At 39.8% G+C, this 71,514-nt stretch overlaps 5 protein-coding genes across 9 annotated transcripts in view; 1 reads left to right on the top strand and 4 right to left on the bottom strand.

Moving 5' to 3' along the window:
* The window catches only part of cog1 (component of oligomeric golgi complex 1), a 14,317-nt gene extending 11,587 nt beyond the window's left edge, over positions 1–2,730 (bottom strand). For all 5 annotated transcript variants that reach the window (XM_073494126.1, XM_073494122.1, XM_073494123.1 and 2 more), the window contains exons 1-4: positions 2,389–2,730; positions 1,514–1,761; positions 1,189–1,370; positions 850–1,026 (exon numbers count right to left, since the gene is read on the bottom strand). In XM_073494126.1, coding sequence (XP_073350227.1) covers positions 850–1,026; positions 1,189–1,370; positions 1,514–1,761; positions 2,389–2,694 — 913 coding nt within the window. In that variant the 5' untranslated portion in view covers positions 2,695–2,730. The remainder of the gene's footprint in view (positions 1–849; positions 1,027–1,188; positions 1,371–1,513; positions 1,762–2,388) is intronic.
* Positions 2,731–4,918: 2,188 nt separating this feature from the next.
* Positions 4,919–8,251, top strand: smim22 (small integral membrane protein 22). Its single transcript, XM_073494613.1, has 4 exons — positions 4,919–5,003; positions 5,939–6,076; positions 6,944–7,014; positions 8,059–8,251. The coding sequence occupies exons 2-4, from the start codon at positions 5,947–5,949 to the stop codon at positions 8,104–8,106; spliced, it is 249 nt and encodes an 82-aa protein (XP_073350714.1). The 5' UTR covers positions 4,919–5,003; positions 5,939–5,946; the 3' UTR covers positions 8,107–8,251.
* Positions 8,252–11,429: 3,178 nt separating this feature from the next.
* Positions 11,430–22,651, bottom strand: rogdi (rogdi atypical leucine zipper). The gene is made up of 11 exons (XM_073494910.1): positions 22,463–22,651; positions 19,634–19,705; positions 18,446–18,528; positions 18,070–18,124; positions 17,886–17,966; positions 17,460–17,555; positions 17,240–17,338; positions 16,354–16,467; positions 16,218–16,267; positions 15,823–15,949; positions 11,430–14,988 (listed from the first exon to the last, which is right to left on the bottom strand). Exons 1-11 carry the CDS (start codon positions 22,535–22,537, stop codon positions 14,947–14,949), a joined length of 894 nt encoding a protein of 297 aa, XP_073351011.1. The 5' UTR covers positions 22,538–22,651; the 3' UTR covers positions 11,430–14,946.
* A 1,658-nt stretch (positions 22,652–24,309) lies between these two features.
* Positions 24,310–44,166, bottom strand: glyr1 (glyoxylate reductase 1 homolog (Arabidopsis)). The gene is made up of 17 exons (XM_073493782.1): positions 44,096–44,166; positions 42,245–42,281; positions 42,060–42,139; positions 41,828–41,966; positions 39,661–39,771; positions 37,966–38,049; positions 35,554–35,607; positions 34,949–34,999; positions 34,630–34,703; positions 34,288–34,387; positions 33,228–33,338; positions 33,025–33,126; positions 32,615–32,777; positions 31,291–31,470; positions 29,652–29,776; positions 26,645–27,655; positions 24,310–26,600 (listed from the first exon to the last, which is right to left on the bottom strand). The coding sequence occupies exons 1-16, from the start codon at positions 44,131–44,133 to the stop codon at positions 27,581–27,583; spliced, it is 1,524 nt and encodes a 507-aa protein (XP_073349883.1). The 5' UTR covers positions 44,134–44,166; the 3' UTR covers positions 24,310–26,600; positions 26,645–27,580.
* Positions 44,167–45,772: 1,606 nt separating this feature from the next.
* On the bottom strand, positions 45,773–65,887 carry ppl (periplakin). Its single transcript, XM_073493871.1, has 22 exons — positions 65,703–65,887; positions 60,920–61,019; positions 59,153–59,307; positions 58,846–58,966; positions 57,718–57,843; positions 57,283–57,324; positions 56,968–57,129; positions 56,739–56,846; positions 55,593–55,688; positions 55,364–55,486; positions 55,105–55,251; positions 53,150–53,301; positions 52,914–53,023; positions 52,197–52,354; positions 51,880–52,058; positions 51,587–51,725; positions 50,713–50,906; positions 50,437–50,587; positions 50,223–50,306; positions 49,995–50,111; positions 49,028–49,120; positions 45,773–48,939 (listed from the first exon to the last, which is right to left on the bottom strand). The coding sequence occupies exons 1-22, from the start codon at positions 65,750–65,752 to the stop codon at positions 46,270–46,272; spliced, it is 5,277 nt and encodes a 1,758-aa protein (XP_073349972.1). The 5' UTR covers positions 65,753–65,887; the 3' UTR covers positions 45,773–46,269.
* Between the last annotated feature and the right edge of the window lie 5,627 nt (positions 65,888–71,514).

Genomic DNA, 71,514 nt, shown 5'->3' with positions numbered 1-71,514 from the left:
ACCCCTTCTTCTAAGAGTCACAGTTCAGACAAATACAGATGTCATAAAAATAACTTAATGAGCATGGCTTACAGGGCTCCAGAGTGTGACAACACAACTTGTGAGAAATCACAACCATTAAACATAGTTCACTTGGCTTTTATAATGGATATCCTTTACCTGAAAAGCCCATCCTAGACTCGTCATCATCAGTGGAGGTAACCGGTCCACCTATCCCCGGTCCTAAGATGCCTAATCCATAGTGTTTCCTCTAATAATGTTTTGCCATGGTTGCCCGTAGGGGGAAAGGAAAACATTTATCTGCACCTGAATTCCAGGGTACACTCATTTACATAATGTGTTCAGAAATTAAATTAAAATGTATTGGGTTCACCTAAATTATGTGCTGGTGCACTTAAATGAAAAAGTTAGGTGGACCAGTGCAACCAGTGTAAAAAGTTAGTCTGAAGCCCTGGCTTAGTCCATCTACTGATACAATAAATATCCAGAAATCTGCTTTGAAATTGTACCATTTCTTCAGTATTAACAGTGCAAACAGGAACTAATGTAGCATCACGCTGACAATGTGTCTGCTCTAACCTATTAACATGGACACTGAACATGGAAACTGAAAGCAAGATATTCCGACACACACCGCACACACAGGATGTGTGTTCCACCTGTAAGACATGCAGTGTGTGGTAGTGCCAACAGCCTGTTCAGAAAGGGAGTGGAAATCGAGCTGAAACAGCACTGGGTTTATTACACTGCAAAATAGGAGGCCATTCTTTTCTAAGGTCAGTAATAAATAGCTCTCAGTAATGAAATGACTAAAGGTATTCTAGCCTCCAGAGCATCCCAGCTGTTTACCTGCAGGAGAGGTGGAGGTGACATTCTCCAGGATAGAGAAGAGCAGGCCACAGCCCAGGGCCCCATCTCCCGGCCTGGGGCCTCCCTCTGGGGGCAGGTAGAAGACAGCATAGGCCTGGAACAGAGTGGTGACCAGCAGCTCCACCAGGCTGCACACCTGAGCCTTGATCCCCGCACCTGGACCAAATACATATGTTTATCAACTGGAAGACATTTCTGCTTTACTGAACATCTCAAAGTAATGAAACTGCAAACATGTCCTGCTCTGCTTCACAAGCAGTTTACGGTGCTATCAAATATTAAAACGCATGTTGGCAAAGGTTACACATAGTCAAATACCATGCTGTGGTTGATTAAGGAGCTGATGGATAGAAGCTTTCCGGGCCAGCAAGAAGTCGGCAAGGGCCTGCCGTGGCGAGCTGTCCTCCAGCAGCATGGTGGACACCAGGGCCTCAGCAATGGCCTGGTCCGACACTGCTCGGCCCCGCAGGAGAGACCTGCTGTCCAGGAGAATAGTGGACCTGCAAGAGAACAGACTAGTTGGCGACCAATGATCTAGCTTTCACTAACTGAATCTAGCTAGGTCTCCTGCATGTTGATCCATCAATATTTTTTCCAGTTTTGAAGCCTGGAGCGTGACAAAGACACAAGAAACATCCACTACCTGAAGTGTCCAGTTGTGGCTACCTGCCGGACAAGGATAGGGAAGCGGGCCAGTACGGGGCTGTAGTGGCCCCCTGTAGCAGCCTCCAGCTGCAGCAGACTGTGCAGGTGGCAGCACAGCAGGTAGAGCTGAGTGGCCTGGAGATAGTGGGACGCCTCCATGGCGCTCCAGATGCGCTCTGGGATCTCCAAGAGCAGCTTGATCTGGGAGGCCGTGGTGTAGAACTTCTCCTGCCACTGCCTCTGGCTCTACATACAACATAATGACACAGACACATTGTAGATTTACATATGCAGCAAGCTAAAAAGACAACAAGTTGCCTGAATTTATTTTAGAATCATCTATAGAGTCGATTGTGTCTTAAACATAATGCATTCCATTATCTTCTTTATAGACATATGTCCCCAATTTTCATTTAAATACATTAGAATTTAATATTCCCCTGCGTGTGTGCAATAACACATACCTCTCAGAACAAGTGTTGAGGTATTATATAAATAAATAAGGTCTTCAAGTAAATTCGGCATACATGTGATCCACCAGCGGCACTTTATTTGAATAAACTTTGACATTTCTCCAAACTCTCGGATCTCGCTGCTGGGTGTTTTGGTTCCAATGATCCGTGGAGATAAAGGCTAACATCGCTGACAGACAGGCTGCTGTTAACAGGGATGCTCTGTGCAGCGAGCCGAATTGTTCAGGATGTTGCTTTAAGTCGCATTAGGGGTAATGTACAGTTATAAATGGGGGGTATGTGCATATAATGTGTAATAATGAACTGACACATTTTTAAATGAAGTTTCGAGTCCCTAAGATGACGGAGCTCATCTAGCTTTGGCGCAGGTTTAACACTACAACAAATGTCATGAGGTCACCTCCTGTCTGCTGCTGCCCACACAGGGTTTGCCTTGCTTCAGCCGGTGGCAGTACTGGTGCATGTCCTGGATGGACTGGACGACGCTCTCAGAGCACTGTCTCATCTCTCCGATGGTGTCGGCGGCGTCGATCAGGTCTCGGTAGCGCTCCCCCACCATCTGCCTCAGCTCCTCCTTCTTCTGCTCGATCTCCCCGCGGACTTTGCGTTCGATCCGGCGGATCTGCTCCGTGTTGTAGCGCTCGAAGAGAACCGCGGGGTCCTTGATCTCCGAGACCCGGAGAGGCAGCGCCTGATCATCAGCCATCGTACCTCCAAAACAACTACAGCTGCTACAGGAACTCCAACCCGGAAGACCGGGGGAAGTACACTTCCACCTCCACGTAAGCAAAACTGTGACGACAACTGAGTATGATGCTGTTATTGGTCAGTTAAGCAGTCCGTCAGGGGATGTTTCCGTGTAAACTGGTTCCCGTCTACCTACACGACTGAGCCAATCAAATCATCCCAAAGTGTGTTATCATTATTATTATTATTATTATTATTATTATTATTATTATTATTATTATTATTAATAATAATAATAATTATAATAATAACACACTTTGGGATGATTTGATTATTATTATTAACATTATTATTACGATAATAATAATAATAATAATAATAATAATAATAATAATAATAAAATGATAATGATAAACCTGCTGTTAAATCTGTTGTTGCTTCATGTCTAGGCTACTTGAATGATGGAAAGTCTCATCTCCCTCCTTTTGTTGAGTGACCTCACAACCTCATTTTCAGTTAGCCTCTCTCATCATTACTTTCACGAACCGTTTCATTGCATATTGTGGAGGTGAGTTTGCAGCTCCTCCCTTGACATAAAAATAATTAATAGCAATTTTGTTATGATTTTTTCCACAAAAAAATCACATATGAACTAGTTAAACATTCTTCTCTCGGATGTAACAATCCCAGTTCTATAAACACGTAACGATTTTTCATTGCAGAAGTTTAGTTGATGGATACAAGATGGCTTCTACTTAACTTCAGTGAAAAGTCCATCCTCAGTGTATGAGACCCATTTTATCAGAAGTAGCTCTTCACATACGTAGGATTTTCTTTGTTATTTTGGTGTGTAACAATAAGCATCGTAAAATCAAAGGGGAAACAACAACAATTAAAGAACTGCTGAAGTCAAGAAGCAATAATAATAGAAATAAATAGACAAAATATGAAAATATATGTAAAATATGTCTGTTTTTTAAGTGAAAAGGACTATATAGTGTCACTCATGGACTTCTCAGCCAAGTGAATAGATATGCTGCAGTCTGTCTATGTCCTTAGCAGTGGCAGCAGCACACCAGATGGTGAAGGAGGATGGTGGACTCAGTGATGGCGGCGCACCATCATAGACTGTGACAGGTTAATTTTGTGCCAAGATGATGAGCTAGAATCCACAAACAGAATCCTGGAATAGGTTGCTGAAGAAGTGGAGGGCAATGTTTACTGCATTGTCTACGCACCTGTTGGCTCTGTGGGTGGACTGTGGGGGGTGCAGTAGCAGTGGGTTGGTGATGGCTTTGAGTTGGGGAAGCACAAAGTACCCCAGTGACTTTATTACCACAGAGGTCAGTGTGACTGGTCTGTAGTAATTAAAGGCACAGTTCAACCAAAAATTAAAGTTCAGTCATTATCTCCTCAACACCATGCTGATGGAAAATCAGGTGAAGTTTCTTTCACAAAACATTTCTGGAGCTTCACAGCAAAACAGAGTTGCAGCATTCTCCTAAACAACTGAAGAACATGGGGACTTGTTTTAAAACAGAAAAAAAAAACAGAAAAAAATGATTTGAAAAGATATTATTCACACTCTGTATACGATGAAAACTCTCTCTTTTCAGATCAGTTCGGGATCTTGGAGCTTCCAGAGACTTAAGTCACGTGGGACAAGCTGTATGGAGCCATTTTATGTGAATGATGATAAAACTATCGTATCAAAATTTATCTGGGGAAAACAGCAGTTGCTATCTTGTGATACTTATGATTTCAAGAAAACAAATAAAATGAACTAAAACTCATTATCACAGGAAAATGGAGGAAACAATATGTTTGACCCAGGGCTGCTCAGGGCTTCCATAGTTCATTACATCATTGTATGATGACAAATTTACAGAAGCCCATTAAAAAGTCAGACATTATAAATTATCATGGTTAAGTCGAAAACTCATTTTAAAATAATGTCTCATAATTCGACTTTTATTCTCATAGTTATTACTGAGTAAGTCCAAACCACGTGATAACATGGAATTTTTTGTTAGTATTTTATATTTTGAGTATAAACTAACTTGGTGGAAATGATCTTCATAGAGAAGAGCAATGATTCGCTTCATCATCTGTTAGACTGGTAAGAACAAAGCATAATGCAGATACTGTATCATTTCTACATACTTTCTGGAGTCTGGAGTCGATAACTGAGGAGGAAGTCAACAACACCGCTCGTTTTGCGGAACGAGGCAGGTAGAGTCCAGTCAGTGCGTCACTGTCAGCAGGTGCGTCAGGTAGACCTTCGTACCCGGAAGGAAAGGACTAAAACGACAAACGATCCGATCACAGGTGAGCTGTCTGCTGTTCCTCACAAAGTAAAATATATCGTACTGTAGGTGTAGTCTACGTTTGTTTTTATTGTACAGAGACATGTTATGTACATTTTCATCTGAGTGAATGAAGCTGATGACTATAATGAAAGTTACTGATGATGTCTAATGATTCCGCCTGGTTACAGTCAACACAGGAGGAAGTGCACTGATTAATCTGGGAAATAGCAAGATGTAGAAAACAATTATTAAATGTAATACAGTGTGTTAAGGTGAATGTTCCACTCTGTTGTTATGTTCTGTACATAACACAATATATTTTGTACACTACTGTATAAACACACACGCATATCTGATAATAATTATACTATACTATAAATAATTATATTTCTTACATTTCTATATGTAAGATTTTTATTAAATTCCTATATTCCTCCTTTTTCTGTGAATTGTTAAATAATAAAAAATAAATAAAAATGTAAAATAAGTTTGTCAGCTATGTGATATGAAGTGCGCAGTAATTCAGTTCAAGCTAACTGTGTAGAGTCTAATACAGATGGGCCTACATCACATCGGCATATATGTTGTCTGACATGCACCAATATGACAATTTTTTCCCACAGAACATAGGCCTAATTCAGGAAAAGATAATCTGAGTAATTTCTAATTATGAAATTTCCAGTGAAGTTTATTGTTTCAGTGAACTGATGTCATTTTGGACAATAAAGTTTATTGTCAGCTGTTCAGTATCCTGCCTCCAGTACATGTCTTTGTCACAAGTGTTTGATAACCATATTTGAGGGGTCAGTGCAAAAAAAATGGTGTGTTTATGTATAAGAATATTGGACAATAAATCGATATCAGATTTTGTATTACTCCCTAATATTGGTAACAGAATCAGCCTGCCAGCCATCCAGTGAGCTCTAATGCTGCACTGTGTGTTTGTGAAACTAGACAGAACGATGGGGCCGAGGGACCTGGAGCAGGAGTTTGAGGATCAGTTCAACGATGTGGTTTCCAGACTGCAGTCCAAGCAGCTCTTCCAGTCTGACTGGGACATCGCCTCTTTTGCAGTCTTCTTCATCTTCATCGGTGAGTGAAAGTGAAGGAAATTAACTAATCGGGTAAAGATGCTCTGATCTCTATACCACAAAAGCATCAGGGTCCAGTTTCACAAACCCGTTGTTACCGGAGGTTAACACAAATTAGAAAATGAGCAGAGAGCGATAAAATGTTTACATTGAACATTCCCCAGTGCCTCTTCAGACACTTCTTCATCATTCCTTACCCCACACCCCTGCTCACCAGTTCACATTATTCAGAGCAGTCCAAGTAGATTGAGTACACAAGGAACAAAATCAAGGGCTGGTCAATAGGAATAGAGTTTTCCAAGCTTCAGAAATGACGAGACAGAACGACCAGACACAGACATGAAGTAGAGTCAGTGATTCCCATTGGAGCAATAATCTGCTCACAATTAAAACACTCAAACTAATAAATAACTGAATAAATAAGCAGTTCTCAAAGGAAAATAAGGTCCCAGAAGCTAGAAAGGTGGCAGGGTCCGCCACATATAAACAAAGTAAAACAGTATAAACTGTGTTGTCCTTTAAGGTCAGTTTGTTTATTCAGTTTATTCAGTCATGAAGACAAAGAGAGTTTGTTTAGGCAGAAAAAAATCAGTCAATGAAGATATTTCTCTGCTCATTAACATTCCTTCCACAAGACAACACAGTGCACCTTTAAAGATACAAATATAACTTTGAACTTGGCTCTATTATATATCAGATTCTTTCACTGTCAGGGCCTTCAGTTGTCCTTCAACTACACATGTTGGAGCTTTTCCACCCTGGCAAGAAAACAGTTCTTCACTGAACACTGATGACCTGTACTGTGTGTGTGTGTGTGTGTGTGTGTGTGTGTGTGTGTGTGTGTGTGTGTGTGTGTGTGTGGTGTCAGGTATGGTTTTGCTGCTCGTCATCCTGGTCCTCATCCGCTGTTGCTGCTGCTGCTGCTGTGATGATGAGAAGGTACACGCACACGACACACTAACCAGATCTTAACCACAGTGCTGTCACATCATAAAAAAAACATTTTTTGTACAATGTGAATTAAAAAAAAGTGAGAGTTTCGCAGATGTGTGACTGCTTGCTATTGAATAAACTGCTGAGTGTCTGTTCGAAGGTGATGAGTTCAGAAACAGCTTTAAGAGTCCATAGAGAGGCTGCATAACCAAGACAGACCTGCAAAGAAAAAATGTCCACACATCTTAGGACGGACCACTGCAAAGTAGAGAAACACAGGGTAAAAATACGAGTTACATGTTGAAAGGAATAATTTGACATTTTGGGTGTCTTGCTGATATACTGCAGATGTGAAGAATGACAGCAGTCTTATGGTACACTTAGCATAAAAACAGGGAACAGGGGGAAACAGCTAGCTCTCATCAAACACAACAAAACCACCTAACAGCACGTCTAACGCTCACTAATCAACATGCTATATCTGGTTTGTTTAATCCGTTCCCAAACCTATACACAAAGTGTAAAAGGGACACGTTGTGGTTATGTGCCAAACTGTTTCTTGGCCAGACGTAATGTTGTAGGGGTCTCTGCAGGCTGCCTAGCACCTTCACAGTGATGAAGGCTTGACTAGCTTGGCTATTTCTGTATGATTATTATGGTCATTCTTAATGCTTGTCACCAGGTCAGATTCAGACTTTTACAGGTCAGAAAAGTCATAAAATTAAAACAGTTTTTACGGCAGAGTGCTGAGAATGAATCACAGCCTGAGGAAAAGGAGCTGCTCTGTAGTCTGGTGGTACGGCACTAAAACAGAGTTTACTTTGTTTCACCATTGTCATCTTTGTCCCAAGGGGACATCAGAACATGCACATGTACATTAAGATGGCTGAGTGAACCTTCTCATGTCTTCTGTATCAAAGACAGGACTATTCATCACCTTCTTACTGGCATTGTGGATGCAGAGAAAACGTCACTGATCCTGGCATGTGGCTAAATGAACTGAAACATGGATGAGCTCATTAAGGACTTTTCTTTCTTCTTTCTCAACAGCCTCGTAGACGGAAGGTGGGCATAGAGAACATGGCTCTGGAGCCGTGACAGCTGAACTTCACTGATCAAGTATTGTGAAGGTTAATGAAGCAGCAATCAATAGTCTGTAACCAGATGTAGTCTACTTGCACATAGAATAGTTGTTTCTCATGAGCCCCAGTTAAGGACTTGTAACACACATGATCTCATTGACTGTCACTGATATGTGGGCTTTATTGTTTATTGCTAGGATACCACAGAGGAGCTCTCTGTGTTTTTATGCCTGTATAGATTTGAATGTCACTTCCTTTTATTTTGTTTGCTGAAAGAATAACAATTCAATGTGAAGCTTTTACTAAGAAATAAATTCATAAAAATGTAACCTTGCTCTATGATTATTTATTGGTGTATTCCTTCCCACCATCGTTCATTTATGGAGTGCTTTTCTTTGCAAACAGACACAAAGACATTTGTAGAGGACAAAGTACACAGAATCATCTGACGGTATAAATCATAAAACAGTAATGAGATGTGTTGTTTTGAGGAAAACAGGGAGGTTTACAGGCTCAACCAGGCTGGATCACTCAGAGCTGTAGACTGCCTTGCTCTCTGTGGGCTCTCACAGTATCTCAATTAGTTTTTGTCTTCAAACTTTTGCTCTTCCTGTGTTTGTTTCTCTCAGAATACATACAGTTCACCTCTTTAAACACACATCAATTCACTTCTAGCCAGAATCCCTCCATGTTTGTGTGCAGAGATTGCAGTGATGTCAACACATCCCTTTGTTGCATTTAGAACAGTGTAAAGTTTTACTGCTCCACATCTGTCAAACAGCTGGTTTAAAACTCAGCAGTATTGATGCAACTAATTAAATTGTATAAGATAAACTAAGTAATTTATCAAATAATTGAAGAAGTTATTAAAACTAAACTCATCATTATGAAATGTTCTTTCTACATATATTTTCACGATGACTGAATTTTATTGGATATATAATTTTTCCTTATTTCAAAATGTTTCAAAAGAGCAACGGAAACACAGCAGTGAGGACATTGTCAGTCATTTTATTTGCATAAGGCAACTATCCAGATCCTGATGAACAGGAGCAGGAGCACTCAGTGCCCTGAGGACCAAGTGAGGAAAAAAAAACAATTCTATTCATCCATTTTCTAAGTGTGATTGGAAATGTTTTCTCTCCTGTGTTTATAATCACAATGTGTATATAATATGTGCTAGCAAGTTATGTAGCATTACTGTCATGTCTTTCTTTTGGCTCAGTAGTATGTATTATAATTGGCGCTAATCTGCTGTTAGTGTGGCAGATGGTATAATGTCTATTATCAGCAGGTCAGATTAACCATTAGAGTAACATTTAATGAGCATTATCATGTTTTATCATAACATAAATGATTATAATGGTTACTGTGAGTTCCAGCAGTAAGAGTACATTACTTTTTTCTTATGTTTTATGTTCAAATTGTCATTGTTAACACCAGCAGTAGGATTAGTATTAGGCTAGTAGTTACCAGAAGGCTCCAGAAGGGGGAGGATATGACAGATGAAAAAATAGAATTATTCTAAGTGCTGTATCGTAGGCAACTGGACATGTTTCAGTTTCTTGAAGATGTTCCACCTCTCATCCAAGAGGCTTCTTCAGTTCTAACTAACTGGAGGGGCGTTGCAGGCTTTTAAACTCTGTGTGGGAGTGTTCTTACAGAGTCATTAAGGACACGTGTGAGCTCTGAATTTCAGAGTCGTTAAGGCCAGTTGGGTCAACGACCCACAAGTGGCCCTAACGACTCTGAAATGGGTCGTTGACCCAACTAGCCTTCATGTGGGTTGCTAGGGCTAGATGAGCCCAGGAGTGAATGGTCGTTAAGCTTTCTGGGGAGGGAGCTCAGTACTGCATTGTAGGTGGGTGACAAGTAATGTCATAGTCCACCTCCTCTGTTCAAAGACAGTCATTCCAGTTTGACATAGATGGATTCTTTTACTCCTCTTTCAAACCATCTGTCTTCTCTGGCCAAGATGTTTACATTGTTGTCCTCAAAGGAATGGTATTTCTCCTTCAGATGTAAGTGGACAGCAGAGGCTTGACCTGAGGAGTTGGCCTGCAAAAGCCTGCAACTCCCCTCCAGTTAGTTAGAACTGAAGAAGCCTGTTGGATGAGAGGTGAAATGTCTTCACGACACTGAAACACGTCCAGTTGCCTACGATACAGCACTTAGAATTACCATGACCTGGATGACTGAGAACCTTCATCAACAAAAATAGAATACACTTTTTATTTAATTGCCAAAAAGTTCCCCCCATGTTCACAGGTAAACAACCTGCCAAACCCTTTTTTCACCTGTTCATAAACACAGGAGAGAAACTTCAAAAATGGATCACCAAATTTTTTTTTTCTTACTTGCCTCTTAGGGCTTCACTACATGCTGTAGGTCCGATTTTCAGGTCTGAAGAGCTTACACAGTTTGATCTAAGCCACAGTCAAAGTCTGTCGTTGTGGAACCAGTCCCATGAGTCTCTTCACATGTGACTGCATACTGATTATGGAGTAAGAACCTTAATGCCTCTGTATGCTCTTTACTTTGGCAGGATACAATTTTTTCTCTTCATTAGGAGTGAGATTTTTTTTTAAAGGAACAGTCATTCTCTACTCCAGCTTCACAGAAAAACAGTGTTGCAGCATTCTGCTAAACAACTGAAGTAGCTGGGGACTGGCAGCTGCAAGATCCCAAATTGACTTGAAAAGACATAATTTATCTTCACTGTAGCTGCTCAGCTACAGACGTTTGTGCGCGGGTCTGAGGCAGGAACATGAGCCCGCCCGCATGTTGATCGTGTATATATTGTAATGTATTTTCAGATCAATTTGGTACTTCTGGGCCTCTAGAGACTTGGATTACAGCGGAAGAGCTGTGTGGAGCCATTTTATATTTTTTTGTTTATTTTTTCACATTATAAAAGATACATCAAGTATCAAGTCAAGTCCCCATCAGCATCTATCATACATCCTTCATCCGTTGTTTAGGAGAATGCAGCAACGCCGTTTTGCTGTGAAGCTCCACAATGTTCTGTGGACTACGAAACTTCACCCAACTTTCCATCAGCATGAGGATGAGGAGATACTGACTGAATTTTAGTTTTTGGGAAAACTGTTCCTTTAATATCACAATTGTATGAAACGTAAAAAGAAGTGGGTAAAATGACCCAAAAGTCATTCAGAGCTAATAAAGTGTATTTGATCTGAACTGTGAAACACAGTTGGCATCGGATGCATCTGAGTAGTGGAGACAAAGAGTAATGAAAAGTTGAATGCAGACATCTTTATGTGTAGTTTCACTGAAGCAGGCAGCAAGAGCCAAGAAGGAGTGCTCAACATGGGCGGCTTATCATTTATAATATTTTATTGCACAGATATCAGATAAATTATTTCCACATTTTATATGATAGGCAGCTTTTTAAAGTAGATTAACACTTACTGGAATGAAGTCATTTGTTCATGATTGGATTAGTGTTTGGTTCACAGGGAATCAACGCATGTGCAAAACGTGTAAAATAAATATGAACATAGAGCAGACAGATCAAAGATTACATCAACAGACATGACAAGTAGCTTATCATTTAGACATATCCATGTAGTAACAAACAGGGAATGTGAGTCATGTCATTTCCACCAAATGGGGCAATGAACAACAAAAACAAACAAAAAACACCCACTGAAAAACAAAGCACTGGCCCAGATCCAAAGTCTGCCCTAATGCCACGTTAATGTCATATTGGCGTTATTGTAATTACCAGTTTCCAACTTGTAAACAGCGTTCATGTCAACATCCAAGTCTTAATCACAACACAGATTTTTCTAAAAGCACCCATCTATCAGACTTGGCACTTCATAATGCTGAAGCACCCGGAAACCAGAAATGATAAAAAACGTTGTACAATTGAATTAAACCCAATTTTAATGGTTATGGTGTTATACTGTTAATGCTGTGTTTTTATTTTTCATATGACCAACTCTATCATCATTTAACATGAACATGAACTTGAATGACATGAACGCTTGTAAGTTGTAAACCTGATAATGTGTTCCCATCTCTACCATCCATCCCACATGATGTGATCCAGAGCCTGAACCTCGGGCTGATGTGTTCAACATCAAAGTATGTTTCTAGGTGTTTGGGGAACTACTGCATTTGTGAAATAAGTAGTATAAACCCTTTGCATCCCTAGCAGGAGCTATGTGAAGTTTGATAAATGCCCTCATGTGATGTCACTCAAGTCACTGTTGGTTGCAGACTACTAAGTTTGAAAATGAAAAACAACAACCTGTTGTTGTGCAGTTAGGAAGACGTGAGCTTACCAGACCGCTCCCCAGTTCTGCTTGAGGCTCCAGGCTACATTAGATACTACTCAAATGACACACTCCAATCTCCCACCCAACTGGCGCTGTTCAAGTTGCATTGTGGGTAATGTAGATGCCAGGTTTTATCGAGGCAGAAGAATGTGTGGAATAAATGAAGATTAATGGTTCTGCTGCATTGATTTTGACTCCAATGCTAAATCAGTGGAGTGATCTTTTAAGTGCATAAGTGGCTGAGGACATAGAGCGAATCGTCCACTACTCACAATGTCGGTGGTTTGATCCCTGGCTGTCGCGCAAGATACTGAAGATACCCAAATTGCTCCTGATGGTTGTTCAATTGGTGTGTGAGTGTGATGGTCATCATCATGGTGATCATAGAGATACAGTGGGGTGCTCTGGATAGAAGGCGACCAGAAAAGCGCCTGTATGAATTCATTTACCATTCAACATTGCATGAGATGAGCCGGGTGTGAGGGTTCTAAACAGCACGTTGTGACATCATGTGACCTGGATAAAGCAATGAGTGATGTGTGAGAGGGCAGACATTGGGACTGGGCCACAAACACATGGTGCTATACTGTCAGTGAATGAGGAAACATACTTTCTGTAACCAACATGTTTGTATTCCCTAAAAGATCACAGTGGGAAATGTTCCCCTCATACTAATGCATCCCCTCACAGCTAAGACGTTTATTCTTTCCCCTTGCAAAAATATACTCTGCATGCACAACACTTAGCCTAAAAACCTGTCTCATAATTAAAAATAAGGAATTAGTGAAACTGAAACAAATCCTCAGAGTAAGGGAGCCATTTTATAAGAAATGCTTAGTGTCATCCAGGATAACATGAGCAGATACAACATTGTGGACGGTTTCATTAGTACAGGTGGATGTACTGAGATTCAAAGATTGCTCCGGGTTGTTCTATTGTCCTTCCATAAAGAGGACTTCTATTAAATAAATAATAAGAATGTTTCAAATCTGTGCAGCAGAGGTTAAGATATCCTGACTTTGAGTTCCTACTATGGGTCAAGTTCTGAAAACACTGGAGCTCACAAATCCCATAATGCATCTCTTCAGTGTTTGTTGGACCCTCCTTCCAAGCAAATGGCCACTTCTTTCAATCCCACGCATCCACTTTCAAACGCAGACTTTCTATTAGAAATCTGACCCATAAGAAGAAAACACAAGTTTACATCTACTGATTCAGCCAAGAACAAACCATCTATAGAGGAATCTGGCAACCCATTTCTATGTTCCGCCATCTGCTTGTAGTGACTTTCTGCTGCTCAAAGACACAAGCTTTGACAAAGTGTTTTTTCGGTCACTTGGAGGCAGTGGAACAGGCTGAAACCTCAACAGCTCACTACATCTTAGCACTTGTTACCATACATAAACAACAGGTTTGGAACTTTTTTTTTTTAAACACAAAAATGTGCATTTAACGTTATCTTATTGGTAATCGGCATTAGAATCAGGTAGTTATTGGTTATTGGTTCCGGCTAAAATAAAATCCATATCGGGCATCATAATTATGATATTTTGGCGAACACGTTGGTCCTCTGCACGATCAGTGAGTTTACGTAAAGTGTAGGTCTCAGACAGGGCCATCCTTCCTGAATCAGGCTTGTGTACTTTGCATTCAGTTTTCTTTCCTAAGCTGCAGTTGTCACTACTGTTGGAGCTGCTGAGAACTGAACATGTTTTTTCAGTTTCCTAGACATTGCTTTCAAAACTAATGTTGCATATGAAAGTGAAGAAAGTAGAACCTTCTTATGACAGCTGCCTTCAAACACAGATATATTGTAGGGAGATGCCACCCTCCGGTACTTCCTTGGATTTGTGTATCTGTTTGAAAATTCCCCAAGATTACTTGTGTGATGTCACTTGACTCATTTTCTCAGACTTGACAAAGCTCCTCCAGACAACATTATACACCGTCTTAGTAGTGCTAACCATGAATACAAAACCGAATTTGACATGTAAAACCAGGTGCTCTTCTGGAGCCTGAGAGAAACAAAGTATAGTGTGACAGAGGGCAAACAAATGAGGAAACTGCTGTGAAGGAACTCAAAGTAATCCAGAAAAAAATCCTCCCACTGTGAGCTCTTAGTGCTGCTTCGTCTTTCAACCCTGAGTGCACAAGTTAGTGTTCCAAACAACAAGACAGTTCACAAGACTTTGGGATAAGAAACAGATGACTACTCAACAAGTACTAAGTTTCTTGAATGTAACAACAAAAAAAATCTAATAACAAATCAGCAACAGTCACATTCATTCACTGATATCTTCAAGTCAGTGCTGGGAGATGCAATACACATGTATCAGAAAAACGTCAGTCAGCTGGGCTAACACAACTGCGAATGGCAAACATTGATATCTGTTGGGTTTGATTGGCTCCCTCAGCTAATCATGCAACACTTGGAAGTGAATGACCGGATGATAAATATATAAAAAAATAAAAGCCTTCCAAGGATGTCCCTTACACTTGTGTGGTTAGTTTGGGTCTGAGCGGTCTCTGGCGAGTGGACAGGAGGTGGATTAGAAAGGTCTGTAGTTCCAGAAACTGGAGAAGACAGATATCTGCAGGGAAGGGAGGGCAGAGGAGCTTAGTTAGATCAGACATTACAAATGCAAGGTTAATTATCTACCTGCCAACAGTAGCCTTCAAGGAACAGATCCAATATCGAAGAACAGTGATCTTGAGGCTGCAGTATTTAATAGGGGTATAATGATCCATTCATATAGATATTAACAGATTCAATGATAAATGATCCGATATCATCGCTGCGAAGTATAAACCGGATCCATATCATCATCTTTAATATACACCTTTATTTTGAAATTCCCATGTCATCTCTGTCACCTTTTCCCTCCAAGCCTTGAAACCAATCTTTAGCATTAGCTTATCTCTTAATAAAGCTCATAATAAACTTCATTTCATCTCGCAATGCTAATAATTAAGTAATGCAATAAAATAAATGTGTCACTGTTGGATGGATTCAGTAACTATGATGTATGTGTATGTAACTACTGTTTTCAACTGCAATGACAAAGTGTTTTGAATAATTTGTAACTCTGGCTTCTTCTCCATGGCAAGGGCAGCAGAGGCTCATGGGTATTGTAGTATTTAGAGCCATGCTAGTATTCTGCCATGCTAAAATGACAGATGGAACATGATTTCTAAGAAACAAACTAACTAAATTTTTTTATACCAGTTTTAATGATTTAATTTAAAGGAAAACTTGAAATGGGGATAGAGTGGGAGCAGCAGCCCCTCCCACTTGGCAGCTCTGTTGTTGAAATAGTTAACATACATAGATTACTGCAGCTTTAAAGAGTCTGTGTCACTTTAGGATTCATCAAGTGAGAATGGAGTCAATGTGTTCACAATCATGTTGCATGACAGACACCCACCTTGTCCTTGAGCTGCTGACAGAGCTGCAGGGAGATGGTGAAGAATACCAGCGTATCATTTAGCCAAGGCACCACACACTCTACCTTGTGAACGTGACTCACTTCAAACCGGTTGTTGTTGAGCTCACTGTGGAGGAAAGAGTGATTAAAGGGACCTGAAAGACACACATCCTGAGTGTGGGATAGTGACTAGTGAATAACTAGATTTCCAAACTGCTCAGAAAATTACACAGTACACACAAATTATGTGTCAATGCAAGTGTTAGCAGTAACAATCTGTTTCTTTCCATTTACTTCATTTATCACTTCTTTTTTAAAGTATCTGTATTTGTATGTGTACTGTATGCCGCAGAAACAAAGAAACAAAGACAGGACAGAACTGAAGCAGGACTTACAACATTGCTCCTGGGTTGTGCAACACCGAGCTTCCAGCTGGCTTGAAATTCTGAGACAGTAAAACAAAACATGAAAACGTCAGTCATGAGGCTGTGTATTGCTTCACATAGTGTTGAAGAGTCACAAGGATCTGACCTTGGTGGTGTTGGGAGGCAGCACATGAAGCTGGTACACAGTCAGACACAGTTTGCTTAAGTTGATGTAAAAGTTCACCATGACGTCTCCTGGCATGGGAGGAGTGAACATCTTCTGTTGAGGGAAGGAGATAAACAGCAGGGTGAAGAGTGGAGGTCAGCAGCATGAAGCTTCATGCTACACACACACTGATATGTTTTTCCAATGCCCCCCTCAGTTCTTATACTACATGGCCAATATTATGTGGACACCCTAACATTCACAGTTGACGGTGTGACTGCGACACGATGAGCACTAACTTGCTGCTGTAACAGCGTCCACTCTTCTGGATTCAGTCTTTCCACCAGCTGAACCTGCTGCAGGGTTTTACTCCTATTCAACCACCAGAGCATCAGTGAGGTCTGACACTGATGATGGTAATAAAATCTAGCTCACAGTCAGTGTTCCAGGTCAAGCTGAACATGTTGGAAGGGGTTGAGGTCAGGGCTCTGTGCAGGCCTAAAGTAAAGTTCTTCCAAACCCAACAGGGAAATTCCTTTCTTTATGGACCAGACTTTGTGCACTGGGGGCATTGTTATGTTCAAACAGGAGAGGGACAGACAATAACTGTGCCCTGCGTCCCCAGCAGGTCTTTAAGGTCCTCTGATCAGGGTTAGCTGGCAGTTCCTCGATCTAGGCTTAAAACAAAGGAGACTCTGATTGTGAGGTTGCGGCTACTAATCTCTTCGATAACCAGGGATTCTTATCAAATGTGTTTATTTGTTCATCTTCGTTAGCAGATTTGATCAGAATCATTTCTGCCTCAAAAATCCACTGTTACTCAAACACTGATCCTTACTGTGTTAAAGCTGTGTTTGTGTAGTGTTTACTGTGTCATGTCCTGTACCATCAGACCGCTGGTGGCCAGCTCAGGAAGCGTCATGGAGGCCGGAGTGGTGAGGCGGTTTCTTGCTCGCGTCAGCTGGAGCATCACTGCATCCATGAGCTGCAGCAGTAACAGAAACATGAAGCCAGGATCACTGACACAGTTAAGGGGATCTCATCCATGTTCAGCTGTGCACTGGGTGGATCAGGGTGTGGTTGTCATGAGGAGACAGAGGACAGACCTTATTAACCTCAGCCCCTGTCTTGAAGTGGTAGCTATCATCATGGCTGCTCAGCAGCTGCAGAGCCTGGTTCACATGGTTCCTAGCATCCTGGATCTGATGGATGAACGGAGACAAGACAGAGGTGGAACGGTGAGTGGGATTCCAACATTAAGATCATTTACATACAAAAGGAACGTTTTATATTTGAAGCCAAGATAAGAAAGTTGTTGTTGGCATCAGTCATCAGTACACAGTGAAATGTGCTGAATGTTGAATGAAAGAATTGAGTGTTCTTAATCCTACAGAAGCCCAGTATTCATGTTAGAGGATGTTTTGACTGTCATTAGGCCTGCAGTGGGTATCATGCTGTGTGTTATACATCCACTTTCTCTATTTTCTCTCCGTTGTTCTCATAGTGTTGCACGCTGACAGACTGAACTGTACCTGCTGCAGTTTCCACTGCTTGTCCTCTCTGAACTGAAAGTGCAGCGCTTGGCTATTCTTTGCAACCTTCAGGTTTATGTCCTGTTAATAAAGGCAAAACATTAACAAGGAACATGTGAGCTTCAACCAATGTGTCATTTTCACACAAAGGGAAAACAGCCTCAATGAGAAGAGACAAACTCACAGCCTGAGTCAGAGCCTCGCCCTGCAGAGTCAGCACCCCCTTCACTTGATCCATGCTGCAAAACAACACATCACATTTTTATCACAACATGGAGAGAGGAACAACAACACACACACACTTTATGGGAAGGGAAGGCTTTGCTGTGTGTGGAGGAGGCCAACGGCTCTGAAAGATTACAAGATGACGGAAATGAGCAACATGGTCATTCTCAGCATATTTCAAACCAACTATCACTGAGCATCTGACAGCCACTTCCTCCTCAGAAAAACATTGTGAAGTAACAGACAGGGCCAGTTATTTCACTAAAGACAAGCACAGTAACCGTACACCAAATAAAAGTCTCACTTAAGAAACAAAATGGTTATATAGGTATTACGTTGAGCTGCCGAGGATGAAGTTTTCCTGTTTGAGCTGACTCTCCAGACCTGGTGTCGGCATGGAGAAACGTCTTGATGCCTCCTGTCGATGGCAGAGAAAACGTACCATTAGTAACAAATCTTAATCACACTGTTGTGAAGCTACGGCCTTTGTGTTAACACTGTACATTGATACTGATGGACAGCCCATACACTGATCGCATACCTGGTGTCTAGGGATTCCAAATGACGGAAATTCATCGTAGCATCAGATGACTTTTAAAGAACAGTTCACCCAAAAATTAAATCCAGCCATCATCTCCTCCCTCCATGCTGATGGAAAGTCAGGTGAAGTTTCGTAGTCCACAAAACATTTCTGGAGCTTCACAGCAAAACAGAGTTGCAGCATTCTGCTAAACAACTGAAGCAGCTGGAGACTTGTTTTAACACTTAGAAAGAAAACAAACAAACTAAAATAAATAAATAAATAAATAAATAAATAAATAGTCTCTACACAGCTTGTCCGGCACAATTCAAGGAAGACTCGACACACAGTTGAGCTTGTGCACCCAGACGGGATGCGCACAAACATTTTTAACTTGTGAAGATTTTGGCTTTAAAAAGGGTGTAAATCACATCTTTTCAAATCAATTTGGGGTCTCTGGGCTTCCGGAGACTTGGATTACGTCAGACGAACTGTATGGAGCCATTTTTTTCAGTTATTTTTTAACATTTTAAAACAAGTCCCCATCTTCTTGAGAAGGCTGCAACGCTGTTTTTCTGTGAAATTCCAGAAATGTTCTGTGGCAGAAAAAACTTCGCCTGACTTTCCATCAACATGAAGGTGAGTAGATAATGACTGAATATTCATTTTGGGAGAGTTTATAATGCTGCTTACTTTTGTGGTACAACAAACTTGGCAAACACAGTCTCCAACACTGGATCCTACATTTCCAATAATGATAGCATCTCTTTTATGGACCCTACCTGCCTCTTCAACACCCACATCTTTCAGACTCCCTGCCACCACTTTATAAATGCACACTTGAGTCTTCAATGATATCACTATGGTATAACCAGGGTTATTTCTATTTCTTTGGTCAGTACTAGCCATAACACATCAACAGATCTTCATGTGTGAAGGTGGTGAGATGGTCCTCTTCACTCAGCCCTAAATACAGCTGTATACATGAAAGCTGAACTTTTACCTTGAGGACATCCTGGAGCTGCTTGAGAACAGCGTGCACTTCTTCTTTAAGCAGCCAGTTGAATTCCTCCTCCTGACAGAAAGAAAAAAATAAAGATTTAAAAAAGGGGTGGGTTAATAAGCAACCTCAAAACCATCCAGTCAATGGATGAATTCCGTTTTTCCTTACACTATGTTTCTCTATTACAAGGGCGAATGACTATAACTAACGATTACTGTCATTAACGATTAATCTGCCAATTACTTACACAATTAAATCGGTAATAATCTATAAAATGTCCAAAAATCCAAAGTGAGGACTTTAAATTGCCTCTTTTGTCCAACCAACAGTCCAAAACCCAAAGACTCTTTATTAACTGTCATAGATGACAAAGAAAAGCAGCAAATCCTCACATTTAAGAAGCTGGAACTAGCTTTTTTTTTTAAATGGCTGGAATGATTAATTGGTTATCAAAACAGTAATTTTTCTTTCCATCAGCTTATTGACTAATAATTGCAACTTCAGCAGTCTCCACACAGGTGAATCTCAAACTCCCTTTCCTCAGGAGAAACATGACGTCTCTGTCTCCACCAAAGAGACACAGAGGCAGCCAAGGACTTCACCTGGACACAGAGTGGACTGGGCTCGAAGCACTGAGACCCAGTGTGTATACTCAAAGCAGACTGTACTTTCCGAGGGGGTTCTAGTTATTCAACATCTACAATATCATGCTGTAGATGTTGTATCATTCAGGAGTTCTTCCTGATGAGCTTGTCCTGGGGTTGGTACTAGGTGTCAGAGAGAACAGAGCATCGTGGCCCAAACCTCTCACACCCTCCATATCTGTCTAAATGCTTTCAGGAGCAGCTTCTGCTACAGACTGACACCACCTGAACACCACAGGACACGCTTCAGTCTGTACAGCTCCTCTCTTCACTGCTGGACACTGACAGAGATTATTATTATTAGCTCTGAAGCTATATTTAACAAGATATGTGGCTCAGTACTCAGTTCTTTTGCAGGACTAAATAACTTCTAGGTCTGATAGAACTACATCAATACTACATTTATACTACACAGAACCAACATTTGGTTGAGGGGTTAGAAAGTGAAAACTAGTGGAGATGTGAATTTTTGAAAATGACAGATTCTTCATTCTGGTAAAAAAAAAAAAATCCTGTTATTAATTTGATTACTGTAACCATTCAGCAACAACTACTTCAATGAATGCATGTTGTAAATTATCCTTAGGGTCTCTTGGACGTTCAGGACAAATTAAAACTAAATCCAGTCAAAAATGAGCATGTGATAAGGTTTAGAATACACATACAAGGAACCACAAAAATGCTGAAATGTACCTCAGAGAGCCAAACTTCAAAAATTCAATACTAAAAAAGTATTTGAAGTACAGCTATAGGATTGTGCAAGGTGCCATGAATTCAATAGAGGTGTCAACATGTTTTTTTTTCCCCAAGAAAATCCCTGACAAGAACTGGGAGGCCCTAGGTGAGTTGGCATGGAATGACCCCTAAACAAACTAAATAAACAAACTCTCTTTGTTTCCATAACTGAAGAAACAAACTGACCTTAAAGGACGACACAAGTTATACTGTTCTACTTTGTGCATATGTGGCAGACCCTGCCACCTTTCTAGCTTCAAACAGTGCACTGGGGACCTTATTTTCCTCTGAGAAAAGCTTATTTATTCACTTAAGAAAAAATTGTTATATATATATATATATATATATCCCTTCATCCCTTTTAAACGGTAACAATTTACTACATTTAATTTCTCCATTTTTTCAAAATGTCCTTTTCTGATGTCTGGATAATGTGATGTTTAAAGAATCAAACCCACGAATGCTGATGCTCAAGGAGCTGAACGAGGGCAAATTCTATTGCTTCTTTAATCAGTACAACAGTTTTCAGCTGTGCTGACATGGCTGCACAAGATGATCTAATGATCCATTAGATTTTTAACACACCAAACTTGGATAAACTCAAGTGTTTGTCAATCCTGTACCTGGGCCCCGCGGCCTGCATGTTTTAGAGCTTCCCTGCCCTAACACACCTGATTCACATGATCAGCTGGTCATCAAGCTCCACTGAAGCCAGGCAGCGACCCGTTCATTAGAATCAGGTGTGTTGGGGCAGGGAAACACCTAAAACATTCAGGACAGAGCCCTTTTTGAGTGGCAGTGTATTTCATCATTTTTTATCCACATGACTATGTGTCCTATCGAGGTTTTCATATTCATTGTAACGAACAGTGGTTAACAGCTGTTTACCAATGTAACAGCATGAACATCTGGAAAGGGAAACGGTGCAACATAGTCGATCTATTACAGCTCATGTATACTTTCATCCTCTAACAACCATTTCCTGAGACATACCATAATGCCTGGGATGTGTACATGACAATTAACTTCATGTTTGCTTTTCATTCTGTTAAGCTAACGTTATTGTGTCTATGATTTGCACCAAATGGGCTAAATCTTGCCAGTAGAGACAACCAGTGACAGTTTCTACAGAGAGTGGTTGACTCTGTGTGAAAAGCAGACTGAGACACTTAGTTGTGGGCAACATATGAGATCTAATCATTGACTCCATGCGCAGCTCTGTGCCGTTACAGTCAGGCCCGCTGTCAACATCACAGTGAGCTGCCCTGGATGTAGCACCTGCGCTGCAGCGCGAGGATGTGACTGTCCTGTTAACCCGCTACATTATTATAAAATATCGATTACATATGTCAACATTTTATAATGACCGACAGCTCGGACAATCCAGATAGCCCAACAGCACTGTGTCCCTGCCTACTCGCAGTGCTGCAGCAGAGACACAACAACTCACCAACACAGCTCTCTCCACCTGACTGGCAGCCGACATCTTGGGCAGCTCGGACAGGGATCTCTGCGAGTTAAGCATCGTGTGCAGCGAACAGAAACAAACCCTCGAATGTCACCTTAAAAACGCTGCTGACCCGTCCTCAGGATGAAGGCGTCTCTGTGTACTAGCTTAGCTGAGGGTCTGTTGCCTTCAGGTGCTGTCAGAAATAACCTGAGCTTGCATATGAACGACCCACATCAGCGACAAATACAACAATAAAAAAACAAAAAACCCTTTGGACCAAGACACGAGCTTTTGACGTGAAAGATAAAATGTACTGGGTGTATAGAAGCATCAAGTAATGTTATATCAACTATATACGGTTTAGTCTTTATTGTCAATAATTCATTATGATGTATGTGCAACTTGTACTCTTCATTCGACAAATGGGGGACAATTCAGTCGCGTGCTGCTTTTCATCATAAAAAAATACAAAAAGAAATCGGTATATTTATGCTGAATGATGATTTGTCTTACTCATTCCGACCAAACTCTTCAATGAGGGTGCTGTGATTTGGTCTTTACGAGAACCACCTGAATGGAGCATTAGGCTGGTCACACGTTCACTATTAACGTGGCCCCACCCACTAGTCCTTATTTGGGAATACAACTTCCGCTTACCGTCATACAAACATATGGTACCACGCAGTGTTGTTTTCCATCTCGGGACTGGGGCCCTATCGCTTCCTAATACTCCCACTGACATGACTGGACAAATAACTGAATCAAAAAGCAAACATATTCATCACATACATGGTTGTTAGGATTTAAATTCAAGAACGTCTGCACCATCTGAAATCTCAGCATATTTTGGTCCTCTTTTGTAAACATACTGTTATTACTGAGGGAAGTGTGTTCAATGTGAGCTTTTACATTATAGAACATTATTTCGACAAGTGGAGAGCCATCCCTTTGCCCCTGCACTGAGAAAGCATTACTGTATAAACATATTTAACAATAAAAGACAACTGAGTAAGATTTAAATATGAAATCTTGTTTTATTTGGAGGCAAATATGACCATTTTAATCCACTATATTTATTTGATAACTTTGTTACTAGTTACTTTGCATGTTGCATACTGACTGTTCATCTGTCAAAGTTGCAAATCTTTTATTTATTTTCAGATGATCACAAAAATGCTAAATATCAGATCCAACAACTGACCGATCCCTTGTATACAGTATATACATAGAACACATGTAAATATATGCATCATTTAGTTTTACTTTACTTGTGATACTTATGTAGGCTACATTAATGTTAGATACTTTAAGACTTTTACTCAAGTATTATTCATATACTGTAAGTGACTTTCCCTTTTACCAAAGTAATATTTGAACACTATATCTTTACTCAAGTTTGACTTCTGGGTACATTTTACAACACTGGTCACACTGTTGCTTTAGGTGACATGTTCCTTTATTACCATGAATACACAAATGTAGCTTATTTTCATTCAATCCCACACATTGTCCTGCTGCTGGAAATACTCATGAGCACACCAAATGTGGTTCCATCTACCGCTGAAAATAACCAATGCATCATGTCCTGTTAGAGTAGCGTCTATGTTAAAAATGGCAGCTGCCAGCTGTTTTGGGAATTCTATTAAAACAAATGTAACTATATTTGTGACATGTTTTTAAACTGTACATGATTAACAGGAACCATTGGAATTGGGGCTACTTGAGAGCCACAGACTGGGTAGGGAAGTAAGAACACATTGTTGGTTTTGAGGGGCATCGTGTGTCAAATATTAGAAATAATTTTAACAGAAGATAACAGTTGATCAGTGATTAAACATGCTTACATATCAGTAATCAGGAGAGGATTTATTAAACAGCACAAAAGTCTGATGTACACAAAATCATAAATATCCCCCAAAACAAGTTAACACCCTCCTTCCATTAACAGGATCCAACTCATTGTCTTTTCAATGCGATAATAAGCCAGTTTATATAAGCCACATATTAATAAACCATTTACACTTGAACAACTGAATGATCTACAGTATTAAGACACAAAGATGTTAGACAGTCACTCTGTAGAGTTAAAACCAAAAGTAGTTTGTTTTTTCATTAATCCCAGTAATTGTAGATAAAAAAGAAACCCTACTCAACCTAATGTGCTATTTACATCTGTCTTTACACTAGTGTGTTTAAGGGGAACAGAAATTAAAAACTGAACAAAATTTGTTTGGCAAAGAATTTTTAAAATGGGATGTTGGATTCTTAAGATGATTCTGTTTTATGAGAAACTCCTTCATTTACAGTTTAACTGCTAAAACTGTGGGACCAAACACCATGTGGTCTTTTCCTGGAGGGAAGCCATTACAATTTGTAATGTGCACTTTAAGTTCTGCTTTCTGTCTTCATGTTGTCCTCTATGAATTGTAGTGACAGCATGGCAGGGCTTGTTGCTACAGCTTGGTCCTGTTGAAGTCCCTCAAAGCCACATCCAAGATGGAGACAATGGGGTCAGCTATGATGTGCTCCTGCTTATGAGCCATTTTTTCTGTTTTCTTCATGAAGGGAATGAAAACAAAAACACAGATATGCCATCCTGATTAACCTATTGCTGCACTTATTTTCTGACACCATCTGGGACCAATTAGACCCCCATTTCATGGTCACGTTGTCACCTTGGTCAAATCTGAAAATTAACAAGGTATTAAACCAAAAACTTGCTCTGCTATTATCTGAACACAGTTGCCTTACACAGCTGACTGCACACATTGTGCTCAATCTGCAGTCTGTAGTGGTGGAACAGATAAAAGCTGTCTTGTATGATTTGTGCTTCTATCACAACTCAGACAAAAAAGAACATATCTGTTTCACCCTCTCAGGCACAGAACACCTCTGGTTGAGTTTTCACAACAATGCCATGTTTCTTTGGCATATATTGGCCATTGTCATTTGCACCTGCATACTTATGTAGGGTATGTTGTTAGATACGTAGAAGAGGTCTTCACCGGTCCAAAAGTCTAGGCCGAATCCAAAACAGGCCCATAAAAAAACAACTCAAACCTAATGAAATTAAATAATGCACCATGTTGGTTTATTCCTTAAGGATAATTAGACCTGATACAGAATGTTAGTTCAACGTTGTACTCATTCTACAGCGTGACACAAACCTGAGACCTGACCTCATTAGACTGATACTAGACCCAAGTAGAACCGAGTTGAATTGAAGATTTTAGGGGATCAAAATAAACATTTGAGTTGAATCGGTCAAAAATTAACCAAAATTGTCAACAGAATGTGAAGAAAAAGCAGTTTTGACATTATGACATTTATGCATTGTGTTGCAGAGATATCTACTGAAGTTAGCCAGCTAACGGCAGCTACAGTTAGCAGCAATTAGCAATTTTATTCTGCCTTATTTGGGAATTTGACAAGTGGCAGATTCTTACGTAAATATTTCATCTTTAAGTAAGAAAAATGTATCATTTGGATAACAATACCTTAAATCAGTTTATTGAAGCATTGTGACCAAGATAGGCAGTTAGTTTGTTATTTAACATTATCAAAATAAACTTGTCTTTCCTCTGATGGAAAAAAAATTGTTGACCTCAAACAAATCTTTGGGATTTCTGTACTGATTTATCTTGTTAATTATCAGCCAATATATATGATCAATCTGTCCTGAGCTCAGTCAAAAAATTTGCAGGCCAAAATATTAGTCAGGCTTCAGACCTGAATCTGGTCTCATCCACCAAGAACCCTTGTGAACACCTCTACTACGTATTCAAGACTGCCCCATCCATCATATGACCACCTGCTGTCCCTGCCTTCATGTGACCTGGAATCTGTTTGAGGCCAAAGCAAGAATGAATAAATAATAAAACAGAAAGCATGTTAACATTTGGCTTGGGCCCTTGATTGTTACATTTCCATATTTACCAAAACAGTTAAGCTGAAGTGAGTTGTGTGTGTATTTAGGACAAAAGTGATGTGTAATGACATTCAAACTAAAATCAGCTACTGCCTGTGAGGATGTAGTATTCACTCTACAGCTTGATATTAGTCTTTGAAACTAATGAAACCTTCCAACCCACTTAAAATCGATTAATTAGTTAAATCTTTAATTGTGACCCCCCATGGTCTAAAATTGGCCTTCAAAAAACACAACTTTTTATCTCCAACTACTAAAAAGAAAAAATGATTGACATTGGGACTTCATCATAACCTCCAGTTAAAATGCAACTCAAAAAGTGGATTCATCCAGGTTCAGAGAAATATATTAAAAAAAGAAAAACACAGTGGAAATGAGAACTGTTCCAAACACAAGAATGAAGGGTTTCAAATGTGGTAATCTCAAGTCTTGATGAGAGATACCAATAAGTACTGCATTTTAAGGTCTCAACACAGCTGTTGCTCTGTCCTTAACCTGTTCAAGAAAGATCATTAACACCAACATAAAAGCATAAATCATGTCTAATACAGAAAAAAGCCATGGGCATACTGCACCAAGAAGACCTAGAAACAAACATAAATAAATACATCTATTATTGAAAGACTTGAGGGGTGACAATATTAAGGCAATGCAGTGGCATGTTCTTGGTGTTTTCTTTCATGGAATTCTGGACATTTAAAAGAAAAGCAAAATCACACTCAATTAAATAAACTCATCATTTGCACATGAACAAAACAAAACAAAAATCTTTAGGGGTTATGCATCCACAAAACCTGACAGCAATTTCTCTGGCTTGAGCTGGACACCCCGCTCTTCACAGTGGCACTGGACCCCACATCCTTGCCAAACACCCTGCATCACTTCTACCGTTGTTTTAGTTGTCAAAAACCAGACGCACTGCCCCCACAGCAAACTGCAGCAGTGCAGTAGTACAACCTCATTTGGAGCACTCTTACAGCATGTATTCCCTCAGTACAGTCAGTGCAATGCTCAAGGTTGCTTCTAATAAAAGAATGACTATCCCATGACTTGTGGGCAGGTAACATGGCTGGCGCTGGGGCAAAATAAAATAAAATGACTAGATTTAAAATAAAAAACTCATTACATGACGAGGAAAAATAAGAAGGGATTAAAGACTGTGTGGTCCAGAGGATAGGTCACACCTCGCTCTAGTGAATGTAGGCTCTGTAGACTGCAGAAATATCATTGTCTGACTGGTCCAGTGCCTTAGCCCTCTTGTAAACCTGCACAGGAAGAGAAAAAAACAAAGGTTTCAGTGGTTTTGCATGTGCTTCATTCCTAATATTATTTTGGAATGTATTCATTTATTGTTAAAAAGGATTCAGTATTACTGTAGGTGGAGGCAAAAGTGTGTCAGTGAGGAACCAGGCATTTTGTGCACATCAAGGAAACACAATGGCTCAGAAGGGGAAAAGGGTAAAAGAGTAAAAAATTAAGAACACCTTTCCAGCCTGACTAGTGGCTTCTATAAAGATGAATCGTTCATCACACCCGACCAAACTAAGTGTAGAAGGAGAAACATTTGGGTCCACCTGAGATTCCTCTGAACTGACTGATAATAAAACAATCATCAGGAGTTTTGGGAGAGACTGATTCTGATTCTGTGTCAGCAAAATTACTCTTCAAGCTCCCATGCTCATAATGGAACCCAGATTATCTTTTGGGTCCCTTGCCAATACCAATGTTGGGGAGGATAGAAATTCTGATATTGTTATATCGGCCAATATATATTTCATACACACACACTTCTTACAATGACCCCTGGTCAATGTGGTTATCAAACAATTGTAACTAAGATATGGAATGGAGGCAGGTTACTGAACAGTTCAACAAGCTATCCAAAATGACATCAATGCACAAACAGTGAACTTAATCATTTAATAATTATAATTTTAATAAGTGTAAACTACCTAAAGCCTCTTCATTCTTCATTATATATCTACATTATAACAACAAAATATATGCCGATACGATATATCTGTGAAAGGCAAATATATATTGATTGACAGATATATCACTCTACAAACAAACCTCTTATCAAACCTTTCATCTCTCCTCACTCTTTTTATTAGCAAAGAGTGATGCACAAAACATTCCTGTAGCAGTTCCTCATTTATAGCTGACTATCACTGCTTAAAATGGCAGTAGACTAGACGAGCTGTAGATAATTAAGGTTAAGCGAGTAATGACTACAGTGAAAGGTTTGTCTGCTCTCTGGGTTATGTTTTCTCTGCAGCTGGTGTCTGTTTTTATACAAAGATTGCTTATGAGTGACTAGACTCAACACTAACACCACTAACCACACAGTTCACAAACTGCTGACTCATAATACTGAAGCTTCTCGATCACATCTGCTTATCTGCTGAAGTAAAGGAGGCTGCAGCAATGAACGTGTCAAACATCAGATTAGCATTTCATATATTATTCTAGTTTCTTCTTTTCAGGTTAGAGCTGCAACACAAACTGCAGTGTTTCTACCTTCTCAGCCAACAAACAGTGATTAGCTGTTTCACTGTCTGCTCTGGTTGAGGGTGTTGCACCTTTTGGGTGTGGTCAGAAGAGTGCTTTGTTGCATGTGTGACCACACCAACATTAATGTCAGTGTCCTGGAGTTCACCTGTACAGTACATCACTGCAGCAAGGTGACAAGTTAAACCAAAGGAAGTGAGCTAAAACTAGATGTTTTGGAGGTGTTCACTCTAATTTTTGGCATTATGGTGGAGCTAAAGGAAAGATTTGGTCAGTATTCTCCGTTCCATGAATATAAAAATTCTCAATAAATACATTCAGTAATGACCAGAACAACCTTTTAAAAAAACAAAAAAAAGTTCTACAACACAGAGATAAGGCTGTATGTTGACTTGTAAAAAGCATTAGCCTTATTCTACAATGACAGCATTTTGCTACATGAACTGTGTTACCTCTACTCCTGTGATTATTGTCCATTTACAGTTTCTGTATCACATTTCCTGGAGGCTGATCCACACAAAACTATGACCTGGTGGTGGTGACAGAGGAAAACTCTGGGTTCTATTGATAAATGTACCTTATTTTAGCTAAATAATCCATTGTCACCACGTCACTGTAGAAAAGATGTATTGTGTAAGCCCTTCTAGATAAAAAGTAACAAATTCCTTAGATAAATGCATACAATGAGCCCACAAAAATCAAAACAGCAGAGTGTAAACCTGAAAACCTAATTAAAGCACAGCGTTTTACCTCATTGGCTGCTGCAGCCATTGGGGTTGGATGGTTGGCCATGTCGCCCATTGAGATGGCTAGCCTCAGGTCCTTCTGAATGTGTTTCAAATAGTAGTCCGGCTTAAAGTTGCCCTGTAAAATATCTGGAAGAGGCAGGAAGAAAGATTATTAAGCCTTTCTATATAATAATTTCAAAAAATGTGTTTGGAATTGTCTGACAGTGTTCATGTAACCAGTTTTTTTGTTTTGTTTTACAAACTTAAAACTTTACCATTTAAGATTAAAAAGAGACTAAACTAGTTAAAACTATCAATGACAGACAACAAGTAAGCAACACATGACTTAAAACTTCCTTTATGCCAGTGTTAAATTAGGTAAAACGAAAAATGTTCAACAAGCTTTTTTTAATGACTAAGACAAGACAATAACAAGATAAAAATAGATCTTTGATAATAAAAAGGATGACAATACGAAATGTATGTTTTGTTTTCCTTGACAAAACAAGACTAAAATGTTAATGTTGGGCTTTTTTTCACAACTGTACATCTAGTCTATCTGTCAAAATATATAAATAATGCATCCCTGTCACTGCTTGACATTTTCAGATTCCCAGAGTCCCAGGTGATGCTGTCACAAACCGACAGAGTGACCACAACATGATGGCTTTTGGTCGACATAAAGGAATACATCTATGGACACACTATTTATAATTTGGCAAAAAGGAAAACACCATGCAGTAAAGGGAGACTGAGAGACTACCTGTGGCTACAGATTAAGTAGAAATAATACAAACAACCTGAAGAGACAGCTGAAGGCATTCTACCCTGCTATTAATGCCATGGTGAGATAGTCAACTTGAGTTCTAATTAACTAAGCATAAATATTTGCTAATGTTGAGTGAGTGTTACTGGGCAGTGGGCTATGTCAAACCAGGTTGACTCAGCCTGAATGGAAGCCAGTATTTCCAACGAAAAAAGTTCTCATATTGCTGGAACAAAACGATAAATGAATGAGCCGGGCTTCCAGGCTAACTTTGGCTGGGTTATTGTGTTAGCAAACGTCAGTTCACTTGTTTCAAAGCTTGTGGGTGAAACACAGGGCTTTACGATTAATGTTATAACTTGTCAAGGACAAGTAAATATTTAAGTCGGACAAATGAATTGCTTTATCATACATTGTCCTGTTGTTTGAGTGAAATATATGGGGACAATGTTTCTAAATGAGAATCACATGTTGCTGCTGTAACATGTATAGCCTACAAGTTTATATATAGATATACTGTACTTGGATGAGCAGCTTCTAATTATGTTTGGTAGGATGAGTAAGTGAAAACAGGTCTTAAATTCAGCTCTGAACATGGCATTGCAGTTACTATCTGGTCAAAGTGTTGAGCATGAGTTATGTAAGGCCAGGAAATACAACCTACAAAACAGCCTGAAGAAACTGTTTGGTATGCATAAACTACATTACTCTGCTTATGCCCGGGTGCTTTGTCCTTAGGATGGACATGTTTCTGCCTCAGTGTGTTGTAGTGTGTTATGACTTTATTTATCACCTACCTACAATGCTGTCCTATGTTCCCTCCCCAGACAGCTTAACAAACATTCACCAAATCTGAACTAGCAGCCAATATTAACCCAGCTTTGTGTTGACTAACTTTGGCATTTCTGGTCCACAAAGGTGCTTGCCATCTGGCCCTGGCACAGGATGTCCAGGAAGGTCTGCTGTGATTGACCAGTGGCCTGTGCCAGGGTCAGCCCCTCTGCAATGGTGGCCATGAAGCTGCCTTGCACCATGTTGAGGATCAGCATCATCCTTGCTGCGTTTCCTGCTTCACCTGAAAGCACACAAACACATTTTTTAAAGTATAAATATGTAACAGTCTCATCAGTGAAATGATTATCATCTTCAATGTGTCCATGCCTAAATTTCTGTTGGCCTGAGATTGGCTTTTTACCCTGTGGGTAGTCCTGCAGAGTAAGACTTCCAGATTGCCACAACACTGTGTCAACACTAAACACAGGTCCGGTTGCACTTATTATCATTCTGGTATAGGGGACAAAATGTTCCAGCTTGTTTGTATTTCTTTAAATCAATCACAATTGTTTTGGGGGGCACCTGGATACAGAGACAGTGCCCCTAGTGTTTAGGTAATTGGACTTTGCACGCTGAGAAGCAAGCCCTGCCAACGAAAAGGTAACAACTGCTAGCTTGTTTAGGTTTATGCCAATAAAGTGCCAGGTTAGCGCCAGGTTAGTGTTACAGTCATGTGCCATTTTCAGCATGTAGGTTCTTAGATTGGATGTTGTTGATGTTGTTGTTGTTTGGCATGTAGGTTACTAGATCTCCTATAGAGATTGGGATTTTGAAAAAGGAGGATAATACCAACTGAAATAGTTTTCAATGGCAGGCTTATAAACACATTATACATCTGGTGAGTCAGACTACTCTGTGGGTACTAATGAACCAATGAATCTGCACAAAGTGCGGTAAACTGATGCCATCTGACAGCTTGAGCATTCTGAAACTTTCACAGAAACCACAGGAGAGACCTGAATCTGAAAAGTCAGATATTTTCAAGGTCAAAGATACATTGGAGATTGTAAACCTGCCAATGGTGTAGGTAACAATCTGCCCACATTATCCTGATGGAATAGTTGGACATCATAATGCACTTTAGTTGGAGTATGAGAGTATGGTTAGCACATTTATATACGTCCAATAAATATGTAGTGGAAGTCAGCAACTGGTTAGCTGGTTAGCTGGTTAGCTTAAGACTATAAACCTATAAACATAACATGTTATATCTTGACGGTTTAACTCCTACACAGCACAAATGACGATTTAACGTCTTACAGGGGGTAATGTGCCAGGTTAGTTCTTGGCTGAGATCAGTAAATCTCTCTGCTGGTTGCCTAGTTGTTCTTATTTGTTAAACTGCTGTGAGTATCCAACAGTGAACCATGTGTCATCCTACATACCCAGGAAGAAGGAGGTCTTGCCCATGGCCTGGAAGCAGCTGCTGCAGTCCTCGTACACTGTTCTGTCACCAGCTGCAAGGATGACCAGCATCCCATCGTTAGAGAGCTGCTGGCTTCCTGCCACTGGAGCCTCCAGGAAACGGCCACCCCGTGACGTAATCACCTGACATTCAAACATTAGAGAACAATTTGATATTGGAATACTTATGCTGATCTAAGGATAACAGCTACTTCTGTGTATCTGTCAGATGATCAGAAGAAAAGCCACACTCACTTTGAGGCTTTGGGATGGTTCCTGATGGTAAATAGCTTTGAAACTATGTGCACTACTGTGTACTTAAGGTAAGGTTGTTCACACATTTTGAGAATTGTGGTGACTTTGATATGCTGGGTGTGTGTGTTATGTATACCTGTGAGAGTTCTGTAATAGTCTCTGGGTCAACAGTAGACATCTCTACATAGCATTTGCCCGGCCTGATTCCCTGCAGCACTCCACTGGGTCCTAACACCAACTGCAGAGCAACAAACACAAATAGTCATTTTTTTTTAACCTTTAAGTCAGTGATCCAAACTTCCACAAGAAGCCAATTACTGTAGTTGAGATGGTACTCACATCCCTGGCAGCCTTTGGATCTGAGACACAGGAGAAAGTGATATCACACATAGAAGCCACCTCTGCAGGAGTCCGGCCTAATCTGGCACCCTCCTGGATGAACAGGTCACACTGGAACACACATGATTCAGTAGCAGCATGTCAACACAGACTTAACATGATCATTCTACGATTAATCAAATATTTTCATCAAGAATTTGATCACTGTTGCCAACCTCTTGTACAATGAATGGAATGCTGTTTGAAAAGATGTTTACTGCCGAAGCGATCAATGCCAAAGAAACTCTAAACTTATTTTAATGTGAAATTTCTTTATCAGTGTCCCTATTTATGCATCTTGTGTGTTTCTGCCCAAAGCTTCGTGTTCTTGTGTTTGTGTAATCTATCCTCATTACAGGTTCTGCATTCAACCAAGGAAATTTTGCAGTACATGTTGTGCTTGGGGCCACCTTGCTTGATGCCTTCTTTTACCCCCTTTCCACTGGTTAAAAATCCCACTTAAACTCGCTGAGATCTGGCTTTTGTGTGCAATGGGAATGTGTAAGCTCCTGCGTCAACTGACTCTGCAGTAGACACGGGTTTTTATCACCTTGGCTCAGCTTTGATCTAAATGTAAGTCCCATGTGAACACGCTAAATTCCGCTGTGTGAAGTGATGACTTGTTATCAACATCCAGTGGTGGCTTTATGTACTCAGGCATGGGGTAACTAGCTAGCTCTTTGAATCTTTCGCCCTCTGCCACACGATTGGCAGCATATGTCCTTGGACCAGCGCAGCACATTTTTTCCCCCTAGCTAACAGCAGCATGATCTTTAGCGGTGAGCCATCCTCAGACATGGCAGCAGGGTGTTTCTTCTTAATTTGGTACAGAATATTGCTTCAGTACTACCAAACTGAAAAATAGCATTCATAACATGCAAGTGGTAAGCTTTGAAGACAGCTTATCAGAAATGCAAAAGAAATTTTTAATCAGTCAAACGCTGCATAATGTCAGCTCATTCATCAGACACACTATCAGCAGTAAACCCTTAAAGTTTTAACCTGTGTTGCATTACAGTACCTTTTCTGCTGTGCGGTTCCACACTGTGACAACATGGCCCATTTTTAACAGGTTGGAAACTATACCACTACCCATCAGCCCCAGACCTAGGAACCCTATCCTGCAGGGCAAAGTCCAAAAAGAGCAAACAAATCAAAACATGAGCAAGCTGAAAAGAAAAAATTGCATTCATACTGTATGTTTATGTGGTCAAAGCTAAAATCCAAGAAGCCCTATAAAAGCTTGATAATAAAATTGGTAGCATTAACTAAGTGTTAACCTTGTGATTGGTTTTTCAGTTAAATTTAGCAGATGATTTTGATAATGGTGCTTTGTAATGCTGCAGTGAGGATGTGGTCATACCTTTTATCTGTGGGTGTGATGCTGCCATTGATGGCTGTGCTGTCTGCTGCTTGGATAGATGTCGATCCTGTGTCCTGCACAATTAAATCAACACTGTCAATTTCATATTGAAGGGAAAGTGAAGCCTTACCCAGCTTTGCTATAAATGATTTATAAAACAAAATTTTCATTAAAAAGACACTGCTGTTTAATATTCAATGGAAATTAATTGGTAAAAGAAGAGTTTACAATTAAATTAATTTATTTACATTTAATATTTAAGTAAATGCATCAAGGTTTCAATATTTTGACTGGTTAGCTCAATTAGAAACCACTTTACCTCTTCAATGATCTTCAGGCGCTTGCTGATGGGTTCCATAGATGATGCTGGCTGTGGGCAGAGAGATAACAGTCAGACAAAAGGTGACCAATATGCTCTACTTCAAACCATAATGTCAAGTTCACATCAGATTTACTGAGCATTTACAAAACAGATCAGTCAAATCTAGGTGACACGTGGTCAGTATCAGGTTCAATATCTATGTTAATATTGTGTATCAAGTTGGTGTATTTGACAGGAGCATAGTCATACACTCTAATAATGTTATGAAATTGTTTTTCTCTACATTTCGTAACTGCAGTTTCATCTTATGCCATTGGTATTATAGAAACTAGACTGAAACATGGACCTGTGCCTGGGAACATCAAATGTTGAAGGTTGAAAAGTCATTGAGGAAACCCCTCACAGGCTGACAAAGGACTTATCAGTTCAGCCACAGGCTGTTTCAGTTGAACTGTTACGGGCCACTACTTAAACACCAACTGTTAATCAAACATCATCAGACATGAAAAGCTAACGGAAAATTTGAAAATCAAACAATCAATCAACAAAAAATATATTAATGTGCAGATATGAAAAACACGAAGCAGCATGCTTCCTCTTACCTTCTCAGACTGGCTGAGCAGAAAGTGATGGAAATGTGGGTCATCCTTCACAGGCTGCAACAGAACAAGAGATCAGTGTGACAGTCTTGTCTTTAAATATGTACTGAGCTGACCGAGAATATAGTGTGCAGAAAGCCTCAAATCTACACAGCAGAGTGCTGACACATCAGGACTCCCATCATGGTCCTTATACAAATTGCCATGAATTTCTAGGGTTTCTGGTAAGGAATTTGGGAGTGACTCCATCCATGGGCTAAAATTCTCAATCCGAAAGTACTTAATTTCCAAAATACATTTTACAGTGCTCACTCAGAACTCTACAATATAGCAGAAACCTCATAACCAGTGAGAACCCTGTATGTGTTCAACTGCTGCCCAAATCAGACAAGTTGGAAAAAAAGGATGTTATCCACATTGGTGACTTTTGGAATACTCACAGCAATACACAGCAAGAACAGCTTGCAAGTCAAAAGAAGTGGAATTGCGTCAATAGCAAAGTCTTAAACTGACAAGATGCACATGCTTTAAGTAATTTATGGGATGAGTGGCCCATGAAGTGACAATTACAGGTACAGTCCATGAACCTCCTTATTCATTTCTTATATATATATATATATATATATATATATATATATATATATCTTATCTTCATACACATTTCTTTTAGACTAGTTATACACTGATTGCGATGTATCTAAGGCCCTGTTAGGACCCGGTATTAACACCAGTCCTGACTGATCTGATCACAAGTGGACAGCTCTAAGTACAGGTGTGAATGCCCCCATGACAAATCGAGGACACATTTGAGATTCCATTACTCAGACAACATTTGGAGATGGTCTGGGTCACATGTGACCACATTCTTTTAGTAGTGTGTAAGCACATGTCCTTGGCCACATTGAAGGACCACCGAGTCAACTGACGTCTTCCTCGAAACAAGAAAAAGAAGAAGCCAAAAGAACAGGCAGAATGGATTACACACTGTCTGATTTCCATGTGGTTCACAGTAATGTGAATTCCATGTTTGGGCTCTCTTAACCTGCCAATGTAAAAGGCATGTCAAAGCAGCAGATGTTTGTGAACACACCGTTTCAACTGTTCGAACTATTGAAGTTGTAACCACCATATCCCCTGAATCTCTCAACAAATCTTATCATTTTGAGAACTGTTGAGTGAGGAGAAACTTAAACTTTGTGAAACAGCTATGATTTATTTGCATATAGAGCAGGGAAGAGAGACCCAATCAAGTCAAAGTGGTTACTTGAGACACATGTCGAGTTGCATGTTAATGTCAGGTGTGAACTGACAGACTTGGAGCTGGCCACTTGTGATCGGATCACTCAGGATGGATTTTAATACTAGGTCTAAAAAGAGTCTAATATCCTCCTGTCACTGAACAAAAAAATCATTTTAAATAATGAAATACACAGTAACCATATGAAACATCATGTGTTTATAATTCACAAAGTAAACACATTTTTTTTGCCGTTTATCAGTAACACAATGGTACTGGTATGGTCAACTCAACCCATAAAAGCCAGTCACTATCTGATTCTCTCCATGTTAGTGGAAACTGATTAATTTTTTACAACACAATGAGTTACGCTTCACAGTTTCATTTTATCCTGCAAACAAAAGAGCTGTTTAGGTTTTTAAAAGGCAGCAAAACATGACCATCAAATTTGCAATAGGCATAGATTTTATTGCGACAGTACTGTAGTTCAAGGAAATGTTAATATTTTGCATAATATGATAATTGAAACAAGGAAATCAGCTGATTGCATTTACAACTTCAAGACCATAAATAGAGCTACAGTAAGGGCAGCAGCAGCTGGCAGTATGAGCTCCCTACTGGCTGACCGCGTTGTATTAACTAACTACACTAAGTCCTCTATGAAAAATGACTACGTATTAAAATGTAAATTTAGGCCATTTTATGCAGGTGTGTTGCAACTGCAGCAGCGAAAATTGCCATTTTTGATGTTTGTGAAAATGTTTCCACTGACATATAGATCAACAGCTCATGACTGTACTTGCATTTAGGGGTGTGTTGTTTACACACACACACACACACACACACACACACACACACACACACACACACACACACACACACACACGTTAAGGGCATTATATTCACAGTGATCATCGACTCTGGTCTCGGGGAGCTGGTGGCTCTCATTACTCTCGAGACGTTTATAGAGTCGAGGTGGCTGGGTCAACAGCCTCCAACAGAGTTGGTGACAATCTTAAAAGTGCACGCCAAACAGACAGTTTCAGTAGCCAAGAGTGAGCACCAAACAGGTCAGAAGAGAAAGGTCTGCAGTTGTTGGTGATTAAAGCCGAAGATTAAGGTCAGGTAGAAGAAAAGCAAGGCAAGGCGGGCTTGGTGGGAAGCAAGGGTTCACCTACACTGCTTTCCCATTTGAATCCTGAGCCAGGTCCAGCCCCCAGCCTCTCAATAGTGGATGGCTCGGGGTCAGAGTCAGTTAAGTCCTTCAGGAGGAGAGAGACACATTTTCACCTAAATCAGATGGGAATTTATACAGGTCCATGTCTGCGGTGGTGGATGCCATTTGTGTGTCATACACGCAGAAGATAGTGTTGAGGACCAGATTTAATATTCCATTCTGTTCCACTGTTTGGGGTTGAGGCAGAAATCTCAGACAGGTATCTCAAACTCTGGAGAAATAAAGACCCTACAGACAGGGTTCCTCAACTTGACGAGAAGTACAAGTGCACCGGTTTTCTTTGGGGAATGCAAAATAACAACATGGAACTTCTGTTGTCAGAACTAGGGCGGCCTTTCACAGTAATAGTTCTGGATACCAGTATGCACTGCACAAATGCTTGTCACGGGGAACTTAAATTCACTCAGACCATTTCACAAACAGGCCACTGAATAAAATAGCTTAAAACATGTTAAACATATTAGATAAAGTGGGACATGCTACAATTCATTTTCAGTTGGATATCATGTGTACCAAAAAAGCTCTGTCCAGTAACAGAGCACTTTTATAGTTGTTTAAGTGAAAGCGAGAAAGGTCCCGTAACCTGGTGCAGTTTTGAAGAAAATGTTTAAGTTAAATAGTTTTTGTTTTATTGTAAACACTGAAATGTTTGTAAATGCTACTAATTATAGTTCTTTGAAGAAAACCAGAATCAGCCAAAATCTGAGTCAGTAGGTCAGACTTTTTTTTTTATCTGCTAAGAAAAATCTCTAATCAGGTTAACCTGTTTTGTGTGCAGAAACTAACTTGAAAATATTCAGAATGTAGAGGGAAAAAAAGGGTAGTGATGAAACCTGACAGTCCTTTTCTAAAGCAGGAACTTAACCCAATCGACTAAGGCCTTTGTTCTGTTTTTTACCAGGGTTTCTGCAGGGCTCACCAAGTTCAATTTAAGATATTTTTTGATCTTTCAAATACCACTCAGAATGTAATTTAATACCTGTTTTATGATCATACAGGCATACAGTATTAAATTATGATGGATATAGTATATCTGATTATTATCATATTTTTCTGTACATCCCAGCAATATTCAACAAAAACAATGGATGAGTGGATTAACCAGAACAAAAGATTTGCAGTGATATTGTTATTGATTTTCTTTCATTTTATGTGACATGAGATACAAATTTACATGCCAATGGGGAACCGAGAGCACAAGCCAGTCAGTGGTCCAAACTGGCACCAAGCATTTCAAAACACCTTGCAGGCTTTTTTTTTTGTTTTTGTTTTTTTTAGCTTTGCTCCATTGCACACATTGTAATCATTCATTTTTGTTTAGAATCTTGTTTTATCTTTTGAAAGCTAGTGCCCAGTTTGTCTTTAAGAGAATTGTAGACCAAAGATCTTATTCGCAAAAATGAAGTTGACATTCCCCAAAGATAATGAAAGGATGTGAACATAGCTCAATGCTCTAAGGAGAGAAGGATAGGGTGAACAACATGGTTACCGTCTGTGTTGATATGTCACAATCTCATTGCTTCAACCTTTCTCAGTCCCCATTTTGCTGGCACTTGTCTTTTCTAAACGGTGTACATTTTTGAGTAAAACCATTTAATGCTCGACAGGACAATGTTTTCAAACTTGTTTTACTGACCTTCTCAGAAGGGTCTTTCAGGGCACTGAGATCTTCATCATCCTCCTCCAGTATTTTCAGTGGCTTGTTGGATGTTTTCTTTCCTTTTGAGTCTCCTTTGCTGTCTGAGTTCTGTTAAAAACACAGATTATCATTTTGTGCTGTCCTAAGCAGTCTGACAACTGTTTGAATTAAGCACGGCTTTAAAATAACCTTGTCTGAGCAGGCTATATGTATATTGAGAAAAAGAGATAACTGATTTATCAAATGTTGAGTGCAATCATTCTGGTTGGCAGATGGCCTCCACAGACACCATGTGTCCACCTGAATAAACATTTGCTGAGACTGAACATGACACCTAGTATTTCATGAAGGGGGCTGGGAAGAGAAGGACTCACTGAGAAAAGTCTTACTTCACTAATCCTTCGGATTCACTTTAGTTTTTCATCTTTAGTTGTTCTGTAGTGGCATAATGGCAGAGCTGGGCAGTATCATGATTAATGCTCACATTAATCTTGGTAGCAATAGATATAATTAGATATTTTTTAAATATATCAGTGCCAAACAGTGGATCTTTTATTATTTTTATACCAAATAATAACCATAAAATCATGATTTAAGTAACATTTAAAAGGGGCACTATGTAGTTTGGAAGAAGAAACTGATTTTAATATTTACAATATAAATGAGGTAATTATACAAACTCAGAAATATGTATTATTTCCATAAGTGAATAAACAAGCTGTTCTCAGAGGAAAATAAGGGTCCCCAGAACACTGTTTGAAGCTAGAAATGTGGCAGGGTCCGCCACATATAAACAAAGTAAAACAGTATAAATTGTGTTGTCCTTTAAGGTCAACTGGGCTACCTGCTTGAAGGTGTGCCTTAAACCAATGACGTGTTTGTCCTGATCCCTCCAGTACTATTGAAGAATCACCGCGAAGTGGCTCAGTTTATTAAGTTACATAAACGTTTAATTTCCTATAACTTCTTCACAATAAAATTCCCCTGTTATTTAGTCGCTTAAAAGCTTTATTTATGAACCAGCATTACATGAAATGTTGCGTTTTCACCAGTTACCAGTTAGGGTTAGTATAACGTATTTATGGCAGTGTGTGATTTTCTGTTTCTTTTTCCTGAACTAGTTGTGTTGTATGTGTTTCAAATGACAGAATAAATGGCAGTGTTTCCTCTCAAGGCAACAACATTTTTTTTCAGACAGCATTGACATCTAGCTTTTTTCTGTATAATGTTACCAGTGCTTCCTACTTTTTGTCTACAGGTGACTAAATATATTCAACATATTTACTGATGCATTTACTTCACAGTTCACTGAGCTAAAAATATGAAAGTACTGCACTATTCTTGGCCCAGTTACACTATAGTCCAGCAGACACTACTAGTGGAGCAGAATAACTTCTCATGTGATGTAAAAACTTCAGTTTCACACAGTCAAACAAATAAATGGTGTACATCATGATTATGGCTTAACAATGAAAGTGGCTACCACACTGGACAGCAGTAAAGGAAGTAGTGCCATAGGCGGGTTTGGTTCAGAAGCAGTCCCTGACCTTTCAGGGTATCAGAGTTTAGAGAAACAACAGTGAAATAACGGGGCATGCTTTCCCTAAACCTTTGTAGTCTGCCATGCTGTTAATTCTGTGTTGCTCACAAAGAGAAAATTCTGATGCTTTGACGGACACAGTGAGGTCTCAGTTATTTGCTCCTTGACCGACAAATTGAATCATTAGCATTTAGATGGCAGCTGCAGTACTTTAAAGTGGATTACAAAAGGGGCAGACAACAAATGACAGCCTTTCTGAAGTAATGAATTCAACACAATTGTGTCTCTTTTGGGACATTTTCAAACAGGAATCTACTCATTCCACAACACCAACAGAATAATATACTATCACTCAATATTCTTGAAAAATAACATCTCTTCAGTGTCATGTTCAGTGTTTCTTGAGAGTTATAATGTGATTCAAGTGTTATATGTTTCCCTTATGGTATACCCCTCGTACTTCAATGTAGCCTTGGGCCAATGCCGTTGTCCATTGCCAACTGCTGACATAAAACTGTCAACTATACATTACCTAGAAGTAGTTTTTTGGATGATAAGGGGCAAACACAATATCTACAATACTTTACAAAGTGTTTGATAGGTGTAAAAGGACAAACCCCTTACCTGTTCTTTCCCCTTTGCTTTCTTTAGAAAGTCTTCCACTGAATCAACTGCTTGTTGAAAGCGCTTTCCTTTATTTATCTTGATCATCTCCTCTTTGTGGGCGTGGTAGGGCTTCAGCTGTTCTACTTTGATCCAGGCACTGGACAGGCACACAGAAACACAGCTCTTACAATTTAGATGCTGCAGGAAATGCAAGGTCAGTCAGAAGAGGTACCTCACTATCCAGACTTACTGGTCTTCAGTTCCAAAGAATTTCACAAAATGGCATTTTTTGCCCCTGGGCTTTTTCAGGTCCTTGGGAGGGCTTACTATCTGAAATGTAAAAAAATGTTGACATCCGACATTAGGATAAGATTTGCAATGTAAATATCCTTTATTTTGTTTTGAACCAGCAATTAACATGATTTCACGCCTTACCTTTCCTGGCCATGGTGGGTAACGGCCAAGCTTCCCCCTAAAAGAAAAGCTGTACATTTAGCCTTGGTGTATGTCTTTCTTTCCGGTAGAGACACATCCCCGACATACTCCATCAATGTCATGATTTTTATGTTTAGGACACTTCACTGAATTTCACCATTTAGTCTCAGCTAACCAACTGCGCTACTTGCTGCGAGGGCTGGGTATCGAACCTTGATATATTTCTACTATAAATAACCAAAACATGTCTACAGCACTGAGAATCAAAAGCTGTTAAGCACAGACACCACACAGCAAACATCGGATAAAAGAATAAGAAAACAAGAACATTAATTTGACTGGATAGTTTCAAATTTATTTATTTATTTATTTTTTTAGCATTATTTTTATTACAGTTTTGCTTGTGTTAAGACAACATTTGACATCTGAGAACTTTGGCTTCTTTGGTTAAATGTAAAAGCGTATTGGCACGACTATCACAAATTTCTAATACCCAGCTCTTCTTGCTGCTGTCTCTCACAATGCAACAGAGAATAGACAGAACAGCAAAAACCCTACAACATATTACAATCCAAGGGGAGTGATGCCTTATCTAGTGAGGTGCATGATGTTTAATTCTGTTGCAGCTGTCTGACGTGTTTAGAAATTATGATCTCATAGCATTTTTCAGTCAGTATTCTTCTATGTATTCCTTTGGTCTTCCTTAAGTTTGCTACAGTGTCCTCAAAAGTGGTTGAAACATTTTCTCCTTCCCCATTACATGATTTTGCAGTGTTTGTGAGGGATGCAAACTTAACTTAGACAGCAATTACTGTTGCTCACACTTACAAGACAGTCATATATTACTATCTATGCCAGTATCATATGTACAACTTATTGTATAGTTCCAATTCTTATACATAAATTGAATGCAATTTAGCGGCAGCCATGTGTCAGCTTCTAATTCAGTCTGACAGCTGTCAAGGGTTAAAAACGAGGCATTTCAGATATTAAGAGCATCGTTAGGCAACTTATAGACATAACATGAGGAAATACATTGTCGTTGCTTCGGTTGCTGGTGTAACGCTACTTAAATATGTCGATTAATCGGGTTTTACGAAACAAATGTGCAACTGAAGTTTCTCTCCTGTGTTCGTATCGTCATTTATTTACGTTAACACCCTTGATACCATCACGAGAAACACAAACCGGTTTTACAAGGCAACAAACGAGCAGTTTGACGTTATTCACCACACACGTAGCTTACTGGCTCTGACACATGGGTGAATTAAAGTAACCTCAAGGGCTATTTTCAAATCAATACAGATAACTAGCTGAACTACTTTTGTCCGCAGTGAAAGAGCAGCAACACTTAACACGGAAGCCGAGAATATGCGAAGCTAACAGTTGGCTAACTGTAACCTACAGTAACAGAATATCCGCTTAAGCTACAGTGCTAAAAAAAAAAAAAAAAAGCTCGTCACAGACCATAACATTTCTTCAAAATTAGGGAATCAAAAGTATACGGTTATAGTAAAATGCCAGTGATAACACATCGGCACAAACATTTCAACTATTAAAGACAGGTTTATATCCTTAAAAACTATCTTGTTATGGTCTATAGCTGTAGCTTGCCCGCTAGCTAGCAGCTAACTTAACGACGACTGCTGGCTGAGTCCGCTTGACTAACGTTAGCAATTTGTTTGGGTTGATCATCAACTAGCCCAGTACGCGGACACTTCTATTAATTACGTTTGGTTAACACCAACGTGAAACGTTAACGTGAAACTAACTACTACGACACAATGTTATGCAATACAAGACAATTTAGCAGAGATGGGGGCTTTCGACAACGTTTAAAGGCTATCTCACCACACTAAGTCCCCAATCCTCAGATGCACCGTCGCCATCTTACAACTTTAATAAAACGTCGCACTGAATGAGGGGAAACAACTCACACCCACTAATCACATGTGAGGACAAGCCCTTCCTCTCTGTAACATCCGCTGCTGTGTCTAAACTGCTTCTTATTCTTTTGTCTGCCGAAAATTATTCTCTAAACAGACTAAACAAATGCAATATATGCATTAACAGTATAAATAAACAACGTCAGAGAAAAATGACCAAAATAAAAATACGTACTATGGTAAATCTAGGCTACATGCCACAAATACGTTTATAAAGTGATATGCTTCATATTATATTTGAATGTAATATTCAACGAGCTTTCATTTCAAACAGTAATGATAATGTCTGTAACATGAGAGTAATCTATGTGCCTCTACGTTCAGATGTTTTTAACAGGACTTACTGCCACCCATTGGTAGGAGGACGACCATCTCCTCCGATGTTAAGAGTCAGTAGGAGCACACCTGTGTACAAAGTATTTTACAAAACAAATATTTACACAGATGTGTAAAGGCAAAATTAATATAAATTTGATATATATATATTAAAGTTAGTGGATCTATTGTCAGATAAATTCATGGTTGAATGTGAAAGTCATTGTTCAAATGGTAGTTTGCAGTATGTTGATGAAGGTTCTCAGTCATCCTGGTCAAGGTAATTCTAAGTGCTCGTAGGCAACTGGACTTGTTTTCAGTTTCTTGAAGATGTTTCACCTCTCGTCCAAGAGGCTTCTTCAATTTCTTCACATTTTCTCAAGAACTGTACTTAATCACATTATTAAAGGTACCTTTTTTGGATTTGGATTCTACCTGAATATTCCCATTTTTGGCTACTTTACACTGTTACTCCACCATTTCAGAGGAAAATATTGTAGTCTACGTTTTACTCCACTAGATATCTTTGATAAGTTTACAAATACAAAATAGTAGTGCTTAAAGTAATTAACCCCATATTTACCAGCTGTAGCATTTTAAGTCATGTCCATGTTAATACATCAATAATTATAATTCCATAGAATAATGTGTATTAACTGTCACTATATCAGTCTTTACAAATATTATATGATCAGAACATAGCTTCTGATCAGACACAAGCCCCCATAAGTAATTAATTTTGAGCAGGCTTTTGAAGAAGTGACACTTTTTAGGCTTAAATAATAATTTAGGATTAGCTAAGGACAAGGACAGTCAAACTCACAACTGTTGTGAACTTGTCACTTTTTTCTTTTAAAAAAGTATGTTTTGGGGCATTTTGCCTTTATTTGACAGTAGACAGGGAAGAAGTCGGAGAGGAGAGTCGGAATAACATTCAACCAGTGTCCCTGCTGGAACTGAACCAAGGAAAGTTGTGAGTAGACTACATATATAATCATTAGGATAACAGGTCGCCAGTTATGGCAAATTGTTACTTTTTACATCAGCAGAACTTTTAATAGCATTTCCAACAAATAGTGAGACTACTGCAGCTCTATAGGTATCTGTCTTAGAGCTGTTCTCATTTTATCAACGTGTTCTATTTCGATATTTAATGCTTTGTACAGGACACTTATTATTAAAGACAGTGGCCTAAACAGAATGAAATGGTACATTTCCTTTACTTATTTTTCACCATAATAAAATTACATCCAAAAAAACATACAAATTTTTCCAGTTTGATTTGACTTTTATTGAAGCTTGCAGAGCACACATCAGAGAAACCTGGGAAACCCCACAAAAAATTATACATTTAATACCCTGGTGAATTTCAATGGCAACATTAAATCAAAGATATGCTCTCTACCCAAGTACCCAGTGTAAGAAATTAAAGCTCAGCTGCCAAAACTTTACCTACCACGTAAAATGTTATGTTTTATCATGTGTATCATGTATCATGTTTGATATATGTTATGTTAGGCTATAACAATTGCAATATATATCCATATATTGATGCCAGTACCACAAAACGGAATAGGCATAAGCAAATAAATACGGAGTGCATTTAGGAATCATGAATAAAGTACAAAAAAAATGCCAAGTCACCATAGTATTGAAGTCAAAATGGAAGTACATTGAAACAAAGTGATTTTTAATCAACAGGAATGTAACAGAGAAAATATTGAAGAATCAAAATGAAACTGCGCTACCCTTGCTTGTTTGCGTTCATTTCTTGCCCGACACCATTACTCCAAACTCCTGGATGGAGATTTCTTTATTTACGTACTGCTGAAGGTTGTAATCTGTGATATGCCCGAGACGCAGAGCATCATCGATAGAGAACTTTTTCCCTGATTTTCTGTCGTGAAGAACTGAGGACTCTCCCTTGGGGCTCTTAACTGTAATCTCCTCCCAGTCACACTCCTGGCTCTGCAGGTTGACAAACATCTTCCAGTCGATCAGCCCTAGTTTGTAGGCCTCTTCAGGTCGCATCTCTTTGCCTGTATCTGGATCAATGACCACGATAGATCTACGGAGATGGCTCTCCCTCTGTTCCTTCTTCATTCTCACTGCTGTAAGGTTCTTTTGAAGCCTCTCGATTTCTTCATCCTTCTGTGTAGTTATGCGTCTGAGCTCTGCTAGTTCCCTCTGTAGTGAATCAAGCCTCAACTCCAGGTTCTTTCCATCCTCCCTTGGTGCTGACTCAGTGATAAGACGAGTCTCTTTGGTGGTGATCTCAATCTCAGAGCGAAGTTTGCGGATCTCATTCTGCAGTCTTTGGTTTTCTTGCTGCAGTCGGTTACTTTCATCACGGATGTAGTCCAGTTCTTTGTAAGATTTGGTGTTAGAGAACTCCATGTCAGAGAACCTGGTGGTCAGGGTGGTCAACTCCTGGTCAAGTTCTCGCCTTCTCCTTTTCTCCTCCTCCAGAGTCCTCTTTAGGTTCTCAATCTCATACTCGGCCTCTGGGTCCCTCTCAACTTGGATTTTCTCAGTGCGGACAACTCTTTCCTTCACATCCATTTTCTCCAGGGTGAGCTGCTGCTGGACGAGAGCATTCAGTTCTTTCTCGAGCAGAGTGCGTTTGTGCCTCTCTTCTTCCAGCTGAAGTTTGAGGATGGAGTGTTCCTTCTCCTGTTGGGGATCCTGCTGCAGGACTACCTTCTGTTTGACAGTCACTTTCTCACGGTTTTCTTTATCGCGGATCTCCAGCTCATGAAGTCTGACCCGAAGCCTTTGGATCTCCAATTCTGCATCGCGCCTTGCCCTGCGTTCACGCTCCAGTTCTTCCAGTTGCATGTCCAGGTCAGCCTTTTGTCTCTGCAGTTGGTAGAGCTCTGTTTTCAGCATCTCCTTTTGTTTCTGCTCATTGCTGATGTTTTGTGAGAAGGTCACACACTCTGAGCTGAGGACAACATCTTCTTCCATCTTGACCACTTCTTGATGAACAATTTTCTCACGGACCTGAGACAGATCCATTTTCCTTATTCTGATTTTCTCTTCTTGGGCTGACCGTTCTCTCTCAAGGTCAAGGCGTTTCCTCTGTTCATCAGCCAGTTTCCTTTTGAGAGTCTCAATTTCTTCCTTGGTCTTGGGGTCTTCTCTGTATTGCAGCACTTCATTGACCACTTCCTTAGTCTGCACTTGAGGTTTAGTGTCCCTCCATCTCTGAATCTCATCACGAAGTTGACGGATTTCCATCTCAGATTTCTCAATGTGGTGGGTTTTATCTACAATTTCAATGCGAAGTCTCTCCAGTTCTCTTTCAGTCTGCGGATCTGTCTTGTATTTGATGACTTCTTTGATGATCTCTTTGACCTCCACTTGAGGTCCTCTGTTCTTCAGCATGATCAGCTCATCGTGCAGGGATCTAAGTTGGAGCTCTGAATCTTTATAGCGCCTCTGGTGCTCTACAAGTTCAAGCCGGAGATTGGCAACTTCATTCTCAGCCTTGGGGTCAGGGCGGACGATCTCCCGCACCTTCTCCTGAATGACAACTTTGGACTTCTCCTCCTCTAGACTGGTAATTTTCCTATGAAGGTCAGCCTTTTCCCGCTGTGATGATCTTCGTTTGGCCTTCTCGTCTTCATACTGCCTTCTGAGGTTTTCTACCTCTCTTTCAAGGGCAACATCTTTCTCTACTTTTAGCACCTCCTTGATAGAGATCTTTTCCTCTGCCATTGCCTTCTCCTTCTCCATCCTTCTGAGCTTCTCCTGAAGAAATTGAAGTTCATCCTCTAGCTGCTTCCTGCCATCCATTTCCTTCTGCTTCCTGTCAAGGAGCACTCTGTACTCTGTCTCAAGTTGGGGATCATTCTGGACTTTGATCACTTCCTCTTCAGTGATCACCTCCTGTTCCCTGTTCTTCTCCTCAGCCAGGAGTGTCACCTGCTTTTGTATCTCAATCAGCTCAGTATCTTTCGTCATCTTATGCCTTCTTAGCTCATCCAGCTCCTCCCGAAGCCTGCGCATCTCCTCCTCCTGACCACGGTCTTTTTCTATACGCAAGACCTCCTTCACAGTGTATTGCTGTGCCCCTTCTTTGACCTCTGTCTCAAGGCCATGTAACTTCAACTTAAGTACCTCGAGGTCATTCTCCAAAACATGGGTAGTGCGGCGCTCCTCCGAGAGTTTCTGCTGGACCTTATGGACTTCCTCATCCAGCTGGGGGTCAGCGACCTTTTTGATCAGCTCCTTCTTGACAATTGTGTCCTGGGGCTTCTGTCCTTCAAGGACATAGATGTCAGTCTGGATAGTCTCAATTTCTTTCTCGAGTTGTTCCCTCCTTTGGATCTCATCATCCAGCTGCTTCTTGATTCTCCATGTCTCTTGTCCTGGGGCAGAAGCATTGACCGACTGGACATTTGTAGACTGGATGATAGTGGTGTCAGGTTGCTGTACAAAGGAAATCATTATTATAACATTGTTTTTTAATGTTATTATTATTGTTATTATTGATTACTGTTATGTTAAAATATTTTACCTGGTTGAGAAGACTCTGGGCAAACTCCAGATTCTGAAGCCTTTGCTTGCTCACAGCATTTACCTCAGTAAACTTAGCCTCAATAGCAGCTTCCTGTAAACATTGAAATAACATGTCATGGAAAGCACATGCAGTAAATCCTTAATCGGTGCTGCACAACTCAATCTAGTGCTTATTACCTGAAAACTGCAGATAAAACGCAAACATGCCCTGCAGGTCAGTTTAAATTTCCCTCGGCCAAGAATATTCAAGCTTTGCAGCTGACTAGAGAATACCCCCCAGATCTTCTGCAGACTTTGCAACCTGAGTTTTTTAAAGTTATATGTAACTTAAAAAAAAAATGTGTGACAGAGTCACCTGTTCAGATTACAAGGGAACTCACTCATTGCATACATGAAGATCAGCTTACTCGTCATGGGGACTACTGCTTGTCAAATCAGTCATACATTGTCCTCTCTATATCTGGGGGTGCTTTCTAATCACCGTGAGTATATCATGCTGATGTCATCTGGCTTTTCTTGATTTAAGCCTGAGACTTTAAATCTTTCTTAACAGAAAGGCTGTGCTACAACCTGGGAGTGTGGTGTTGGAAAGATGTGGTGTTTATCAGGCATGGTGGGAAATGTAGGAACCAGGGTTTCTGGTGGCATGATTTACACTAGGGACTAGAAGTCAGGGTATATCAGTCTCGATTGCTTTTGTTTATTCTTTATGGGAGTGCAATTCTAAATTGTTGGAGTACCTTTTTGCTGGCAATGGCTAATTTATGCTGAGAATGACCTGCAGTAGGTCAGCTGTGTTTTACATATATGTTAGGCACATGCCCTGAACTCCATTTGAAGGGACAGGTTATGAACAGGTTGTGTGTCTTTGCTGTGTACTTACAAGTACAGTCACTTACAGAAGGTATAATGTTTTGACTGAATTGACAGTGACATGCCACGATAGCTTGACTGTTGTGCCTCACCTCTGCCTTGACAACCAATGCAGGTGATTCTAGTCTGCTCCTCTTGTATGTCTGAGATACAACTCCATCGTCAAGGTCAAGGATAGATCTGAACTTCTCAGTTTCATTCTCATAGTCCTACAAAGAAGAATAGGTAAACCAATAATCAAACCTTCATCTTTTTTGTATTTCTGCAAATTAAAGGTTGTGTGTCGTGATAAAAGTCAATGTTGAACGTAGAATACTTACTCTGACAGCTTGTTGGTAAAGGTGAGCATTTTTGGAGACGTTGTTCAAGTCAGACTCCTTTCTTGCAAGATCAGAGAGCAAGTTCTGTAAGTGACAGAAAAGTTGCTATAAGCTTTTTTTCTCCAGCACCACTGACAGACAGAATATTCCTCTTTATCAGGAATATGCGGAGCATGAATATTAGTATGGTCTTGTTTCTGCTCATTAGTCTTACCCTCTGATTCTTCAGCTTGGTCTCCACTTGTCTCATGTCATCAGTTTCACGGGGCTCGTAGTTTGGGACACGAGACAACCAGCTGTTCAGATTTTCATAATCATTGCGGTAATTGTTGTACGCAATCTTTGCTCTCTGCAAGCTTTGAGACCTACAACACACAGCAAGAGAGATCATTGTGCAAATCTTATGTGAAGGTCTATGTGATATGTTTTTTTGTGTTTTTTTTCCCATAAGGTTTGATGCACAGATTTGTCCTTGTCCTGACCCTCTCACCTGGAGTCGAGCTGCTTGTTGAGGTTGTTGTAGCGCTTGTTGAGCTTCTGGACCTCTGTTTGCTGCCTCTCAATGTCTGGGCAGTGCTCTTGGAATTTGGTGGCCATGTTGTCACAGCTGCTTTTGGCCAAGTGAAGGTTCTGCTCTGTGTCAGTAATAAGTGACCTCTTGGACCTCAGGTCTGATGCAGCATCCTGCCGGATGAGCAAGAAAGACTCAGTCAATATATGCAGTAATATGTTCTTCAGGAAAATATAGTTTATACCTCAGATCCACCACCTAATAAAATTGTTGAATGTATGCAATAATTCCACTCATCTTTTACTGTGTATCTGGTGCGAAAGGCACTGTCTTTTCACTTGTATACACAAGGGACATGGCTAAATTAACTAGTGAGGGGGCCCTGGAGCAAAGGGGGAAGTGCAGGGTGGGAGTAAATGTAGTGGACCCTGAGCAGATCTCTGCCGACAGCATCTCCCAACCAGCCAGCCAAACCAGCTGGGTGGAATGTTTTCCAGATGTCTAGTTCCTAATGTTATGACGCCGCCATATTATCTGCCAGAGAGTTCACCAGTGTGCACATCACGAATTATATGATGTCATCAGCAGTCACATGACAAAATAACTGCATGGCATTTTTATTTTTCCGGTGCCCTCTTCTTGTTAACCTTTAGCGATAGAACCCCCCTACATAATTTGTGTTGTGGTGACTACAAACTTTATCTTGTTATACAACCTTGTTGTAAAATAATAAAATAATGAAATATTAATCTTGAATTTTGACCCAGAATACAGCATTTACTATTATTCCCCTTTTTCAGTCAGCATGGGATGTGATTGTAATGTGTGCCAAAGAACAAAAGAGCCATCTTACTGCAAGTTCACGCTGTGTTTTCTCGAGTGACGAGATTTCAGCTGGAGCAACCTCCTCCCTGGCCAGCTTGTTCTCAAAGGTGGACAGAAAATTCTTTCCATTTTGGATGGAATTCTCCAGCTGGTTGGAATTCTTCAGTCTAAAACAAAGGTGAGTGCAGTTATAGGGTGAGCAGAAAAGCATTTTATTTAGCACATGTGATTTGTACACATTTAAAGCAATATAGAAACAGACAAACATGAGGAATATTACTCAAACAACAACCAAGTTGAGATAAATATCAAGTCCCGTACTTCTCCTGAGAGCACTGAAGAAGCTGCTCAACTTTGGTGTACTTGTTGTTGGCTCCATCCACCTTGCTGTGGAGCTGAGGAGCGCTGGCACAATTTGGGGTTGAGACCAAGAAGTTCTTTGCTTCTTGCACTTTAGATGACTTCTCTGGCTCGATCCTCCTGACAGCAGTAGCAATGTCCTGAAGGGAAATGTGTGGGTTGGTGAATTTTAAAATGCATAAATACTCACTCTAAAATGTTGGAGCTTAATTGGGAGATTGAGGAGTTGTGTGAAACAGCATGAAGACACAACAATAGAATGAAGTTGCAGTCATTACCCTCATATCCTGCATTCGGTCGGTGCTGTCCTGCAGTGGCCTGCTTTGCTCCAGTGGTGGGCGCACTCGAGAATAAATAGCCTTCTCCTGTTTGTCCAGGTCACTGATAACCTTATCCAGGCCGGCCATCAGCTGGCGGCACTGCTGCTCCTGCTTGTCTGTGGTCACACACAATCACACACAACATGATCAGCACCATCACTTGGCTTCATCTACTTACTGTGCAGTAAAACATGTCCACAAGGATTTCCACATATGATTTCCAATACAATCTTCAGACAAGAGTTTTGTTTTGTGTCAAATTATTGACAGATTTCATACATATCAGTCACAGCTGAATAGAAACACTTTAATAGTTTAGGTTGAAGCTGTAACACTCTATACAGTAAAAGGCAGAACGTTTTTTTTAATTATTATTATTGTTTATTAAGGAATACTTAAATGGATAATTAAATGGTTAATTAATACTGTGTAGTTCATCCAGTAACATTATTTGGATGGCCATTAAAAAGATGCAACTCATGTTTATAAACCTTTACAATTACTATGAAGTGTAATCAACTATTAATTTGCCATTTATTAATGATGGTTATTAAAAAGTTTTACCAAATCAAATTGTCAAATTACAGAAAACAAATAAAGCAAGTTGTTTGAGTGTGAAGACATGACAAGCTTCCTAAAATCTGCACACAGCAGAATGTGTACAGTGTCCTGTACCTGTAGCTGTGCCGGTCCCACTCGTCTTCTTCAGCTCATCGTAGCGTTTCTGCAGAATTCCCTTGCTGCTTGCCATTTTTTGCTTGATGGCTTTTTGCTGGCTGGCCATGCTGCAAGTACACAATATAGAAAAAGTTATTACTACTATAACTTCACAAGAATAAAATACAACTGAGTTTTTCATCCAGTGAATGTAGTTCTTGCATGCACATATGTACATGTCCGCACACACTCACTTGTCAGCGATGGCCACTGCCTCGGGGTCAGTGGGGGGGATCATGAAGCAGACGGCTGGAGCAGTGAATTTACGTCCATGCGCATCCTTCACGTCCCATTTGCTCCCATTGTTCCGGAGCAGAGTGTACCTCTCCCCACGCAAAATCTGCCCCTGCACACAATAAAACAATCACAGTCAAGACACAACACACACACAGCTTTCATCCAAACTTGGTTGAGAGATTAATAATCAAAGAGACACATAAATGATGTGATTCCATTTTAAAATTCAATGACGACTTCATAGTTTAAAACATAATAAGGAAATAGAATGATTCATTGGTAAATTTAGTTTAATTTAATTTAATTGAAAACCTGACATCAGTGAGGTCAAGAGATAACCTACACATGAAGAGCTTTGCTTCACAGGCTTTATAGTCCAAGTTCAGACTTCTTCAAATTCCCTGTGTTCTGATCCTCAGGGATTTGAAACAACATCCTCAAAGTCTTTGCCTTGGCTCTCTTCTGAAGGGATTTGAATACATTACACCACAAAATCCTTAAGTTACAGGCCTAGTATTTAGAAAAGGTAAAGCAAAGGGAAAGTGCTTAGTCATTCACTCTGATAGCAGGGAACATCCTGGGATTAGAGCACTGACAGCCAGTGACAGAGAAAAAATAACATAAAATAAAGATAAGATGAAAATGGGGTCACTGCCGAACAGAAAGACAAGTAGATGACAAAGACACAGGAAGTAGGACAGTTAGGAGAAAGTTTCATAAGAGGAAATCAGAAGTAGGAAAACAATTCTGTACCAGGAGTAAACCAGCTAAATCTCTTCTTCTTCCTCTACTGGTCTGAAAACAACTGAACTGTGCAATAGGGTCAACATGTGTTCAGCACTGGGACAGTACTTTCTCTGCTGAGTCCGAGATAGTTAAAACTCTCTGTGATGATAACCTATAATGTATTTTCATACAGACCAACTCACAATGTCACTTGATTTTAACTCCTGTGCTGTTGTAGTGAGATGTGATAACATCACTATTTTATGACTGTGAAATCATCTGACCAAATAAAGATATAGATTAATGACAACAGGTCTATGAAATAACTGGCTCTATTAATATTTCACAGAGGGATAGAGGTGACAAAAAAGTTGTCCCCTCAACTCGAGGGGACAAACTGCCAAGTCCCCAACCCTGTCTGGCCCATATGGTAGCATTTTTCAAAAGCTCCATTTTGTCCACACACAAGCCATCATGTGGTTGGCATTTTCAGGATTATCCACTCTGCAGACAGTCTTCCAAAAGCTCAGTTTGGGGTGTGAAGAATGCTGCAATATTAATTATTCTTCAGATTTTATCTAAATATAGGCTGATTTTAGCAAAATAAATAGGTCCAATAGGCAGAATATACCCTTTTGGCACATAATGTCCACTGGAGTGGACAGTTGTATTTTCAGTCACAGAAACAAGATTCACACGTTAAGAAATTCTGGTTTTACCTGTCTGGTTTTCTGAGAATAAAAGGATTGGAACACTTTTTATACTTGTGATTCATGGTGTCCACTGCAGTGAACATTTATGTAACACCTTCAAAATAATATATATTGAAAAAGAATATTGCCATGATTTTTCAATTAAGAGTAATAACAAATACTGAAACAAAATATTATTTTGGGATTTAGTTAAGTCCAGTTTACTTGCTTAAACTGTGTCTAACTGCTCTATGACTAAACCAAATCTTAGTTTGAACTAATCCTTATTGGTGCAACACCACATTATCATATGTTGGTCTACACTCCTTTACAAGAGTCAGTCTTTTGGGAAAACACTGAAGTCTCATACTTAGAAATAAAGTTGTGTTTTTTGAGGCTTAAAAATAATTTGGTTTCTCACATTTAAAAATGAACAACAAATGCCGAGTCACTCAAAAACTGTTTATATCAGCATTCATCAACACACTACTTACATCGTCTGTGTCATATTCACACAGAGCCTCCACTGGCAGCAGCTTCTGGGGGGTTTCTCGGCGGTACTTTAGAGGCACAACCTGCAGGCTGCGCTTCTGAAGAGCACTGACCCGTTCATCAAAGTGGTTCATGGCTTTGGCTTGGTCCTACATACACACACACACAAACACACAGAAAAATATATTTTCCAGTGTTGTAGAAGGAGTCAGTGGTTTGAGAGTTGGAGATGTATCCATGTACAGATAAAGGAAAACTCACATCTAACTCCCGGATCAGACCCTCCATCTGATACACATCTTTGAACTCTGGGTCGTACTTCTGGCTAACATCTTTCTCCAGCCGCTTCAGCAGGTCCTGAGTGTCACGAGCCTCCTTGTGGTACTGGATACACACACAGATACACACACAGACACTGATGAGCTCTACCTGTTTAAATGTGTGTTTGAGTGTGCAGTGTATGAGTGCTCAACTGTCGTGTGTGTCTCACCTTGTGGTACTCATCCATCTGTTTGAGATGGTTTTCCTCACAGATGAGCAGGTTCAAGTACTCCTTCCAGTCAGCGTGGACTGCCTCCATATGAGCCTGACAGACAATAATGTATGTGGGCATTAGTAAAACTGAAGTCAAGTAACATTTAAAGTACAATACATGCATTGACCAAAACTCTTCACACAGTCAGTGAAACAGCAGTGTACTTGGACCAAATTGTGAAACATTCTTCATTAATTTCACACAAAATGCATCGATGACCACATCTTCCAAATTCAGGAACTCTTTTCTCATTCATACTCCACATTTAAGACAGAACGATGGTAAATGTCATGCATTTAGCAGATTACTTTCAATGAAATGAAAAATAATCATTCCAAACACAGCTAACTGAAATTTCAGTTGAAAACCACCCAGGTGTCCTGTTATTAGTGTTTAGAGATGGAGAACTGGAACCCTCACAGTACTGTACAGTATGAGTGATTATTATATACATGTTGGGTTTTTGTAATTATCATTACAGTGCTGGATGGAAGTAAATTATTATATGTAAAGATATAGAAAAATAAAGGATATTGAAGTAATAGCTGCATTTCTGATTCATTCTTGTTACATAAACTTTACAATAGTCAAACGAGCGAAAAGTTGTTATTCCCATTCTCAAATGGAATACTCATATGCCTGTCATTAAAGTGAAAAAAATATTCTACAATAAAATGATTATTTGTGCTGACATTGTGGGCATCTTACCCACTGTGCCCACCCAAACCCCCTGACACAACACAGGGCAAACATCATTCAGTAAACGAATGGAGGAGAGTGTCAGCCTGGAATATAAGAACCATACTGACACATTCTGAGCTAAGTAATGTCAAAAATAGTTGATAGTGCAACCTGAAAAAATGGTAATATTCCAGTAATAGATGATGTCTCAACTATTATTGTTCATGGCTAGTCAACGACCACTGGATTACTTTGATACTCAGGGAAGTTATTTGGAGTGTCTTCTTTCTATGATTTCTAAGCAGATTTATGATCCGGTGACCATGATGGTGAGCAGCCAGTCTACAATAACTACCTATCTTTTCCTTATGTCCTCCTACCCCCCACCTCACCCAGTTAAGTACATGGATGATCGTTTACCGCAATGACATTCTTCCCTGGATGGTCAGAGGCAATCAGCTTCTCTCCGTCATCATTCAGCTTGGTGATGGTGGCCTCCTTGGACTCTAGACATTTGCTGATGAAGTTCTGTTGGGGTGAGACAGATGTGCTGAGTTAACTGGAAATCATGTTTGATTTACATGGTCGTGTCCATCTTTGTATGCATTGATTCAAAATGTATAGTGTGTGTGGCCATCCCCTCAGCTACCTCATACTGCCTCTGGCGAGCAGGGTAGCCCAGGTTGGTATCGCTCCAGTCATAGTTGAGCCTCTCCTCGGCCTGCTGGTCCATCCAGTACAGCTCATTGGTGCAGCGCTGCATGTAGTCCCGCAGGCTCAGCAGGTTGCGCTGCCGAGCGGTGGAAGTGGCCTATTCGAGGGAAAGAAAGAAAAACTTAAAACTATAACCAGAAGATTTTCAAACATGATGACAGGCAAGAACCAGTTTATAATATATAAACACACAAGGTATACACATACACCTGAGGGTTAAAGAGTGAATGTGTGTGTGTGGGTTTATTACCAGCAACTTGTTGTACTTCATCTGGAGGCCACTGACGTATTCCTGTAGAAACAGAGCAAACAGGGAGAGTGAGAACAAGCTAAACAAGACGAGGCTCATGTCAGTTATATATGACAGAGAAAACTTTTACTTATTGTACATCACTGCTAAATCCTGATCAAGTAATCTGGTCAACTCGACATTAAGAACATGCTCAAATCAGCATGACAGCACGATGATGTATATGTATATACATATTTATACATATATACATATATGTATACATGTCTTTCATTTGGTTGGTAATTGCAATTTTTTTTCAATATAAACAATATTAAAAGAAAATTTGAACAGTTGAAATATATCCAACTGAGCCAATAATTTAAATGAACTAATACAGTTTCACAATTATTACCACTCATGAAACTCAAACAGTTTTTGGTTTTTTGTTCTTACCTTGTCTCCACTGGTGGTGATGTGAGGGGCCAGAGCCTCTACCTCGCTGTGGAAGATGTTGTGTTCCTCCACCTCATTCTCCACAGACGGCAGGTCCTCTCCAAAGCCTTTATTGGTCAGGTTGGCCTGGGCAGGGAGACAAAACAATACGTCTTAGTCCACTCCACCATATGTTGATAGTTTGGACTTAACTTGGTCTGGCTGTAATTCACTTTGTCTATCATACTGTTGAACTGTTCACCTAAATATGAAATTAAATCTTCATAGCGTTACAGCTGAAGGCCTCCAGAATGAACAATATGCATCCCACATAGGTAAATAAATGTAATGCACTGCATTGTATCTCCTGTGTATGAATATGAACAAAGTATATTTTCCATTTTGGTATTTCCTTATCTTGATTATCTTTGGACCCGATGTATACTGAAGGGCTCCTATCACCCTGTATGTCTTCAGATTGAGCCAGTTGTTTATGTTTCATGTGGTCTAGCTTTCTTAAATAATTAAAGTTTCATTAACTGTGTGTTTCAGTCACTTTGGAGCAGAAGAACAAGCTGAACACTCAAGCTTAGACATATTATCACCTAATGTGTGAGCAAACAGTTGCCTATTTAAACATCTTGCGTAAACAGAGCAACATTTTTTTTTACACCCAGCAGATAAATGTCAGTCCAACATTCACTCTCCCTTTAGCTCCCTTTAGCTCGGTCTCCTCCAACTCCTGAGAAAAATATTTGTCTACTAACTATGTTAAACCACTACTCTGTCTACTGTTTGGTGCTTATCAGAGCATTTTCAGTGAAAACAGCTGCTGCCGGTAACACTGCTGAGAGGAGCTTCTGGGCTGAAAATTCAAAGCAATTAGCTAAAACAACCTAATTAGGGACAAACTGGGGCTCAAGACACAACCATGAACTGCAACACCCTCAGTTTGAGTTCAGCTGCCGGCATTCATTGTGTGCATCAAGTTCTCAAAAAATGTAATACAATCCATGTCAACACATTAGGAAAATACTAATATCAAGATGTATTCTGATACGGTTCCAAACCACACATCAACCAGCATCAACAACTTCTGAGTGTGATCTTTGTCAGGTCCACAGTTGCCCCCTGTGACATGATTCCTACCAGTTTATCATCCATCATGTTGCCCCAGTTGATGCTGGGCTTCCCCTCAGTGCGACTCAGGTGGTAGATATGGTCATGATCCTCTCTCAGCTTCACCACTCTGTCACGCAGCTGCTTCATGCTGAATACACACACACAAAAGACAATACAGAATGGTTAACAGTTAAAGGAACAGTTCACCCAAAAATGGCATTTCAGCCATCATCTGAGGCCTCTTGTGGATATAGTAGGTGAAATATTTTGTCACATAGCACAGTATAGCCTTTAAGCATTGGAAGAAGCCCAGGAGCAGGAGAGTACGACTCACTCTTGTTCTATCATCTCAGCCTGTGGATGCTGGAGGCGCTTAGCATCGACGGCGTCCTCATCCAGGCCAGTGAGCAGCTCCAGAGAGTTGAGGATTCGCTTGTTGGTGTCATCCTGATACAGTGTCGGCTTCCCCTCATTAATCTTACTCACATCCTGGAGAAAAAACACATTGGGGGTCAGCTGGATGGCTAATATTTAATGTCAAAGAAAACACAAACAGCAACTGAATAAACACACAAGGTGAACATTTTATGTCTGTTCTAAGTCTTTTCTCCTTTACAATATTGCTTAAAATATATTAAAATATATTGCTTTAAAGTCACAGTGATAATTAGAGTGTCGTCACTAATGTGATTCAGAGTGAAAAGGAATATGTAGGCAGGGTTTAGTTAAGAGAGGGAGTTCCTCAACTAAAAGCAGGTAGTCACATAAAAGCCATGTATCAGGTATGCATTTAAAAATGGCCAGGGGTGTGCTGCTAACATATAAAAAAAAGACCAGGGCAAAAAAACAAGGGTGGATAAATAATGTGCATGCCAACTAAGCATATTTTGCATTTCCATTACTTAGTTTGATAAATTCAGTATAAATGTTATTGTCTCTTTCAGTTACTGCAGGTTTGTGTGCGTTAACGTCTTAGCCAACTGTCTTGTGTAGTAAGGTACAAGTGCCACATGATGGCAGTAGCTGCATATGAAGTACGATTTTAATTTGAAATGGAGAAAAAAAACAGAGGACTTTGTTTGAACACATGTTCTTGTCAAACCAAGTGATTTCGAAAAAACTTTACTTGGAGACTAAAACACAACACAGAGCTTTAGAGAGATATCTGTTGCCCTCCACACACACTCCCCTCACCCATGTTGTTAGATCAGTTGGGAGAGCACAAGGGTTAAATGAATACAGTTGAAATCGGAACAAACAACTCTTTCTTGCTCTTGCTACAGTATGAAAGAATCCAATGAAAGACAGTTGCAGTGTGGGTAGTGTAGTCCAGTCTTTTTGGATTCTGACCCCTTCTAGACTGTTGTCTTTTTTTTTAAGTCTTCCAACTTATAACTTAAAAAAATACATTTCATCTCAACTATTCAACTATGAATATAGAAATCTTTGTTTCATTACACCAACCTGTTATAGTTTTAATCAGATTGAACTGATTGGAATGGGAGGAGTACTCTAAATATAAGGTACTCATGTTGCTATTTGCAAAGCTTCTTACTTGTAGGCTTATTAAAAATTTAAGAGATTAATTCATGTGTTAATCATTTTCTAACTCTTTGAACTCTGGTTGAACTCTGATCATTTATCATCTTGATGCAGAGGGTAGGTTCTGTGGGGTATGTAAAATCTCGAACCCAAAGATATTACGTATTTTTCCCAGAGGTAAAGTTAATATATCAGATTTTGAAAATTAATATAGCCGCGAACAACAATTTGCCATGTAAAGATATAGTGGAGTAATGGTGTCCTGAGTAGAAAGAGATGATGGGCGGGCCACTCGTGCATGTTAGCATTGGTGAGCAATTCTGGAGAGAATTGATTTGAGTTGAACAGTTGATTGTTAAGTTTCATAACCAGGTCTTTAAGTACTGGCACTTTAGGTAGGTGGCATCTGCATTTACATCCTGGGAATGAGATTCAACAATCAACAGTATTTTCCACACTTGCTTACTGCCCCTCTAAGTGGCAACATCTCTGTGTATTTGGAGATTGTCAGCATTAACAGATCTCTGAGGCCTTTGGAGACTGCTTTATCAGATTGTACCTTGTTGAGGTTCTGTTCGACGTCATAGATGTTCTTCTGCACTTTATCAGCATTCTTCTGCAGCTTCTCGATCAGAGCGGTCAGTTCTGTTGACGGAGCCCTGGAAGACAAATACAGAGAGGTGATTTTCCCATGTCCATTACCATTAGAGATAGCAGCCACGGCTGCTACATTTAAGGATATGAACACAATGATGTCAATGAAAATGTAATTCATTCAATTGGAGCTGTTGCTTAAATGGTCAGCTAGGACTTTTGTACGTTGTGTGCATTATGGAAAATTTAAAAATATCAACTGGTGCCACATACTCATACTGAAAAAAATATAATTAATTGATTTGTTGATCATCTGGCCAATTTTATTATAATTGTATAATTTTTGAATATCTTATAGACTAAAAAATCAATATTAATTTAAAAAAATTAATTACAATGTAATAATTGTAAGTTGCCTTGGACAAGTGTCTGCCCAATGAATGTATGGTTTTTCATCTTTGTATGTGTTGCAAGGTTTAAAAACAAAAATCATTAAACCCCAAATTATGATAGTGTTTGATGTCAAAACAACATATTACCTAAACTGAGGTTGGCAAAATACACAGATTCAACATTTAAGCGAACAAGTTTGAGGACTCTACTGATTGGGATCAAGGCCAAAAAACTTGATCAGGAAATCCCTAATATTCACAGACTAATTTCATCGGAGCAGTACTTTTAACTATACTGTGATATGTACTGTACTGTACTGTACTGTACTGATGTCTGTTTACAGTTACAGCTGTGAACTAGTTCTATGTCTAGTAATTACTTGATGAGTCATAACCTGCTTCTATTCAACATTTCCCCTGGGATCTTCATACCAGGATGATGACTCACAGTTTTTTTCCTGAGAATCATAATAAATGCCAGCATTGGATCTGACTGACTGGATGCAAATGAACACAAGTCAATATAATATGTATAACAATATATAACTGGAGACAGGATACTGATTTATATTAGACAGCTGAATTAAAGGAAACTCAACGAGCAGGTTTTTGCCTCATATCATGCAGCAGACACACCTCTTCCAATCACTGTGATAACTATCACTCACTGCAATGTGTGCCAAAGTGCATGTTCAAGTGCTCCTCTAAAGCACAGTATCACTCATAACGTACAGAGCGTATAGTGTTAATATGGAGCACTGGAACCAACTTTCTGTTAGATCTGCCTTTATTCTTTAACTGCCTCAGGAGTAGTTTGGCACCAGGGCCTGACTGACATCAACATTGCCCATTTCATTGGCTGATGTGTGTGTGTGTGTGTGTCTGTGGGCCGGTGACAGACGCAGAGCAAAAACACTCCATGTCTATCAACTCAAATCCACTATCCATCTCCTAACACACACACACACACACACACACACACACACACACACACACACACACACACGCTCATTTATACCTTTTCACCATCTGTACATAGGTCACATAACGTCTGCAGAATGCAAACTTTAATTTCAAAGCGCCTGCTGGATTTGATAAGGGTTATTTATGTCAGAACAAGTTTGAACTGGTATGTACTGTAGAGTTCTGCAGAAGCAGATTGCAGTTTGACTGTTGAAGCCTATCCTAATGAAAAAAACCCTGAGGGGGTTTTCTGTCATCTTAGAACACTCGCTCATGATAGCAAACATGTTGTTCTCTTCTCTCACTGCAGCCCTAAGTCCAACAGGTCCTTGTTTAAGCACAGTCCCTATATACTGCACGTCCCCTATATCCCATTTGGATTGCTACCAAAAGACTCAATGCATGAGGACAAAAAGAACATCAGCTGCTTGTTAAATACTAGGCATATGCACAGTTAGCAGTGTTATTTCCTTGCATGCTTTAATCAGATAAAGTAGAGAACATGTGTCAGAAAAGTCACGGCTTTCAAAGTTGAAATTCAGAACAGATGAAAACTGTCTGTGCCTTGGTGGAGTGTTTAGCAGTCCCACTGACTGTGATCAAAGTCAATAGATATTTATTACATTATTCAAAAGAGTTATTTGTGTTGATTCTCAGAAAAAAAATTTTTTAACTGTAATTCAAGCAACTGAAAGCAGTGCTACAATAATTCTACCTGCTCAACCATGTATTCTGTGCTCCAAACATGTTGTCAATGATTTCTAGGGAGGGCCACTGGCTTTACGTCAATGTTTTGAGTGTGGTTATGTTGATTCCGGGAAGGATCTGGCACTGGAGCGTTAGCTTGAGAAACACAACTCAGATGTTTCCATGGGGAGAGGGTCAAATTAGAACCAGAAAGTTTCAGCATGAAATCACAGAGGGTGTGGAGGGCTGCTGCTGTCAGTGGAGCCCTGCTCCATCTCAGCTGACTGCTCTCCATCCATATGTTGCTCACGATACATGGACAGATTATGAGACAATGGCCCCCAGGGCACAGACATTTAAAAAGGACCCCCGCCCCTCTTACATAATAGCAAAACCAACACATTGAAAATGACACAGCTGCATCAATAAGAGTCAGTTTTTGTCTCTGGTTAATTTTTTTTACACCTCTTTGTGGTCCTTATACGACTCTGGTGGTCCTTTTAACTGCTTGAGCCCCTGAGTCTGTGCATAGTAGGCTTTTTCAGTAATCCATCCATGTCTAGATAAGGAGAGAAGATATATTTCAAAGAGATTTGAAGTTAAAAACCTTGTGTTACCTTATGAGGCAGCTGGATTCGCATGATCATGAGCTCATGATGGATTTCATCTTGCTTATCTCTTAAAGCTATGCGCTTGTGGTCGACCACACGGGCATCAAACCAATCAGTGTCCTATGAGCGTGGGTGTACAGACGTGGTTTAGGTGTGACAACCAGCTGGAGAAGTGGATGATTCATTTGAAATCAACATTGACGGCTCCTCAAGAGGTTAGCATAGCTGCCATAGCATCGGTTATATCAGAACTGGAGAATATATTTCATTGACATTTTAAATTTAATTGAATTTCACTCTTCTCTCAACGAGCTTTGGTAAGAGTTTGAGTGACCAACTGGCTCCAATGGTGGTAGTGTTCTCTTCCTGTTGATCTGACTGTTTAAAGTTAGCCTGTGAAAGACAGCGATAGACAAATGGTCCGTCTAATCACCTGCCATCCAAGTATTTCTTTAAGTGTCTGCCATTTTCCAAACAGTTTCTAGCGGGACCTTTCCAAATGGTTCTGTGTAAAAAAACATCTGGCAAGTCAAATTATTGCAACAGGCCCAAACGAGCATTACACCTTATTACTGTTTGGATGCAAAGATAGGTACTAATCCCCAGCTCTGAGACTTTGGTGATCCGGCCATCTTCGGATCTCATGCTTCAACTTGAGGCTGTCATTAGACCGCCTCACACTGACAGTTTGCTGGAGATCACAGCGTTCTTGTTTATTTTTTTTTTACATGCACCAACTGAAACCTGAATATGAAGAGCAGCATGAAGAGAATGAACAGGGTGGAGCTGCATTATTCGGATTCCATCACTATCTGTTGGTGGTTATCAGGGTACAGATGTTTTTAAGCAGTCATTATAATAATGTCTTATCTTCCCTATGGCATCCTCATTGTTGCCTGATGAGTAGAAACCAATACAGATACAAAACTGCATATAAATCAGTGAACTTCTTTAACTAGGCATCTTAAAATAAATCTACTGCCGGTGCATGAATCCTATGGAGGAAGATAGTGGATTCCTTATCTCTTAATGGCAGGTGTGACAGTGGGAGGAACACACCTTACACTGGGGGATTACTATTTGAACACAAGATTAGTCTGTCTGTTGGTATTCAACGCCAAAGGTTGTTATTTTGTGGGCCCCTGACCCCCTAATGCCTGTTGAGTGACAGGGAGCATGATGTGCTCCACTGTGTTAAATGCAGGTTGAAGGTTTGACATTTGGTTGAAATGAAAATGAGCAGGCTAGAGATAATGATTTCATGAACCAACTTCAGCCTCACCATTACACTTTATCATTTCCAGGCTTGGTGCAGGAATATTGTGGGAGAGGCTGCAAGCAATTCCTCACACATTGTCTTTTAAAGGAGGGCAGCCCAATACTAATCCAACCAGTTACAGCAACTTTACTACACTGCCTATCAACCACACCCTCACTTGACTTAAAGCACACTTTGTGCACTCTAGTTTACAATTGTAATTTTATTTACATTTCTTGTTAAACGCAGTTCATGCGGACACCAGCTAATCCAAGTACATCACATCCTAATAAATAATTGACACCAGACACGTCAAACACCAGAAAGTTGATGTTTGATTGGCAAAAACAACCTTTAGTAGTTTAGTAGTTTGCATTTAGTTATTCCATGACAGGTTACACCTTGTTCTCTTGTTCAGAATACGCACCATACTCCATTTAAAAAATGACTAAATATAACTAACTTTGCCTGTCCGCAAATATAAACCATGATTTCTCTGAAACTTACGGTGTTTTCTGAATAAATGGGATGTGATGTTTAATTCGGGAAGTATGCAATTCACCTAGCATTAATTCATCACATTTAAATTTCATTTATTGAACATACTGTCCACAGTATTCTATCCATTACCACAGTGTATTTGGATGGAAGAAGTTCGTACAGAATCAATGATAAAAGATTAAGACAACATGCAGCTTTACTTATAATGTTACTCCTGAAGTAAAGACAAACGGAAGGATAAAGTCAGTACAGTAGAGTTCCGTATGATTTTAAACTCAGCTAAACCATATCCAGAAGACGCCACAGCTCGTAGTAAAAGAAAGAAAGTGTACTTACGTTGTTTTTGGCTGCGTTATAGCGGTGGACTTGCTCTTTTTCTTAAACATGGTGACATGTAAGTGGCTTCTGACAAGAAAAAACAATCCCTGCAGGACAGGTGAACCTCAGCTGTGTGTGAGTGTGTGTCCTCTGCTCGCTCCGGTGTGTGTGTCGTGTGTCAAGATTCCACACCGACTTTTCAATGTCAGAGCCTCCCCTTCACAGACACCGGAACAGCGCCACTGGGCTCATCATCCGGAACGTTCACTTTTTGTTTTCACGCCCAACCTGTGTACCTGCAGAGGACAGGCCCCGCCCCTCAGATAACCTCCCAGGCATTCACACACACATGCACGCACGCGCGCACGCGCGCACACGCACGCACAAACACATCCATTACATAAGTTCATGTAAATCCACATTATTTAGATAACCACTGCAGCTGAGAAACATGAAGCAGTGTTTAATATTCTGTCCTGATGGAGACAAACATGTGGTGTCACTGCAGCACACTGGACATTATCATGGCACAACAACTATGTAAAACAGGGTGTGACAGCAACTGTGTGTTCCTTCTCAGAGGAACAGTGTGTGTTTATGAAGTTATTTTTTTGTAATGCAACAGATTTATAGGTGGAGCTGTCGTTATAGACATGAAAACAGCCATTAAAAAGAGTACGGCATCATTCATAATAATTTAGTACAAATCAACTATTAAATCCATAGACCAACATGGACACACCCTTAGCAGTCTGTGTGTGTTTGCCCGTGCATGTGTGTGCGTGTGCATGTGCGTGTCGGTGTGCGGGTGGGTGAGTTGCTTTGTAGCTTGGGGGTGTGGCAGCAAGGACAACACTGGCTGAACCAGTCAGACTCGACAGTGTCCTCCTTCTATGTTAATACTGTCTGTGTGTGTGTGTGTGTGTGTGTGTGTGTGTGTGTGTGTGTGTGTGTGTGTGTGTGTGTGTGTCAGTGTAAGGTGTGTTACAGTGATACTACGACTCTCCGCAGAATTATCAGGTAAACCAACTGAATTAGAAAGAGAAAGAAAGGACATCAAAGTAGACACCAAACACCAGCAGAGACTTGATGACTCAGTTTGTATAAGCTGATGGAGCTCAAGCTCCTACAACCACTGGATCCTACATTTCCCATTATGTAGAGTTGTTTGAGGGTCTACCCTGGAGACATCATAAGGGCATCCCCCTTTTAGAACACCAGTCTCACAGCAGAAAAATGTCACTGGTCAATTAAATACATGCAAATGTTGACAGACTACTTTAAGAATACTTTATTCCAGCTGTTTACATCACGGTGGTTGAGAAGCATGTTCAAATGTTTGTTGCTGTAATTTTCCAAAGTCAGATCCCTCTTCCTAATATTGTCAACCACTGTGCAGTGTTTTGGCATTTGTAAAGCTTTCAAATACATGGAAATATACTAACGCTTTCAAACTTAACTAACTAACCTTTTATGGACTGTGTTTAATTATCTCGCTAGCAGTGTTGTACAGTACACAAATGTCATAAAATTAAAGATATGTGTTAAAGTATTACTTTGGTATAAGTGCAAATGACCAGTACAAATAGTAAAGTGGTAAAAGTCTTAAAGGGGCGCTTTGTAGTTTTGGAGAAGAAATTCAAACTCAGAATTTTAATATTTACAATATTATTGAGGTAATGATACAAACTCAGAAATATGTATGTTTACCATAAGTGAATAAACAAGCTGCTCTCAGAGGAAAATAAGGTCCAGAGCACTGTTTGAAGCCAGAAAGGTGGCAGGGTCCGCCACATATAAACAAAGTAAAACAATATAAACTGTGTTGCTCTTTAAGGTCAGTTTGTTTAGTCATGAAAACAAAAAGACTTTGATTATTTAGTTTGTTTAGACATAAAAAAAAATCAGCCAGTGAAGATCTCAGCAACGCCGAGACGCTCTTCTCATTAAAATGTCTTCCCCAAAAGTACATATTGCACCTTTTATTCTTGTTGCAGTATAAAGTTGTGTTCAAACTGACAGTAGCACTAAGTGATAGAACACAGCCCTTCAGTCCACTGACTGCACTAACAGCTGCGCTCCTGACGCAAAGAGCACCAGTAAACAACACAGGGTCATTCTGCAAAAAGATGCTTCACTTTTGCCCCAACAAAACTGTCATCAGGCAACCACAGATGTGCACATTCCTCATCAATTACTTTGTAACCTGAGCTGCATCAGATTTACCTCCCACATGTCAAAAAGATAAAATTGTTGCCAGTTACCCATGCAACACCACTCCTGCTTCTTCTTTGTTACTGTGGGAAAATCAAAGCTCTTCAAGTATTAGCAAGAATTCTGTAACAATATGCATGTCTTGTTGCCAAGCATCACTTTTTTAAAAATCTTTTTATTATTTATACTCCTGGGTTAGTTCATCTTCTGACTCACTACCACTATTTTTTTGGAACTCATCAGGGCCTTCAAGTTTAGGTTTGCCCTAATTTAAAAAAAAGGTTTTCTAAACTTTCAACATCTGTGCAAATGCTGTACTCCATTGGTCCAACAAAGCCTTGGAAAGCAAGTCACATTGTAAATGAAAGGGTCAGCTCAATCATCTTTTCAGGATTCTACTCCATGTGTCTATTTGTGCACTCAGAGTACATAATTCTATATCAGACTACCAGCTCTGTGAAGGCACCTCTGAGTGTAATTTGTAACAAATACGTTTCCCATTTATGAAAACATATACTGTACATGTTTTTGTGATACAGAAAAATACTGATGTATTACTAAAGCAATGTATCAAAAAAAAAGTATAAACTTCAGTGCAGTGTGTCAGTGTCTGATATGACCTTCAAAACTTGACTTCCAGGTTACTACTACTACTGCATTTATGAACTAGGAAGTTGGAATTAAAGTCTTGGCAGATTTAGCTGGAAGGACACTAGGGTCTGTTGTGAACAAGGTTAAATATGTAAAGATCTTGGATATTACACTTACTCACAACTTCACCATGTATGTGTCTCTCCTATATTAAATAACGCTTCAGGGATTTGGGGTTTTAAAGAACGTAAAATAGCAGACTATACAGCATAAAACTGCACGCTGTTTCTCAGGTGTTCATAAATTTGCCCCCTCTGTGGCTGTTCAGGGTGATACGGGCTGGATTCATGGTTCAATAAGCCGAAAATGTGAAATGATAAGATTGTGGAATCGTTTGCTTGATATGTCAGTAAACAGGGTCAATAAGAAGGTTTTTCAGTTGGGTGAATTGCATAATTCTCAATGGGTTACAGAGACTCGTAGGCTGTTGAGGAAGCTGAGTTACAGTAACAGTTTATTTTGTAACATTAGCATAATTAGAGGAAAGTTTCTTGCTAGGTTTTAAGAAAAATGGCTCAATGATATTTTGTTTAAACCAAAGTTACAGACATTTATTCAAATCAAGCATTTGTATGGCACTGAACAGTATGTTACAGCCAACTTATCAAGGAGTCAGAGGTCTGTGGTTGCACAGCTGAGAACAGAATTCCTTCCGTCTGGCCCTTGAAGTTCACATATTTAAAAATATCCAGTTGGACAACAGATTGTGTGAATTATTTGTGTATCTGTAGCAACACATCTAAACTTCTGCAGCCTAAAGTGTTGTTCTGCAGGAGGGTTTTGATTGTTGCTGTTGACCTGTGTGAGCACAAGAAATTTTAGTCCTTTTGTGATTTAAAGCTTTCTAAGGACAGTCTGGAGTGAAGTGCTCTCCAGACATGGTCATTCTTTCTTTCCCTCTGGTGGAATGAAGCAGTGTCATTCAACATCTGGGCTGACGGCCATGACCTCTCAACCATGGGAGGAAAGGCTGATATTAACTGGAAGGAAGAGCTGAAATAACAAGTCAAGTGTGTGATCACAAACAATAGTGTGTGTGTGTGTGTGTGTGTGTGTGTGTGTGTGTGTGTGTGTGTGTGTGTGTGTGTTTCCATGTTCCCATGTCTAGTTTCAACAGTATGGTGCTGACTGAGTTCTATCTCCTCCATGGCTCATTGCAGGAAAACAGCAAAACCCTTCTGCAGGTGCCAAATGGGAATAGTACTAAAGAAGGATGTTTTTATCAGTGAACTACAGAGAGACTTGGCTTGGGGAAAGAGCTTTACAAGAGCCTTGAAATACAGCGAAAAACATTTTTTTTGGATTGCGTTTAAAGACAATAAAACAAATCAAACATTAACAAATAAATTGTTAATGTTCATCGAAATTGCATTTAAAAGACAATTAAACCAAAAGCAAGCAAAGAAATAGTTATCTAGGATTTTATTTCAATCAGCATATGAGCTTCATAAAAACTGTTTAGCTGATTCAGCAGGTAGAGCTTTAAGAGGAATCATTGGTAAAGGTAAAAATCTGAATGACATGAGTTTTCAAACATACTCCAGTTACCTGGAAAAATCATGGGAGATGAGGAAAAAGCTCTTTATCAAGGAAAGACAGGCAGAGGAGTGACAACTTTGTGGAATACATTTCTCAGTGATGGTCCATGTGGCTTTGCTCATATCCAGCTGAAGGACAATAACATCTGCCAAATTAATTACATTTGCAAGGCAATGCCTCGTACATGGATTCTAATTAGGTCATGAGGGTGTAGTGGCATCATTTGGAAATAGATGACATTCCCAAAGACATTCTGAGGTAGTTCAAAGAGTGAATATATCACATCTGAGACAAACAGCAAGAAACAGCAGAGATCAACCAGAGGAACAAAGAGTGCACACACGGGTTAGACTGAAATAATGTCAGATCCTAATGAATGGACAGTTTTGTTGTGTTAAGGGTTTATCTTACCAACCTATCTCATGTCATGTCATCTGAGGCAAACAGTGATATCATGCAGAGGTAACAACAACCGAATCTCCACTACATTCCTCCACTGATACGCAGGTGAGGGTCAGTGGATTTGATGGATCAATGAAGGCTACAGTCCGCTCTCTGCTTAAATATTAACATCAGGCCAAACCCTTCCTGCAAACATACCTGAGGCTCAAAACATAACCTGAAACTACATCTGTCAGTGGATTACAACACTCTGACTAGTGGGTTGATGTATTAATGTGTCCACTTTACATCAGAGTTTAACCAATATATCAGATTTTAGGTAGAAAAAAGATTAAGGTGAAATGCACAGACTTGACCAATGTCAGGGCCTTTGGTGTTTGTGGCCCTAGTTGTTGCAGTGTGTCACTAGTTGTCACTAGTCGGCCCTTGCCGGTAGATTTTTGTCCCTATTTCAGCGTGTAGAATCGCCCGTTGTTGCTAGAAATCACTCTGATTTGCTGTTTAGCAAAGAGAGGAGAAATGGTAATAGAAAGGGGACGCTCCTTCAGCCTGTCGCTATAGTGTCTGTGATTTCACACATTTGCTGCCTCTGCCTCTTTGTCGGTCACTTGCAAAATTTTATCAGACATGTTCTTGAGTAGCATGTATCATAACAACGGTTTGTATATCCACAGGCCCGAGCCATACGGTTTTCCCTTTTTGTATGACGAATACAGACTACCACCACCTGGTGGTATGGAGAGTTATTACCTCTCGCACAGGCACAGAACATTGGCTGTTTCCTTCGTGATGAGTTCAAGTTCAGTTTCTTGGCCGAGATACATTAGACGTGAAGTGACATTACACACATTATACAGACTGACATTATACAATTTTGTAAGCTGAATAGCACTCCTCATAACAAATGAACTGATCTATAACCTTTCCTTTAATTAGGCCAAGTCAAAGATTAAGAGTGTGTTAATGGAGTTTGATTATGGGGCAGAGCTTGTCTTTAAAAGTGACGTGTGGTTCTTCAGGGAGT

Source organism: Pagrus major, chromosome 23, assembly GCF_040436345.1.
Source record: "Pagrus major chromosome 23, Pma_NU_1.0".
NCBI lineage: Eukaryota > Metazoa > Chordata > Actinopteri > Spariformes > Sparidae > Pagrus > Pagrus major.
The sequence above is the reverse complement of the archived record's forward strand: the minus strand, read 5'-3'. Positions and strand labels throughout refer to the sequence as shown.

Coding starts and splice junctions, on each gene's coding strand:
- smim22 (XM_073494613.1), top strand. CDS start 5,947: ATGGGGCCGAGGGACCTGGAGCAGGAGTTTGAGGATCAGTTCAACGAT. Junction 6,077..6,943: donor AGTCTTCTTCATCTTCATCG/GTGAGTGAAAGT, acceptor GTGTGGTGTCAG/GTATGGTTTTGCTGCTCGTC. Junction 7,015..8,058: donor GCTGCTGTGATGATGAGAAG/GTACACGCACAC, acceptor CTTTCTCAACAG/CCTCGTAGACGGAAGGTGGG.
- rogdi (XM_073494910.1), bottom strand. CDS start 22,537: ATGCTTAACTCGCAGAGATCCCTGTCCGAGCTGCCCAAGATGTCGGCT. Junction 18,125..18,445: donor TTCATCCTCGGCAGCTCAAC/GTAATACCTATA, acceptor GTTGTTTTGCAG/CATGGATCAAGTGAAGGGGG. Junction 16,268..16,353: donor TGCCTCCCAACACCACCAAG/GTCAGATCCTTG, acceptor TTACTGTCTCAG/AATTTCAAGCCAGCTGGAAG.
- glyr1 (XM_073493782.1), bottom strand. CDS start 44,133: ATGGCGACGGTGCATCTGAGGATTGGGGACTTAGTGTG. Junction 41,967..42,059: donor TTCTTTGGAACTGAAGACCA/GTAAGTCTGGAT, acceptor GTGCCTGTCCAG/TGCCTGGATCAAAGTAGAAC. Junction 33,127..33,227: donor ATCCAAAGGCTGCCAGGGAT/GTGAGTACCATC, acceptor GTTGCTCTGCAG/TTGGTGTTAGGACCCAGTGG.
- ppl (XM_073493871.1), bottom strand. CDS start 65,752: ATGTTTAAGAAAAAGAGCAAGTCCACCGCTATAACGCAGCCAAAAACA. Junction 58,967..59,152: donor GCTGAGATGATAGAACAAGA/GTGAGTCGTACT, acceptor GTGTGTATTCAG/CATGAAGCAGCTGCGTGACA. Junction 52,059..52,196: donor ACCGAATGCAGGATATGAGG/GTAATGACTGCA, acceptor ATTTCCCTTCAG/GACATTGCTACTGCTGTCAG.